Source organism: Cucumis melo, chromosome 8 (genome assembly GCF_025177605.1).
Source record: "Cucumis melo cultivar AY chromosome 8, USDA_Cmelo_AY_1.0, whole genome shotgun sequence".
NCBI lineage: Eukaryota > Viridiplantae > Streptophyta > Magnoliopsida > Cucurbitales > Cucurbitaceae > Cucumis > Cucumis melo.
The window spans coordinates 22,546,394-22,618,482 of record NC_066864.1 but is presented as its reverse complement, the minus strand read 5'-3'; the positions used below and the strand labels follow the sequence as shown (position 1 = coordinate 22,618,482).

At 34.8% G+C, this 72,089-nt stretch overlaps 3 protein-coding genes and 3 long non-coding RNA genes across 8 annotated transcripts; 1 reads left to right on the top strand and 5 right to left on the bottom strand.

Moving 5' to 3' along the window:
• Positions 1-4,044: 4,044 nt before the first annotated feature.
• On the top strand, positions 4,045-15,219 carry LOC103486056 (CDK5RAP3-like protein). Of its 2 annotated transcripts, XM_008443872.2 has the most exons (10): positions 4,045-4,170; positions 4,319-4,453; positions 5,223-5,317; positions 5,432-5,526; positions 5,613-5,748; positions 5,892-6,041; positions 6,189-6,716; positions 6,817-7,025; positions 7,743-7,875; positions 14,854-15,219. In XM_008443872.2, exons 1-10 carry the CDS (start codon positions 4,110-4,112, stop codon positions 14,983-14,985), a joined length of 1,674 nt encoding a protein of 557 aa, XP_008442094.1. In that variant the 5' UTR covers positions 4,045-4,109; the 3' UTR covers positions 14,986-15,219. The 2 variants fall into 2 exon arrangements, with proteins under 2 accessions (XP_008442094.1, XP_008442095.2); XM_008443873.3 differs by lacking the exons at positions 4,319-4,453; positions 5,223-5,317 and having other exon boundaries at positions 4,101-4,170.
• A 6,880-nt stretch (positions 15,220-22,099) lies between these two features.
• LOC127150538 (uncharacterized) lies at positions 22,100-29,883 on the bottom strand. Its single transcript, XR_007822919.1, has 4 exons — positions 29,700-29,883; positions 22,977-23,068; positions 22,645-22,891; positions 22,100-22,566 (listed from the first exon to the last, which is right to left on the bottom strand). It is a non-coding gene; the product is annotated as an uncharacterized LOC127150538 (long non-coding RNA).
• LOC127150537 (uncharacterized) lies at positions 24,139-25,667 on the bottom strand. Of its 2 annotated transcripts, none has more exons than XR_007822918.1 (4): positions 25,491-25,667; positions 25,300-25,384; positions 25,114-25,224; positions 24,139-24,867 (listed from the first exon to the last, which is right to left on the bottom strand). It is a non-coding gene; the product is annotated as an uncharacterized LOC127150537 (long non-coding RNA). The 2 variants fall into 2 exon arrangements; XR_007822917.1 differs by having other exon boundaries at positions 24,140-24,867; positions 25,114-25,213.
• Positions 29,884-32,850: 2,967 nt separating the features above from the next.
• Positions 32,851-35,723, bottom strand: LOC103486186 (cation/H(+) antiporter 15-like). Its single transcript, XM_051089200.1, has 3 exons — positions 35,478-35,723; positions 34,401-35,393; positions 32,851-34,315 (listed from the first exon to the last, which is right to left on the bottom strand). Exons 1-3 carry the CDS (start codon positions 35,709-35,711, stop codon positions 32,909-32,911), a joined length of 2,634 nt encoding a protein of 877 aa, XP_050945157.1. The 5' UTR covers positions 35,712-35,723; the 3' UTR covers positions 32,851-32,908.
• Positions 35,724-47,425: 11,702 nt separating this feature from the next.
• LOC127150697 (amino acid permease 3-like) lies at positions 47,426-50,178 on the bottom strand. The gene is made up of 5 exons (XM_051089199.1): positions 50,092-50,178; positions 49,842-49,981; positions 49,585-49,739; positions 48,317-48,444; positions 47,426-47,448 (listed from the first exon to the last, which is right to left on the bottom strand). The coding sequence occupies exons 1-5, from the start codon at positions 50,144-50,146 to the stop codon at positions 47,426-47,428; spliced, it is 501 nt and encodes a 166-aa protein (XP_050945156.1). The 5' UTR covers positions 50,147-50,178.
• A 221-nt stretch (positions 50,179-50,399) lies between these two features.
• On the bottom strand, positions 50,400-52,037 carry LOC127150488 (uncharacterized). The gene is made up of 3 exons (XR_007822853.1): positions 51,842-52,037; positions 50,612-50,660; positions 50,400-50,480 (listed from the first exon to the last, which is right to left on the bottom strand). It is a non-coding gene; the product is annotated as an uncharacterized LOC127150488 (long non-coding RNA).
• Between the last annotated feature and the right edge of the window lie 20,052 nt (positions 52,038-72,089).

Below are 72,089 nucleotides of genomic sequence, written 5' to 3'. Positions count from 1 at the left end.
CGAGGATCTCTCGACATTTAAAAATGTTGTCAGAAGATGAGTGTTAGCAAAGACCCTATCTCCCAACGACGTATAAAGGTGTCTACAACTAAGAACTAAACTTGTAATTTGAGGAAAAAAACTGCCAACACCTTATATGTACACATTGGGAGAGAGGTTTAACTCGTGATAAGCATTTCAACCCATTAGGAGTTCTCTTTTAAAACCCCCATTCAGATATACATTTCACAAATCTGAAGAGAGGAGAGGAGAAATCCAAAAAACTCATCAGAGTCGAGCGTCTTGTCCCTTCTGCCTTTGGCGAATTTGTTTTAAAATTAGACCAGTATGCGTGTATGACAAGATCCACAAAAGACCTCTATTTATAGAAAAAATGAAAAGTATGTGTGGATTATATGGACACTAATGATGTGTTATATTTACATCATTGTACAAGAAATAGGATATAGTTATATTTTGACACTTGGAAATGGACACTAAGGTTGGGAATCTATTTAACACATCTATTTATAATATTTATAATACTTCCTCTTTAGACGTCCATTAAGTATATGAAATATGTCTTGTTAAAACCTTACTAAGAAAAAACCCAATGGAAAAAAATTCCAGTAAAAGAAAAAGAGTACATATTTCATATAATTTCTTCACTTACAAAAATACAATTTACTCCCCCTCATGTAAACATCACTTGAGATCTTTGAGTCGTCGCATTCCAATATTATTTTGTTGGAGAGGAAATGTATCTTGCCAGTTGCATTAAGATATGGTATTTCTGAACCTAAAAGTTCTTCATTATGATCTCAAGGTCGAAATATATATTTCTTCACATCTAGTGAACGAACTTTCTTTGGAATATTCAATGGAGGTGCTTTATCTATATAAAATTTTTTTAAAAAAATTTCCTGTGTGAATTGACTAATGAGCAAATATCTCATCTACTAAATGCTCAATTTGCAAGCGAAGACAATTATTTTGTTTTTTTAGATCTTTCATTTCAAATTCTTTCTTAAGATATTCTATTGTTATTAAATTATCAACATATACAGTTATATAGCAAATATTGATTGTGATGTCTTCGCTTGGACATATTGGATTATTTTGAAATCATTATTTCAATAAATATTCGTTTAGGTGATTATACCACATTCGTCTTGATTGGTTCGGTCCATGAAGCGATCTCTATAATTTTATTGGATATAGTTCTTGAGAACTTGATTTAGATGTTTTAGGTATCTTAAATCCTTCTGAAACTATCATATAAATATCATTATCAAGAGATCCATATAAATATGTCGTGACTATATCCATAAGATGCATGTCCAGACTTTCATATACAGTCAAGCCAATTAAAAATCTTAATGTGATTGCATCCATAATTGGAGAATATGTCTCTTCATAATCAATAGCAGGTCTTTGTGAAAAACCTTATGCAACTAATCTTGTTTTATATAGTATGATATCAATATTTTAATTTCTTTTTCTCACAGATACTCATTTTTATCCTAACTTTGACCCCTTCTGGTGTTTAGACTACTGGTTTAAAAACTTGACGTTTTGAAAGTGAGTTTGATTCTGCCTCAATTGCTTCTTTCAATAAAGACTAATCTTTTCTTTGTTGACATTCTTCAACAAATTTTGGTTCAGGATTCTCATTTTTCAGATATAATATAAATAGCGACATTATATGAAAAAATGTTACCAACAACTACATTAGTTCAATTCCAATTTTTTTCTATCGTGTCATAGTTTATTGAAATCTCATCATTATCTGATTCTTTAGGTATTTTACATTCTTTACTAGTTATGTATATGATTTCTTCACGGTTATTTGTATCGTGACATAGTTGTTTTGATTATTGACTATTTTTCTTTTTTTAGTTCTTTTATCTTTGGAACCCATTGGTCTACCACACACTTTTGGCGTGATCAAGATTCATTAATGACAATTTCCTATGCTATGATATCAATTTTTATGGGACATTTGCAGCTGGTATATGTGACTTAATTACTTTATTTGCATTTGTTAACTGATTTGCTATATTTTGCAAACAAATTATATTTTAACTTCAAGTTCATATTGATCTGTACGGAAATCTAAATAAGACAATAATGATGTATTTCATGTAATTTCTTTTTCTAACTTCTGAATTCCTCCTCCTAATGTTGAAAATTTTTGTCTTGTTAAAATGACAATTAACAAATCGTGCAGTAAATACATCACCCGTTAAGGGTTCAAGATATTTAATAATTGATGGAGAATCAAATCCAACATATATTCCTAGCCTTCCTTCAGGACCCATTTTAATGTGTTGTAGTGGAACAATTGAACATATACTAAACATCCAAGAGTTTCAAAGAAGTTTGCTACATCCAAGTTAGTCAGGTTGGATGAATCAAATATATCATTATCTTGATAGGCATAATTGACTTCTACATTTTCTCCTTTTTTCTTCTCTAGGGAGGCTTGATATAAATCAACTAAATGTTTCGATCTACGATAAAGATGTGACCAATATCCAATTATACCATATTGATAGCATACTTCTTCATCACCTTTTTAAAATTTTATTTTGTGGAGCCTTCCTTTTATAATCAACGTTCCGTGTGGTTCTTTAAAAATTTGGATTATTAGAACGACCACTACGAAAATAATAAATATTTCTTCCACTGTCACAGTCTTTACCTTAACCCCAACCTTGACCCCATCTACGATTAGAATTCACAACATTCACTTAAAATGGTATTGTTCCAGTTGATCAAGATTCGTGGGTTTTCATTAACAACTTGTTATTTTATTTGGCAACAAGAAAACATGAGATGAGTTCAAGATAATTGTGGTTGTAGTTATATTGCTGCTGTAGGAATATTAACAAGAAGACATTAACAACTAATTATATTGTTGCTGTAGGAGCATATTCGAGATAAAAATTAGAAAATGTTTATGTCAACATGTCTGCATCACTTTTTACTGCTTAACAACAATTTTGAACTAATTCTAAATAGTTCAAAATTGAATCACTTGCTGATTTAAAATCTTGTAGCCTCAAATGTATCCACTCATAACAAACTTGTGAAAGATGAATTAATTTTAAATTATCATACATTTCTTTAAGTTTGTTCCAACATCTTTTATTGTTAAATATTAAGACTCAAATCCTCGTGAATATGATAACGAAGAAAAATTATGGCTTTCGCTTTTTTTTATTGGTCATTATATTTACTTCTTTAATTGTATTTCCAACATTCATGGGATCAAGATGAATCACAACATCAAAACTCATAGTAAACAATTTCTACCTTTAATGTGAAGGGTCGTAAATTCTAATTTTATAAGATTTGCCATGGTAATACTATTGTAAATATTATAATTATATTAAAAATTTAGTGTACATCAAATATGCAAAATAACATTAATTTTTATTAATTATAATAACATAAGAGAAAATTCAACCTACTTTTGATAGAGGAGACGTTAGAGCTCGTGTTGATAATGTATTGTAAAAATGAGGCACAATAGGAACACAAATATCAAATAATAAATTGAGAAAATAAAAGAAATATAAAATTCTCCAAAATTTTCAACTATCTTCGATATGTTTTGAAATTCAACAAATATGTGTATTACAAGATCCACCAAAGAGCAAAATGACAAGTAGGTGGTGGATTACATCAATACTGATGGTGTGTGATATTGACATCATAGTCATAAGGGGACAATTATAATAACACAAGTAAAAGGTTGGATATCTATTTAACCCGTGTATTTATAAATATTTATAATACTTACCTTATTTGTAGGGAACTTTTTTAAATATAACAAAAAATATTTAGGATCCATGTAACAAAATGTTAATAATTTAGTCATTTTTTTAAATATTTTAGGTTTGTTCTTCCATATTTTTTTTTTTTTCATTTTTTATGTTTTTCTTAAAAATTGGTTAGACATCTAAATTGGATAATCAAAATTAAAAGATTGTGTACAAAGAATATCGAAAAAATGTTTGTTTTTATTGTTATTATTATTAATTTTTTTATTACAATCTCTCAAGAGCCCGAACAAAACTCTAACGCACAATAAGCATTGAGCAACGAAATTCTATGCAAAAACAATGCAAGCCCCCGATGATATTCGTAATCTTCCAATCGACATCACATTCTCCCGTCTTGGTGGTAATAATTCCATATACCATCTCCGATTCTTGTTCAATTTGTGATTTTGTTTCATTTCATACTTCGTTTATTGTTTGTTTGAATTGTTCTTGTTTATTTTTTCAACTATTTGATTGGAGTTGATTTTTGCTCATTCGTGGTTCTGAAGAATGGCTCGTCGATCGGAAAAGAATCCCTTCTGATTGGCGTAAGCGTTTAGCTGCGTTGAAAGTTCGCATCACCAAGGAGCTCTTGTCGCTCCCCAAAGATGCCGATCCCTATTTCCATACCTTAGACCCTGAAGGTTGGATTCAACTTTTCAATTTTTTTAAAACCAATTATTATCGTTTAATTTACTGCCGTGTAGTGGAGTTTACCGGTGTTTGTTTTTTTAGTGAAATTCGATTAACAAAAGGCAGAGAGAGAGGGAGGGAGAGCATTTTTATTAGTAGTACTGCAATTGACTTTGTTTCTTGTTAAAAAAAGTAGCACTTCAATTGCTGGAGTAAAATCTTTAATTGACGCTGCTGCAAAGCTAAGAATCAAGCTTCCCCTTGTAGAAAAGAACGAGCCTAATCTGAGATATTAAAATGATATGAGTTTCTTGATAACTTGCCTAGTGAGATTAGCTGTAAGCTGGTTTGGATTAAAAAGCATTTTCCTATAACTTTTCAACCAAACTAAATATAGATTCATAAAAGATATTGGCATATAGTCGTCAGAGAGGCAGGGAGTATTTATGTAGAGGGATATGGGGTTTACTGGCAATGATCACATTTGAGAAAAGGTGTGACATTAATAGTATTTAGCAGGGATTGTGCATAGAGATAGGTACTCTTTCATTGGCTTGGCATCAGATCCAGGAGAGTTAGTGCAATGTAGCTCTCTCCGTTGAATCAATACAGAGGTTCTTTATCATAATTCAATTAATATTTCTGAATTCTGATTGATGTAATCTTTCTCTATCTTGTGCCTCAAATATGCCTTGCCTTGTTGTTTAGTTTGTTTACTTTTGAGTATATATTTTATACCTCATCAGTAACTTGTAAACTGGTCGTCCGGTTTTTTCTCAGATATTGGTTATTTAGAGGCAAAGAAAATATATAATATTCTTCTAGAGTCAACCCCAGAAAGCCGGAATATATTTGGCCGGCTATCAGGTGCTGCTGTAAGACTTGTCTTTCCTGTCCTTTTTTTAGTTTCCACTATACATTGATAGGCTGGAATTGTTGTAGAGCTTTAGTTAAGTTTGTTTTCTAAATAAAAAATAATTTTTTTGCAGGGTGCTTGGGAGGTGATTGTACGAGCTTATGAGAAGGATCATATTTTTCTTGGCGAGGCTGCTCAAATAATTGTTCAGAATGTGAATTATGAAATGTAAATGTCCTTTATGAACTTTGTGTAGTAACCGATGAATATTGAAGAGCTCAAATTTCATGCTACTTTTATTTTTTAATGCGAAGCCCATATCAGAAGAAACAGGTTCAAAAGATTCATCAACAGCTAGCTGAGCTGGAACGTAAAGAATCTGATACTAAAAGAAATGCTTCTCTTTCAGCAGCTAAATATGTCGAGGCTTGTCAGGATCTCGGTTTGCAGGTTATGACCTGCTCCATATATTTCCGAACTTTAGGAGACTCTTTCTGTATTTTTCATATTGATGGATTTTTTCATATTCATATATTTCTTCATGTATAAAACATAACCTGAAAACAAGCTTCCTCATCTTCTTCATCTTGCAGGGAAAAAATGTTAGATCTGAACTTCTGGAGACTGCAAGGTCCCTTCCAAGCACATTTAGCAGAATATTGGAAGTTATAAATGGTGATTCAGTGTCACGTGCTATTGAATACTATTCCAATTTTGTAAGGGATGCTCACTCGGATAAGGATGTAAGGAAATAATGTTATGAACATTGTTTGATGGTCACAAGTGTCGTAGAGATGAATAGAGAAATTTATTTCCTGATGTTGTTGGTGTCTATGTTATTGTGATGTGGTATGCTAATTTTGAGTCTGACATTCCATACATGTGTACAGAAACACTTGACTGTATTACCAAACCTACGGCATATACATGAGCATCCTCCTTCTTTACATGTATCTGTGGGCTTTGAGAATGTTGATTCTGTAAATGTTCAGTCAAGCTACATAGAACCAGATGCTATTGGACAAACAGGAATTGCTGCCGATAATATTGACTGGGATATATCAATGGAAAATGATCAAATTGATTGGGATATAGGTGCATTGGAAGAAACTGAGGATACAGGAAATGGTTTGGGACCTTATGAAATAGTTCATGCAAGTGAAGCTGTGGAATCATACCCAATGGAGTCTAATAAGGAGGGTTGTACTACATTGCCCGAGGCTACTGTGTCTGAGATATCATGGGATGTCAGTGTTGAAACACCGCAAGTTGATATCATCGATGATGTAACCTTGCCTGATATAGTGGTGGATCATAATACATTCATCTCTTCAACTCAGTCTGGAGAAATCACTGAAGTTCGGAGTCAGCTTTTGGAGACTGAGTATAGGAATAAGATTCTTGATGATCTATATGAGGTATATCATTACTTTGGTACAAAACTTCAGAGGCATAATCTATCATCAAATCAAAAAACTTAGATGAAGGCTCAATGGCTATATCTATTTACAATTTCAGGTTAAGGCATTTCTATCTCAACGTTTGAATGAGTTGAAGAATGATGAAACACTGTCTTTGCAACATCAAGTCCAGGCAGTTGCTCCCTTTGTGCTGCAGCAATATACTTCTGATGCCATTGAGACGATGTTATCAGATGTTTCCTTGGCTATAACATTAATGTCAAGTAGGAAAACTCAAGATTTAATTATGATTCTCAATTCTAAAAGGTACTACAATTACTAGGTCATTGTTTTCTTATTTGTTCAAATCACCTCTCGTAGGAATTTTCCAGATTTCGATTCACAAATTTCTAGAGAAATGCAAATAAAATGAAGTTACTTGTTACTCAATTTCAACCACATTTTCAATAAACTACTATCCCACTTAATTTACTATTCTAAGTTCTCATGTCTTAGCTTTTTCTGTGGTGCTAATATTTAGTTTTTGTTGTAACATCTTTTGATTGATGAATTAACATTGTTAAGCTTGTAACTCTTTGTTTAATAAACTTGGCAACTATAATCTGTACCTGTACTTCTTAAATCATATCAAAATAAGTTATGCTATCTTAGAAACTGTTTGATTCAAATACTACAATCTACAGTTGCATATTAAGTTCAATTTTTGGGTCTTTGCAATTATTATGTCTACTTCAAAGCTTTTAGTTACATCGACAGTATAGGTTTTGAATTCTACCTATGTTTTTAGTCTTGACCTTGAATGTTGGTTAGAAATACACTGGTCAGCACTTTTTATTTGAAATTTGGACGAGGTAGCATGGTACAGCTAGTTGAAAAGATCATGTATTATATCAATAAAACTATATTTGATCTATTTCATTGTAAAAGTAGAATGAATCAACTCTATCCTTTACATTTTCTCTAAACGCTCAATTCTATAAAATGGATAATTCTCAGGTAAACTTATGTGAACTTTGATTTTAGATTTCTAGAGAGATTAGTTAGTACACTAGAGGAAAAGAAGCAACGTGAAGTGAAACTAAAGGAAGGGTTAAAGGAGTTGGCTGCCAAGCGCATGGAGCTGCAAAATTCATTAGCTTCATTTTGGCCAAAACAGGCAAGTTCTCTTCCTTTTAACTTATTTATGTATTTTAGTTCAGTTCAATTTTTCTTCCTTTTTTACTCAATTTTAATTTAGTCATAAAAACATTATGTTTCAACGACAATGTCAAATATACAAAAGGGGGAAAACCTGCCATAAGCTGATAGAAGCTACATAAAAGCCTTCTAGTTGGGCAGAGGATCATATAAAATATAATTTGTACAAGAAAACATTATCACCAAAAAAATAATAAAGTTTAGGGTTCAGGGTTTAGCCAAAAGAGAGCTCTAACAAGTTGTAGTCGGAGAATTTATTATGCTTCTTTTAACGGTGTACCCATCTAAATATATGAAAGAAGGCGGGGCTTCCATATTGGTAGCAAGAGGGGTTTGTCTGAAGGAAGATAATTGTTAGAATTAGTGGACTTGTTATGTGTTGAAAGCCCAAGGATAGTTTTGTAATTTATGTTACCCTAATTATTCTTTCCTTTTTTACTTAGGCTCTTGTTGCCTATTAATTTTCCCCCTCTTGTATCATTTGTTGCGTAAGAAAATAATAAGAAAATTCTCTATCGTGGTTTTTTTTCCCTGTACTAGGGTTTCCACATTAGTCTGTTTGTTAGTTCTTTGTCGTTACTTTTAATATGGTACCAGAGAAGGATAACGACGAAACCCTAAATACTAACCTTGATGGAACCCGAACGGAGGAAAACCTGAATAGAGGAGAACCTCACTGTCCGTGAGACAACTACTAGGATCAGCACCGCCATCGAAGTAGGATCGCTGCCACCATGGACGGTCTGTTTTGGCACCTTCAGACCATGCTGACAAGTATTCCTCTTCAGTCCCACATGCCGCTGAATAAAGCTTTAAGCTAGGCTGCAGCAACTTGTCGTCCACACACCATCGTCACTCCCTTCCAACCACTGCCCACTATACAGCTGCTCACTTCCTTTCAGTTGCAACCTACCCTTGCTGCAAACCCTAACCAGCCGATGACCACCACCTTGATGCAAACCCTAAATCCCAAATTCACACACACCCTAATACATCACTTGTACCATCTAAGCCATGAGACCTTTCACCTCTACCCGACCGGCACCTATACCTCATTGGAAAATCTCTCCAATTGTCATCCTAGGGTTAGTAATTTCCATGCCCATGTAGACTTTGAAACCGGTGAATGCTTAGCTTAGTCCAAATCCAATGTGTAGGACTTTTCTCAGGGTACCACCCAACAGCAACTAGCCAATGTTTAAATCGTTAATCGCGGAGTTTAAGGCAGCTTCAGGAACTTCTACCTATACACCTAGTTCTGGCCTTTCGACCACCTTGCTGATGTATTCCGAGAATTCGGTAACTTTGTTCTCTAATTTGTCTTCTACTCACGTGTCTAGTTCTATGGCAGAAATACTGGGGAGAAGCTAAATGACCAGAACTACTTCTCGTGGTCATAGTCTGTTAAGATGGTCCTTGAAGGATGCCACAAATTTGGCTTTCTGACAAGAGAGGTATCTCGCCCTTCACCAGGTGATTCAAGCCCCTAGGAACATTTTTGGATAGGGGAGGGTTCTCTCATTCGGGCCATGCTAATCAATAACATGGACCCACAGATTGGCAAGCCCTTATTGTATGATACGACTTCTAAGGATATATGAGATACAACTCAGAAACTTTATTCGAAGCGTTAGAATGCCTTCGCCTCTAGGCACTGAGAAAAGAAGTTCATGAATGCAAGTAGGGGACTGTTAGATGTAACATCCTATTTTAACAAACTTTCCCTCATTTGACAGGAAATGGATCTTTGAAGAGAAATTGTCTAGAACTGTCCCAGTGATGGCATAAAGCACTTTAGACTTGAAGAGGTTTACAGAATATATGACTTCCTTGCTAGGCTCAACTTGAAGTTTGATGTAGTTCGTAGTCGTATACTGGGCCATAGACCTATTTCCTCCTTAATGGAAGTTTGTTCAGAAGTCCACCTTCAGGACATTACAAGTGCTACGAACATTTTGCCTACTCGTGTCATTGATTTCGCTGCCTTCAAGGCAAGGTCCTTTACTCATGACAGTGAGAAGGACAACGAATAATAGGTTCCCATCTGTGAGCATTGCAAGTAACAGTGGCACACCAAAGAATAGTGTTGGAAATTACATGGTTGTCCCTCAAGAGGTAATAAACGCCCTTCAAATGATAAACAAAATTCAGGGCGAGCTGATGTGAGTGAGTCTGCTGGAAACTAGAACGATCCTAATGCGTCGACACTAAGAGCTATTGTTTAGTCAGGTATACCTCAGTTCCTTAGTCTTATCAGTGTTGATGGGATGAATCCTTGGATTTTGGATTCGGGTGCTACAAATCATTTGACAGGTTCTTTTGAGAGTTTTGTTTCCTATACTCCTTGTGCCAGTAATGAGAAAATCAGAATTGCAGATGGTTCCTTGGCCCCTATTGCTGGGTAGAGGCAAAATTTTCCCTTTGAAGGACTATCCCTACAAAATGTGTTGCATATGCCTAAAATTTCTAATAATTTGTTATTTATAAGCAAGATTATCCATGAGTTGAACTACAAAGTAACTTCCTTACCTGATTTTGTTTCTTTTCAAGAGTTGAGCTCGGGAGGATGATTGACACTACCTGGCACAATAGAGGACTCTGCCTCCTCGACGATGATGCTTCCTCTAGTAATATTTCTAGGATGAGTGTTGTCATCATACTTTACTACTTCGGAAAAAGACTATCTGTTGTGGCATTTTTGTCTGGGCTACCCCAACTTTCAATATGTGAAATATTTATTTCCCATCTCTTTTCTAAAGTTGATACCTTAAATTGTGATGTGTTTATTCGGGCTAAACAACATTGGGCCTCCTTTCCCTCACAACCATATAATTCAACCCAACCTTTCACCCTATTCATAGTGATGTTTGGGGCCGTCCAAGGTTACTACCTCATCTGGGAAACGGTTGTTTGTGATCTTCATTGATGATCATACCCATCTTACGTGTGTCTTCCTCATCTCTGACAAATCCAAGGTCACTTCCATATTTTGGGATTCTATCACATTGTAGAATTGCAATTTAATACAAAAATTGCAATTCTACGAAGTGACAATGGTCGTGAGTTTCAAAACCATACCTTTATTGAGTTTCTGTCCTCTAAAGAGATTGTCCACCTGGGTGCTTTTGCGTACACCTCCATCAAAATGGGGTTGCCGAGCAAAAGAACCGTCATCTTATGGAAGTAGTCCGTTCTCTTATGTTGTCTACTTTTTTTTTCTTCCTATCTGTTGGGTTCTCACTGTAACTCATCTTATTAATCGAATTTCCTCTCGTGTCCACCTCCAGACCCCCTTAGAATGTCTCGAGGAGTCTTACCCTTCTACCCATCTCCTTCTTGAGGTTCCCTTTCAAATGTTTGGGTACACGACTTATGTTCATAGCCACGACCTTAACCAGACCAAGTTACCCCTTGAGCTCAGGTTTGTGTGTTTGTTGGGTACCCTCTTCATCAACAGGGCTATAAATGTAACCATCCTCTTTTCGCAAGTATTTTGTCTCCATGGATGTCACTTTTCTTGAGGATTGTCCTTTCTTTCTCGTTAGCCTGCTTCAGGGGGAGAGAGTAAGTGAAGAGCCTAACTATGTTGTTTCCTTAGAGTCTACCATTTTTAATATTGTTACCTTACCTGACCCCAATCCTCATAACACAGTCTTACCATTAAACCAAGTTCTCTAGATAACCTACTATAGGAGAAATCTTAGAAAGGAAGTTGTGTCCCCTATTGCTCAGTCGACTCCGGTCTGAGATTCTAAACCATCACGAGATCAAGGTATGATTAAATCTATTGACTCATTTGATAGTAAAATGGGTTAGAATGACAGGTCTGATATAGTTGTTCTTGAAGACATGGGTGAAAAGGGCAGTGTTGATGCGATTGAGATCATGGCAGAAGCTGCAGGTAATGAGGCTAAATGGGATCATTTAGACAATCTTGATGAGTACGATTCGTCTCTTGACATACCTATTGTTGCACTGAGGAAAGGTACCAGGTCCTGCACAAAGCACTCCATCTGTGACTATGTTTCTTACGAGAACCTATCACCCCAGTTCAGAGCCTTTACAACTAACCTTGACTCCATCCTGATACTTAAGAATATCCACATTGCCTTAGAGTGTCCTAAGTGGAAAACTGTAGTCATGAAAGAGATGAGAGACCTTGAGAAGAACAAGACTTGGGAGCTCTGTGCTCTCCCGAAAGGGCATAAAACTGTTGTACGTAAATCGTTGTTTACACTAAGTACAAAGCAGATGGAACTCTAGACCGACACAAGGCCAGGTTAGTTGCAAACAGGTGTACTTAAACTTATGGGATCTACTACACTGAGACTTTTTCTTCTGTTGCAAAGTTAAACACTGTTAGGGGCCTTTTGTCTGTTGCTGTGAATAAAGATTGACCTCTATATCAACTAGATGTTAAGAATGCGTTCTTGAATGGAGATTTAGAAGAGGAAGTCTCTAGGCTTTGTAACCTAGTTTGGCTATCGGGTTTGCAAGTTTAAGAAATCCCTGTATGGGTTGAAACAGTCGCCGAGAGCATGGTTTGACAGGTTTACCACCTTCGTCAAGTCCCAAAGATATAATCAGGGGCTCTCTGATCACACTCTATTACGGAAGTCTCAAAGGCTAGGAAGATTGTTGTGTCGATCATCTACGTTGATGATATAGTGTCATGTGGGGATGACACCCTTGAAATTGTCTGGGTGGAAAAAAAGATGGACAAATTTGAAATTAAAGACTTGGGAAACCTAAAGTTCTTCCTTGGGATGGGGGTAGCTAGATCGAAAGAAGGTATCTCTGTATCTCAAAGAAAGTACGTTCTTGATTTGTTGACTGTAACAGATATGATGAGATGTCAACCTATTGATATGCATATCAAGTTCAATGTTAAACGGGGAAATTCACTTGCTAAAGTTCCAGTTGATAAAGAAAAATATCAGCGCCTGGTAGGGAAGTTGATCTACTTATCTCACATTAGACCAGATATTGCTTATGTTGTAAGCACCTTTAGTCAGTTCATGTAGGCTACTTACAAGGAATACATGGAGGCAGTTAACAAAATTATGAGGCATTTGAAAACAACTTCTGGTAAAGGGACGATGTTCAGGAAGACTGACAGAAGGTGTATTGAGGCCTATATTGAATCTAACTGGGCAGGGTCTATCATTGACAAAAATTCACCTTTGGATATTGTACTTTTGTGTGGGCAATCTCGTAACTTGGATGAGTAAGAAGCAAAGGGTTGTAACCAAAAACAGTGTTGAAGCTGAGTACAGGGCTATGAGTTTGTGGAAATGTAAGGAGATTTGGCTACATAAGGTTTTATTTGATCTTCGTCCAGACTATGAGGTGCTTATGAAATTATTCTGTGATAATAAGGCTGCTATTAGCATCCCCGTGCAACATGATAGAACCAAAAATGTGGAGATTGTGATAGACACTTTATTAAAGAAAGACTGGACAATGGTAGCATTGCATTCCTTCATTCCCTCAAGTCAACAAGTTGCTGATATTCTCACTAAGGGGCTCCTCAGATAGAGTTTTGATTCCTGTGTTAACAAGTTGGGTCTTATTGACATTTACGTCCCAACTCGAGGGGGAGTGTTAGAACTAGTGGGTTTGTTGTGTGTTGAAAGCCCAAGGGTAGTTTTGTAATTTATGTTACCCTAATTATTCTTTCATTTTTTATTTAGGTTCTTGTTTCCCATTAATTTTTCCTTTCTTGTATCATTTGTTGCATATGATTTTTCTCCCTTTACTATGATTTCTACGTAAATTTGTTAATTTTTTGTCGTTACTTTCAATAATAATAACTAAGAACAAATTCCAAATTAGTCTGTTACCAAGGTGCTTATAACAAACAAATGGCCTTTGAGTTTCACATTCCCTTTGCGCACAACACAACAATTTGATGGGAGGGTGAGGGAGTAGATCCTTCTCTGAACGACATCATGATTGTTTTATGTTTATGCTTATGTCACTAAAATTCCCCAATGGAGAATCCAATAGTCTTTTTGATACTCTATCTTTCCAAAATTTTCCTTGGCGGGTCATGTTTGTATGTAAGCTTTTTGGAAGTTGAATAATCTGCAAGGATCCTAATAAGGGGGCATTTTGAGAATGGTGGTAGTATATTAAACAAGGGTAAAATTGTAAGTTCAATCCATAGTGAGGGCATCGTGGGGGAGATTTAACCTCCAAATACCAATTCAAGCATAACTTAACTAATTCTGGTATATAGTCTTGATTAAGATGTTAAAAGTTCGAATCTTCCACACCCACATATTGTTCGAGTGAAAAAATGTTAGATATTCAAACACAAGTAACAACGATGCAATACCAAGGGAATTACAATATCTAATTTTAAGAACAGACATAAGCTTTTGTTTTATTTTACCTTTTATAACTTGTAACTTAATGCACACCCAACTATCTTCTTCCTCCTCTCTACCAATTCTTGTTCCATTTTGCTACTCGAGTACTTGTCTTCCCTTCGCAGGAGAAGACATTTGCTATCTAAAAGTTCCAACTTATTTTCCTTTCTTTTATCTAATGGTATTTTATACTTTGTAGAATATTACAGGTAGTTTAAGCCTAATATTATGACCATTTGATTTTTGGTTTTCAATCTTTGAAAATTAAGCCTATAAACACTTTTTCCACGTCTAGATTTTTTAAATTGTCATCTACTTCTTACCAGTACCAATGTTACTAAAAAACCAACCATAGACTTGAAAACTTATTATTGTTTTTGGAATTTGACGAAGAATCCAATTCTTTCGAATAAAGGTGGAAAGCAAGGTAAGAAAATAAGAGAAAATAGAGTTAAGTTTAAAAAAGTAAATGGTCATGGAAGGGACCTTGGGATAGCATACGAAGAACCCCCTCCCTCCAAGAAAAAGAAAACTAAAAGTATGATGTTTGATGGCAATTGCAGGAATCAGCAGTGAGGAAAACGAGGGAGTTGAAGAAGTTATGTGAAAGCAGTTTATCATCTATGTTTGATGGAAGGCCTGTCAACATTATTGGCGAAATTAATGCCGTTTTAACAAGTGGTCTCACCGCGTAAATCTCACCTCTCACTCTCAAGTGAATGCACTTAATACTTCTTAAGAAATCAAAAATCTGGATTACATATGGGATTGCTGTTCCTCAAACTTATTTCCCTCTTACTAAATCAATCTGTAGAACAGTATATTTACTAATGCTTTCAAGTTTTTATATAACCTTTCAGGTCGTTTTGTTTTTCTTTGCTAATTAAGAAGTTCAAATATATGTTCAAGCCGTTTTTCTTTTTCCATCATTCTCGGGGGTAACATGTCATTCTTAGGTAAATTCTATATATATAGAAACACTCGTTGGAGGGAATAGTGTTAATAAATTTAATTTTAATTTTTTTGATCTTTTAGGCAATCACAACGTTTGAGTAATAACTTTTATGCAATTCTGAGTGCCTGCAATTCAATAAAACCAAACAACACAATGATAAGTCAATAAACAAGTAGTTTATATTTTAAGGGAGGATGTGGATTAAAGTATCTATGTAGCTAGGGGATGAGCTCGTGATGGGGGATTTAAATCACATTCAGTTAGCAATAGTTAAGATTATATGAAATGCAACGTGCAGTATAGAGCTTTCGGTCATAGAACGACTTTAGGATTTCTTTCTCTCACGAATAGAGCTCATCTTTTATTGGCATGAGAGTGGGGAAGTGTTTCTGAAATTGAGGTAGGAAGTCTTACGCACTTCATTAGCTTTTCAATTTGCGGCTTTATATTGACCCTTTCAAGCGCTCATTTCTCAATACTTCAACAAATGTATAAAATCTACCAGTGCCTTACTTTAACACCTAAAACGATATTGGTGGAAAAAGATTTGGATCTGAGATCTAAACACAAGAAGAATGGTGGATCAGAGAAATTGAAGCCACGAAAGAAAAAGAGACATTTAGATAGATTCAAAAGGGAAGGCAGAATTTCCAAAAGTAGTAGCTCACTCAACTTGCCTAAATTTTGTGCAGTTGGACCAGTGACCAGTATTTCACATTTGAATCCACCGTGTTTGCCAAACATCCTAGACTGCCAAGGAATTTGTGTAGTGAGAGTGGTGTTTAGAGAAAAACGGTGATGAAATAGACTTAGTATCTTCCTGAAGACTAATGTGTGGGACAAATATTGTCTTCTCTAAGAAAAATTACTCAAAGGGGTGTTTGACGCCATGGTTCGAAATCAAATGCCTAGAAATTAAATGCATGTGAGCTTATTTGATGGGTTTTGATGCTTAAGAATTACAGATGCTTGTATTTGAAGTGTAGGATTTGGAAATCTGGATTTCTAATGTCGGTGTGTTGGGGTGTTGGTTTTGAATTCTGATTTAGCTAATCTGTTTGATTTTTTTTTTTTGTGTGTGAATTGTACATCCTAAATTTATCAAAATTTTAATTGATTTTTTTTCATATATTGTACCTCTAATTCAATTTCTTAACTCTATTGATTTTAACGACAGTAATGTAAAAATGAAAAATTTTAACATTCGATAACAATAATTTTGATTACATTTTCACATTAACATGAATGGTCTAATTAGGAATATTAGAAACCATTCACAAAATATAACAAGTCATGTAATCGAATGACGTTTATGAAAGATCTAGTTAAGCAACAATAAAAATGTTCTTTCAAAATAAGCATAACAAAAAGGGTCATGCAAAAACGAAAGTTAAGTAGAATTACATTTAGCCATAGTTACGATTGTCTTCCCTATGATATATATGCAATGCATTTTAAACTACTATTATCAAAAGAGTTTAAATAAAAATGAGTTTTTTTAACTTTTTTTTTTCTTAGAGGAATTGTCAAGAATGGCAAAATAGACAAACTATTTACACTTTATGGCTAAATCAACCGTAATGTGTTTTTGTCGTTTAGTGGTTAATTTTTTGCCATAAGGTGTAAATAATTTGTATTTTTTATTATCATTCATGAAAAAACCCCTATTTCTTAAGTCAATACAAATAAAATCTAAGCCTTCTTAAATTGACTAACGAAAAACATGAAAAATGTGATTAAACTAAAAATAAACAATGATATATGTGATATATATTTACTATTTTCACTATATGTTACCAATATATTAATATTTGATTTATACTTGAGATCACAATAGATACGCCATCAATGTTCACCTAGAAAAAATATAACAAAATAAACAAAATTTCCTAAAATGAAGAAAATATTAAGAAGAGAAAAGAGATGATTAAAAAAGATGATCTAATAATTATTTTTATTAAAAAAACTCCAAAAGAAAACAAAATAGAAAAATGAAAAATGAGTATTTTAAAAAATATTATTGTAATTAAATTAAAGGCGTATTTTGAATGACTTAGAAAAAAAAGTTTTTAAAAATTCATTTTTATTAGTTTTTCAATGATTGCAGCGATTGTTGAAGTTGTTGGCCAGAAGTTTGTTGGTAGAGTTGCGAGAAATGACACCCAGTGGTTGGCCGACAATGGCCGCTAAGGGTGGTATTCAAAGTTAACTAACGGATTTTCTTCATTAAATTAGAAAAAAAATGGTAATCCATGGGCTTGAATAGAAAGCCTTGGTGAAGACGGTCATTGATCAATGGTGAAGACGGTCAATGATCACCAATGTCTAAGACGATTAGTTGGTCGTTGACCACCGTGACAATTATCAGTTGCCAAGGGTCATGGCTATTAGTCATTGACCATCATTACGACCATTTGTTAATAGGCACGACATCGATAATTAAAGATAACGATTGGTCATCGTCGATCAAAATGTTCATCTAACGACAGCAACGTTCAAAGTTGTAGGTCACCAACAATTAAGATGATTGGTCATTGACGATCAAGATGATCGATGGTCAAGACAATCCAGAGTCGACGGTTGAGACGATCGGTCATCGTGATCGTCGATTGATCGTGATCGATTATCATAGTTGATCATGAAGTTGGCTAACGTTTGTTGCCAATGGTCATCAATGATCATTGATAATAAGTTGAAGTGAAATTTTTTCTAAAACATGACATTCAATTAAAAAAAACCCATATTCCAAACCTATGGGTTTGGTTTCTCAATCCCAGAAATTTTATTCCAAGTGTCCAAACATGAGTTTGGCTTCAAATACCAAACTCCCTTAATTCCAAATCTATGGACCAAACATGAGTTTCGCTTTACAAGCGATACAATGACTACAAAAAACTGTCAAGAATTTTAAATCTGACGGTTTTTAGATGTCGTGGTAGGCCATTTTTCTTGTATTATTGAACTGACAACAATAACACATAATTGATAATAGTATATTATTTACATTTACTATGAATGCGTCATAAAACCTAACATAAACAATTTAGTAATGATTAATAAAATAACAAATTATTTTATTAATCATTAAAATAAAACAAATTAATTCAAGATTATGAACTATGTTTAAGTAATAACTTGAAGGGTCTATAGTAGATGGATATGATAGAGTCCCTTATGAATACAACCCATTTTGTAATTATTAGAAATGATATAACAAAAATCGTTCATGTGGAGATGTGTGAGTAAGGGTGTCATGTACAAATACTTGATATAAGATTAGACCACGAGATAGTTAATCTCTCTGCATAACTCTGTTAACATGATCATGTGTAACTCAATTTCAATGCTTAGTGAATTATGAACTCTTGCATGTAAGGATTCATCCTTTTACTTGCATGGGTGAGGGTGGCTCGAGTCACCAACATAATAAGCCTACCATCTGACACAAAGTTAGGAATATACTTTTACAGGATGAAATTCACTCTTTTCCACATAAGGAAAGTAGATCGGTAGTTTATTTAATTGTTGATTATGGAACTTGAATATAATAATGGAGCCACATCCTCTCATTTTTCTGACAGAGACTTGGTTTTATAGTTTGACCATAAACAAATTATTCATTAGAGGGTCAATGATAGTTAAAAATATAGAGGTAATTACAAAAGTAAATAAATACATTTTGACCCAACTATAATTATGAATAGCTCGTGAAAGATCGACTTATGTGAAATAACTATATTCATCAATGCAACATGCCTTATGATACATAAAAATGCTCCTATAGCTCTATAGTGGTTTAACCCATAATCAATGAATGTTGATTGTAGCCTATAAGTCCATTTGGTCCCCTGCTAGCTCACTACATATTAATAAGGATCGTAGTTTTGTAAGAATAATTTTAATCGTTCAAATTAACTTAGGAAAACATATATCAATTACATATGATATGATTATTACAAAATATAATGTATTTAGACACATTATTATATGAGGAATTATTGTAAATGGAAAGAACTGTTAAAAAGATTTACAAAATATAGCAAAAGTTTATATTATATTAATGATAGACATTGATAGACTTTTGTATCAATGATAGATTTGGAATTTTGCTATATTTTGTAGATATTTTGGATCATTTTGGTATATTTAAAAATGTCCCTTATTATATATATGTTGGAATTTATGTCCTAAAACTCGTAGTTTTTAGTTTAAAATTAAATTTTATTCAATAAGGTGGTTATCGAGGACTTGTTAGTGAAAATATAATAATAATCTTAAATCCAATAAACTAAGGTTCTGAGGCTATGTAGTGTAGACTTTAACTTTATGTAGAGACATAAATGTGGATCAAGTTCGAGTATATAACCCAAACAGTTTATAGTGTATGAATAAGGGTTGTGTGCCATATTTTGCGAAGACTATGGATGTGGCCCGCTTTGTAGTTAGTACAAAAAATGTGATTATGAATCGTTCAAGTAGAGACATGGAAATGAGGGCATCCTATGTAAGCAGTTTACATAAAGATTGGAACCATGAAATAGTCACTTTTTAGTTATAACACGTGGACTATATAAAATTGACTATTTTAATTATGATGGCCTAGGTAACTTAATCTTAATCCTGAGCTAACTATGAACTTTTGTTCAAACGAAATTATCCTTAGATCTGCACAGGTAAGGGCAACTCAATAGTGTTGGCCCAATAAGCCTCCTATTTCAAAGGTAAGACTAGATGGATGGCTAGGGACATAGGGTGCAAGACGAAAATCACTCATACCTGCTTTAGGATTAGTAAATAGGTTGTTCCCAAATGATTGAATCCAGGGCTTGAACAAGGGGTCCCACCCTCTCATTGGCCAGAGAGGGATTTAGTTTATAGGTTGAACCTAAAACCAATTGTTTAATAGTAGATAAGTGGGACTTAAGGTGATGTAGTCTTGGATGTAAAACAATATTTTGACCAGCCGAGGTTACAAACAATCTGTGAAGGATTAATTAACTGATCATGGTTATACTAGATGGACATAAATATATCTATAGTGAGGGGAGTGCCACTACGAGACTTTAGTGGAATAACTCGTTGGTTAACGAATGTTGATTAACTCGATCTAAAAGAGTTTAGTCAGTTAATCTCGGATCGTTAGAGCCCATGATCTTATAGGTCCATTAGTTTCCCTTGCTAGCTCATATGAAATTAACTTAGAACAATATGTTGGAATAATTCGAATTGTTCGAATTAAGTAAAAAGAGAGAAACTGACGAATATGGATGCATATTTAGAAGCTCAAAATTGATGGAAATGGTGAAGGTTGTAAAAAGTTAAAATGTTGACTTTTGACTTTGAAAAGTCAAATTTAAGTCAACTTTTGACCGACTTTATATTAATATGTGATTTGAATTTTAGAAAAATGAATGTGAATTCATGCTCGGGAGGTTAGAATCAAGCAACATACATAAAATGGTAAAAAGTCAAAATGTTAAATTTTGACTTGAAAAAGTCAAAGCTTAACTTTGACTTAAATGGTCGAATAACCGTATTGCCCTTGGACTAAAGTTAGTGGAAAAATTCAACACTTTGTTAGATAATTCCACTAATACTTAGTGGGATAAGTGGTTACATGAGATGTAGACACCTAGCCCATTAAGTTCCACACTACAGAAATCGGGGATCTCCCGACGTCGTCCGACATCAACATTTATACCTACGCATCAGGAAAGGATCTCCCGACGTAGATAGTGTCGTTGGAAAAAAAGTCGAAAGTACTGCATTGATGGAGGATTTCCTAATGCACAAAAGGAACTGCATTGGGAATGCCTTACTCCCAATGCCGTCAATAACGATGGATGGAGCACGTCGACAGAGGGGGACTTCCGACGTCCCCTCCCTGCGTCAGGAGTACCTTTCTCTTGACGCGACAGTGGAGAAGCTTTCCCCGATGCATTGCTCACAACCTTGGGGGGAAGGACATCATTTCCGACGTCGTTTGTGTGTCGAAAGATATTTTTTTTATATTTATTTTTAGTTATTATATTCATTTTTTTTTATCATGAGGTACTCTTTTGGGTTCTGGTTCGATTTAAATTCAATAAAATTATGAAAGAAAACAAATAAAAAATTATTAAAATGCCAAATTATAATTTATATAATTAGAAACTAAATCCAAATATTCGAAAAATTACAAATTGTTTAATTTGTTTGAAGCAATTACATAAAAAAAAATACACTATCTTCTAATCTTCGTGGACACCATATTTGAATAAGTCCAAACCTACAATGACATAAAAGTAAATTTATATATGTATCATCGATGACAAATTAAACAACTTAAAAGTTAAAAAACTACTACCCCAAGTGTTCAAGGTCCTTTATGTGCTCGATTCATTTCCTCAATCATATTCTTCATTTATTCTATCTGTCGGGTAGCTTCAACCATTTGTCGAGCATGCAACTTCGGCATTCTACGTTGTTCTTCAATTAATCGTTTTGCTTCTTCAAACTCACTTTTTTATTATTCAATCTTCGATTGTGAGAACTCAAGGCTAGCTCTTAGTTCACTAACCTCTCTCGAGTGCATTTCTTGCTAATATGATGACGAAGAACTGCTCCTCTTATTCCGAGACATGGGCTTGGGGACCTAACCAAGACCTTTTGAGTAGCTTGGTCGTCTACCTAAAATGGTCTTACATATCTTGTCCTTGAAGAGTGGTTGAGAACCTTTTGAGGTGGGTTGGGATTGAAGTGCTAACATTTAATTTTTGCATCAAAAGTTTGACGTTATGAACTCACAATTAAAAGTAAAAAACAAAACAAAAGGTTCTGATAAACTGACATGAGCATCCACGGCCGCTTGTGAAACGAATTGGCCACTCCTATTGACTTGTGTTTCTCTAAACAACTTCACACGGTCCACTAAATCACCTTGTTGTTTAGTGAGCTCATGTTGTCGTTGTGGGAATGACTTAGACCCGCTACTATAGTTGTAAGACTATTTTATTTTAGTAGCCTTGTTTGTTCTTGATTGCTCTTACATGTAAACAATCAAAATGTTACATACAAACAACAAAAATGAAGTAACATGAAGGAACATTAGAAAGATGTAAATCACCTAAAATTGTTGACTCAAGTAATGATCGTAAAGAAAGTGACAATCTTCCAAACGGTTCACCAATTTGTATGGTGGGTGAACTCGTGCTTGTTGAAGGTCATTGAACTTCTTAAAATGCCTATGATAGTCTCCCCTGAACTCTTTTCACGAGGTGAGCATTTAATGCTCAACAAATTGAGTAAGTGCTTGATCTGTGAAATCAAGCACGAACCGTTGCTACAAAGGAAAGAAAATACAGATTAGATTTTTGTATATGTAGGTTTAACATATATGTAAAGTAATTCATAAACTTACTTGCCGCCTTTGACAACCTCGATGTACTCTGAAGAAACATCAGCCCACTTAAGGCAGCGAATTGGAAATGTATCTCGCGTTAATACACTGATGGTGTTGCTGAATTGAATAGTATGTGGTGAGATTGACTTCTCCACCCTTGGATTGATGGAGATTGGGATCTTCCCAATTTTCTATACATATCTCTCAAACTCCAAGTTTTGGGAGTACTGACATCTCTTAGGAGTGCGATTGAGTTGAGAGCCATCTAAGAAAACATAACACTATTAGAAACAAAACTCCATGTTTATGCAATTTTCATTAAAGTAACGAGACTATGAAGTGTCATCCACCAAAGACAATCTCGCGTTATTGAATGTGTCATCGAACTTCAGAAACTGATCATTTGTTTCCTGAAAACAGCTGGAAAATGATGACATAGTACCTGTGGACATAAAAATCAAAATTAATTAAAGAAATGAAACTATCTCAAATTGAATGTATAAAAAAAATGAAATATGTGGATACGTGATTCGTCATTATTAGTCATCATTGCTTGATCCGTTTTGAGGTGATAATTATTCATCATCATCGTTTATGAAGTTGACAACGACATGACGCACAATCGGTCTTTCTACCATTATAAGAACAACGTTAGGTCTACTCATAGTGTCATCCTCAATGTGGTTATCTACACGATGTCCGACAACGATTTTCAATACATTCAATTGCTCATTCTCAACATCCTCCACTTCAGGCACGTCTCACATACGTTTATTTTGGACCACATGAACAACTTTCCAATTGGAACCATTTTTTGGGTCTTCGAGGTAAAAAATTTTATGTGCCTAGTTCGCGAGAATGATTGGTTCCTTAGTGAACCAAAAACACTACGTATGGTTGTAGCCTAATTCCATGTGTGTCCTATGACTTTTGTTGTTGTCGATGTCAAACCATCTCCACTTGAATTGTCACACCCCCTCCCGGACTACCTGCTACCTTAGACCGAAAGATGGCGTGAAGCCGACGAACAACACTTTTCTGTACCTGTATCTGTCGACTCTGCTTAAAACTTTCATGTGATGAACTTGCCAATCTAGTATATAAACTATTGTACATGCCACAAAACACAGCGGATCCTAGGCTAGTCAAACACAGCTAGTCAAACACATACATGAAGTGTACCTCAAAATTTACCGATTTCACGAGTAAACCTAAAGACACCTTAATCAAAATATAACCAACAAAATTTACACAACTACAGCTCCTAAAGCTTATACAAACTGTGGAGTATCTATAACATACAAGGGTGTATATACATCACAACACAACAGACTCTATGCCAACTCAAAACACGTACTGGCAATCGATAATGAAGCTTCCGCAGACTAAGGCAGTCTATCAGGCACCGGGAACTCGATCTCTACTTGGAAAATGGGTAAAACATTTTGGAAAGGGTGAGCTATGAAGCTCAGTGAGTGACTCAGTTTAAAACTATGAATTTAAAGATAAGAGCACCTGAAAACTTTACACATATAAATCTGTTTATACAAGTCGTAAACGTAAATGTGTAGTAGTAAGAATAGCTTCCTTAAATACTCAGCATGTTCATCATTGAAATCTAGCAAGGCATATCAAGTATCTCGAAGCATTTTAACTAACATGACGAATCTACGTTGTTTAGGGTACACCTAGTACAACAACGTTTACAAGCACTACGATGTAGTGGGGCCCGCCCAGCACTCACGACAGCATCGTTGTTACGGAGTACACTCAACGTCAACAACGGAATCTAACCAGTGTGCACACGGTAATCTCTAGCCTCAGGCTCAAGATCTCAGTCATGTAGTTAATGAAAATTTCATAAATCATCTTAAAATATTAAAACATGCCTGCTTATAAATTTTACACAAAGCTCGAACTTTACTCAGCTCTTTCGTGGAAAATTGTAGTTCTTAAAACAAAACTTCATACTAATTCATGCTTTGCTTAAAATATTGTGGTTTAAATACTTTCCAAACATTTAATATCTACGCGCTAGCATAAATTTCTTTAAGAAATCTAGTCTCCAAATGTATACTTGAAAATAGTCATGAAATTCAAATACCTTTCATGGCTTCGTAAATAAACATTTATCGCATTCAATCATAATAACAATTATGGAAAATATTTCAAAGTTGGTTTTGTCACTCATAGTCTTGGGTTAGATCCTTGGTCTATAAGCTCGGTTTAATTCTTCTCGGCCTGCCAACAACCCAACCAAGTATTAAAACTCTAAACATTCTGGTTTCCTAAAGATATACATAACATGTCGCACCAAAGATGACGCTCACGAAAACAAAGCTTAAGAAATAAAATCCTATTTCAACAATTCTCTAAAATTTCCAGATTTCTAACATAAACTTCAAAGGACTATAACTTTCTCAATACTTAACCAAAATGAGTGTTCTTTATATCAAAATCTTCATTTTGAGATCCTCTAAAACGTACCTGAAGACATATAAATCTGATTCCCCGTGCATAAACACATATAACCCTCAAAACAGAACCACTTCCAGAATCGCGCGCACACGACCTCTTTAACTTGTCCCTACAATTTAACTGATTGTTAGTCGTTTTTGGTTTACAATTTCTTCATGAAAGTTGTAGTAAATCGAATAAGCTTTCCAACCATACCAAATAGAGATTCTAACACCACCGATACACTCTGAAATACAAGAAAAACCAGAGACCTCCTGATTTCGAGTGAAAACCAACTGCCCTGTTTTCTTCATCAAAAAGCACCAAATGAATATCCGAATTTGCTCCAACGTTCTTCATAAAGTTTGTTTGAAAATGCGTTAACTTTTAGTAAATGTAAATCTCACCTCTTAATTCCTTTTGAAGAGTTCGAACCGAATTAAAAACCAGTGATGTGCAGAATGAACTAAAATTCAGCCATGGATACACTTTGCTTGAGTTCTCCTCCTCTTCTTCAACCTCAAAATTCTAGTAAAATTTCTCTTCTTCTTCCAAACTCTCTCTTAGAAGTTCTCTGCAAATTGAAGAAGGGAAAAGAAAAAAAAAATGGAAGTTGGATGTCTTCAAAAATCTTGGCGGTGAAGGGAAGAGAAGAAGAAGAAGAAAAGAAAAAAATGAAATTTTCTTCTCCTTTTCTTCTTTTTATCCTTTCTTTTCTTTCTTTTCTTTAATTTATTTAATAAAACTATTTAATATATATATATATATATATATATATATATATTTACACTTAATTTCCATTTTCTTTTTCTTTTTTTTTTCTTTCCACATTTAAAGAAATTAAACCAAGAAAATATCGGGTTTACATGAATAGCCAAACACGTCGTTCCAGCAGATATTGTACATGTAACACTTCATCTAAAACACCGTAGAAAATATTGTCAATACTTCCACTGTCATTCTTTTCACCGACTACTATGACTCCAGTGTTCTATGTAGTGTGTTAGGAATCACGCTCTACAGTGTGAAATCGTACCCCACTGACAATGCATCCACTCTAAGAATGAACGTCAAATAAAAGTCTCATCGCAAGTGAGAAGAAATCATGAAAAAGCTTTTCTCTCTCATGCATTTCTAGGACCTAAAATTCATGTAAATGAATATAAATAAATTCTCAAATAAGATATACCAATTCCCAAAATCATGTACGCTATATACTTGAGCTCTAAACCAATTAGAAAATGTTCGTTAATGTCTTCTATATAAGTCAGAAGCACTTTGAGCTTGACGACGTATCAACCTCAAGTGTTTCCTAAAGTAGATAATAGTGAGTTTGTGTGACTACAATAACAGACTTAAAATAGCTAGTGAAGTATAAATTTGGGAAATGCGTACTTACGGTAGTTCGCTATTTCATTTACATTGTTGAGGATGTACCAATATGAGAGATGTTTCTCTTCCTATGATAGAGTTCGTAAACTTGACGCCCCTAATGGTCGTACTTTTTGCACGAACACTTCAAATTCACTAATTACCTCGTCATAAAAAATGCTATCAACATTTTGTTCATCTATAGTGAATCGAGTTTCAATCCCACTAAGATATCTTAAACAAAAAGTCTCTGATTCATTCATCACATATGCTTCTGCAACAGACCCCCTCAAAACGTGCTTTGTTTCGAACAAATTGTTTTAACGTACATAAACTTGTTTCAATGGGAGACAACCAACTGTAAGAGATTGGACCAACAACTTTGATTTCATATGGTAGGTGAACAACAAGGTGTATCATTATGTCGAAGAAGGCAGGTGGGAATATCCTTTCCAAATTACAAAGTATGATTATGATATCTGATTGGAATCGATCTAAATCACTTATTCTTATCATTCTTAAACATAAGTCATGAAAAAAACCACACAATTTAGTAATAGCAATGGACTCATTTTTCGTAGATATGCTCGAACGCCAATAGGGAGAAGTCGATGTAGCAAAACATGAAAGTAGTGATTTTAAGACCTGATATTTTTTCGTCTCTGTCATTCACACATCGTAAAATATTAGAAACGAATCTATCAAAAAACTTAATTGATTTCAAATACTTACAAAAGCCAACTCGCTCGCTGCTAATAAACATGTATGTTGCATGTGGCTTCACAAATCTATTATCGACTTCTATAAGGTGTAAATTCTTCCTTATTTTCAAATCTTGTAGGTCCAACTGATCGTTCTTGGTATCTTTCGTTTTTCCTTCAATATTCAACAACGTTTCAACCAAGTTGTCACAAACATTCTTTTTAATATGCATTAGATCCAGTTTGTGATGTGATAGTAGTCTTGCCCAGTAAGGAAGTTTGAAAGAGGTACTTCTTTTAGTCCAATTGAGAGCTCTCGTTTTTTTCTTATATATCAGTGAGGGATATTTACTCATAACTATAAAATCCAACGAATTTAGTTGTTCCAAGATATCATGCCCATTAAGTACAACTGGAGAAGTCCTACACTATACCTTTCCATCATGTAGCTTACTTCTATACCAAACGTGGTTGTCTAGAAGATAACGTCCCATGAAAGAGATTTTTCCTCTTATCTCGAATGCTGAGTTATCTCCCATGCATATGGGACATGTTTGATACCTTTTCGTACTCCATCCAAAAAAGTCACCATACGCTAGGAAGTCATTAATTGTCCACAATAAGATTGCAAACAATTGAAAGAATTGACTGGTAAGAGAATCATAGGTATGCATACCAAAAGTCCATAAGTCTTTCAATTCCTCAATCAATGGTTGTAGGTAAAAATCAATTTCTGTACTAAGAGATCTTGGACTAGGTATGAGCAATGAATGAAGAAGTTAGACTCTTGCATACATTTCCAAGGTGACAAATTATAAAAAACTAACACCATAGGCCACATATTGTACGAGGTACTCATATTTCCAAACGGATTAAACCTATCTGAAGCTAATTCCAAATGAACGTTCATTGAATCTGAAGCGAAATCCAAATATTCACGATTAAAATGCTTCCATCCCTCTGCATCAACTGGATGTCTTAACACATTCTCTGTTTCGACTCGTTTATCCTTATGTCATCTCATGTTAGATGAGTCTTCTTGTGATATAGACAATCACTGTATAATGGAATGTGGCGCAATACCTTACGTGATTTTTTTTCCTTTGTTAGGACTAACCTTGTATCGAGACTCACCACAAAGTTGCACAATATTGCAAATCCTTAAATTCCTTAGATACAACACGTAGTCGTACTTACACTCATGAATAGTCTCATATCCTAGGCCTAAGTCATGTAGTTTTCATTTAGCTTCGTAAAATGAACTAGGGATAGTAGTACCCATTGGAAATGCTGCTTTTAAAATTTTTAATAACATGCTAAGGACTCGTTACTCCAATTGTTGAGAAGTTTGATATGCATCAACTTAACCAAAAAGTTCAGGGAGGAAAATTCTGAACAACCAGAGTATAGCTTATTACACGCTTCATTCAATAACTCCTGGAATATGTTTGTTATCTCTTGTTCTACACCAATATTAAATGACATTCATTCTTCAAACCTTCCTCTGTTTCTTCTTCATGTTCAATCGGAGCTTGTAAATCATTAAGCATACCCAACATTTCATTTTCTTCATGAAAATGGTCATTGCTAGTTCCTTAATAAAAAAGGTTACTACTAGTTCCTTCATCAAATCTTTCTATACTTCTATTCAAGTTCACTAGCTCATCATGATAAACTCAGTCTATATAGAAGAGAAAAATTCCAATTGTTAATAAATGTCGCTCCACACCCTCTAGTGAGACCCAAATTGAGTTTATACATCTCTTGCATGAACACCTTGTTCGTCTGTAGTCATCGATGTGATACTTTGCAACCTCTAAAAATTGAGACACTCCTTCTCTATACTCAACCGATAACTTATTCGTAAGTTTCATCCAACCCTTGTCCATCGCTAAAAACCTAAAACATAAATATGATTGATTAGTCTTATATTTCTCTTCTTAAATACTCAAACTTACTCCAAGCTACACCTCATAAGTACCCAATCTCCCAACTTTCACTAAAGCTAAGTTTAAACTAAATCTAAAACATAACCGTAAGATAGCCAAAAACTAACCACAAGTTACTTTAATCTTTACAAGCTACCTAACACTTCTAAGAAACTTTACAATCCATTATAGCCCCCTACCCCCCAAATTTCAACTATTTCAACAAGCAAAACATAATAACAAATTAAAAATTAAAGGCTACCATAACTGTAAGATAGCGAGAACAAATCCATCAAAATGCTTTAACTAACACTTTCAACAAAAAATTTTCTTAATCCAATATAAGCCCTAATCCACCCCCCCCACCCCCCCCCCCCCCCCAACAATTTTAACAATTTAAACAATTTTAATTTCAACAATTTCAATTTCAACACTTTCAACATTTTCAAACCTAAAATTCTATTTTAACCCTAAACATCTAACAATTTCAACCCTAAACCTCTAACAATTTCAATACATTTAAATACATTTCAACAATTTAAACCCAAAATCTATAATAATTTCAATATACAATACATACATTTCTTTAACTTAGAAAAAAGAACAAAGAACTTACTGAAATCTACAGCAGCGACGACAGAATAGGAGGACAAACGACAGAGTAACCCAGTGGCAATGAACGATAGCCTTCTTCCCGACGGACGGATCTCTCTTGGTTTCTCTTTCTCTCTAACCCTTTCTTTCTCTTTTTCGGATCTGTGTTCACAGAACACAGATCTGAAATTTTATAAGGGATCTCCCAACGCACAACAAAAACTTCAAGAGATCCCTTTTATTCCGGACGCCATAAGTAAAATGTTAGGAATAGTGGCCCCCACTCCCGACGTTGTATGCACGATGTGGTCAAAGTATACGTCGAGGATGGTAATATAATTTCCAACATATATATGCACGACGTTGGGGAAAAGGAAACAATTAAATAATTATGTCCTTTTCCCCGATGCCGTAGACGTCTATGTCAGGAATAACCACCTATTTTTCGACAATTATTGCATGGCATCGGAAAAAATAAAATTATTATTTAAATTTTTCCTGTTCCTCGATGTTTACGTGTACAACATTGAGGATTGTGTGGTCATTCCCGATGCCACGAAAGCAACATCGGGATAGATTTTCTCTGTAACATAAAACCTTACGGCGTTTGCGGAGGTGTTATTTTCCGATTTTTTTTTATTTCGATGTCAGAATTTGCTCGGAAGAATCCCGATTTTTTGTAGTGCCACTAATGGTTAGTGGAATGTTAGGTATTGATATTTGATGTACTAATTACATGCATTTTTTTGCATGTAATTAGGTTATTTAAATATAATGCCTTTTTCCAAAATTTTTAGAACTTTTGAAATTTTGACAAATTTTATTATTTTCAAAACTACACCGAAGTCTCTCTCTCTCTCTGTCTCAACCATAAAATTCTACCTCAATTTCCATTTCTCTCTTAATTTCTTCACTTAATCGGGTTCCACAACTCGGTTCTAAGTCCATAGGGTAACGGGTAAACTCTAGTAATGGTCCTGAGTTCGTGTTCATAAGAAAGTTACGAGGAACAAAAATCTATGAAGATAGGTTTTTTTTTCTATAAACCCTTATTTCGTAGTTTGAAACATGTTAATTTCTAAATAGTTTAGATGCATCTAGAGTAAAGTTCGATCTTTATTCCGCTGTGCATGTTTCCTATTTTCCATCAATATAGTTAATCTATAATTTTTACTTAAAACTATATATCATGAGAGAATTTGTTTTTCAAAGATATATTAATTTTTAGGGTAAATTTTAATTTATACCCCTAAACTTTGGGGTTTGTATCAATATAAACCTTAAACTAATAATTATATCAGTTTCAACCCTGAATTTTGAGAGTTGTAGCAAATTTTAACCCCAAATTAATAATTGTATCAATTTAGTCCCTAAACTTTTACAAATGTATCAATTTAAACCCTAAACTTATATGAATGTATCAATTTAAATACTCAATTATTATGTTTTACATAGACACACTTATGAAAGTTGAGGGCTTCAATTGGTACATGTATATGAAAGTTCAGGGTTTAAATTTATGCATTTATGAAAGTTTAAGGTCTAAATTAATTCAACTAATTAGTGTATGATTTAAAAGTTTAGAGTTTAATTTAATATAATCATTAGTTTAGTATCTAAATTGATACAATTCTCAAAGGGAAACTTACATAAATGTAACAAACACCAAACTATTTACGGCCGATATAACAAAGTTCATAAAATTAGCTATTTTTTTAAATATTAGGTTCGCCCTTCCATCTTTCTTTTGCGATTCGTCTTACTCATGCGATTTCATCTTTCTTCTTTTCTAGTTTTTTTCTGTAATTTCTTTGCATCATATTTCTTATTTTTCAATTCTTTACTTATGTCGTTTAATCTTTCAATCATTTCTCTTCTTTTTTTTTTCGCTTTTCCATTGTCTTTCTACTTTTCTTTTTCTTTTTTTCGCTGCGATTTCTTTCCATCGTCTTTTTTTTTTTTTTTATGTCATGTACAAAAAATAACAAAATCTAAAAGATCGTGTATAAAGAATCTTGGAAAAAAATCATTTAGATTGGAGTAGCCAAATGTAAACAATCATGTAAAAAAAATAAAAGATCGTGTATAAAGAATCTTGGAAAAAAATCATTTAGATTGGAGTAGCCAAATGTAAACAATCGTGTAAAAAAAAATAAAAGATCGTGTATAAAGAATCTTGAAAAAAAAATCATTTAGATTGGAGTAGCCAAATGTAAAAAAAAAAATAATAAAAGATTGTGTATAAAGAATCTTGAAAAAAAATTATTTGCATTAGAGTAGCCAAATGTAAACGATCGTTTTAAACAAAAAATGTAAACGATTGTGTAAAAGAAAAAAAATCGTGTATAAAGAATCTTGAAAAAAAAATCATTTGGATTGGAGTAGCCAAATGTAAACGATCGTGTACCAAAAGAATTTAAAAAATCGTGTACCAAATTTTGATAAAAAAAATCATTTAAATTTGGGTGCCCAAATCTAAACTATCGTTTAACCAAATTTAAACGTAACCAAATTAAACGATCGTGTAACAAAATTAAACGATGGAATTGAAAAGATAAATTGTAGTCATATCTAAAATCGCTTATCAAACAACAACCAAATCTAAACGATCGCAAATATATTACTGGTTGACGGGACATTTTTTGTACTTTAAACGATGAGTCTCTAGGCTTTTTTCGTTTTTGGAATTGTTTTATAGAATGTAAATATTTTGCCGCTTTTTTATATTTTTGAAAAGATCCCATCCTCAAAGTTTAGGGATATAAATTGATATTTGTCCAAATTTTTAAATAAAACTATATATTATGGGTAAATTTGTTTTCTAAAAGCAATATTATGGGAGCATTAATGCATTTGAATGTGATTCAAGTATTATATTAATATAAATAGAATTTATATTATTAATATGAATAAAAGTCAAATAAAAACTATCACTTAGGTGAGAAATATACCATTTATATATGATTTAAATTCGATTGAATCAAATATAAAATATTTAATTTTCTAATTTAAATAATTTTTAAACTTAAATGAATTTCCATGTTAGTTAAGTTTAAGTTATCTGGCATATGTACCGATTCATTCATGTATCTCCTTCCAATCACAAACGTCACAAATGGAATCGAAAAGAAAAATTTTCCAAATCGCAATCAATTGGAAATTAGAGACTTAGATTGAATGCACAAAAATGTAAAGAGGAATACATCTGAATATTGATGGGAATGAATTTGTTTACAACCTAGATGATTTAGTGTGGTAAACTTTGGTTCCATTTGGTTGATAATGGTTGTCCTTCCCCTTCTCTTCATCTTCCTCCTCACCCTCTTTATCATTCTCTTTTTGATTCACAAAAAGATCAAAGTCTCCATCAACATTCTTTTTGATGGGTGACTGCCATCCCTCCTGCCCTCCAAATTGCTCCCCCATAAACCCACCATCGTTAAACCTCTCCCCCTTCTCGTCTGCATCTACATCCCCTTGTTGCACCACCAGCAATGACACATTTGTTGCAAAGCTTGATGTTACCAACGCATCCCCTAACACCCCCAGCTCCGGTGAGTCACTCCACTCCGACAGCCCCGACACGAGCGGAGACACCATCCCTCTACCTCTTCCAACAATATACAAGCTGAACTCATTTTCCAATGTGCTTATTGCTTTTAGTGTTTCATCTCCATTGTTCACCACAACTTCTGCATATCCAATCGATTGGTTGCTCGAGATTTGTAACCGAAAGTTATCAATGTAGTCGTTGTCAATCACCTTCTCCTTCTTTGCTCTTGCTAAGGCCGTAAGAATTTCCACATTTTCTTCACCAGGAAAGTCCATTATGCTCATTTCCTGCACTTCTTCACCAGGGATGAATCTTACCACTGTTATAAGAATGCCTGGATGCTCTGACATCCGCAATGCGTAAGCTAGAGCTTCTCTGTCGTCAGGGCCACCGATGAAGAATAGAGCAAAGCGTTGTTGTATGCGGTTGGATCGATTGGAGTCTGTGAGGCTGGTGGCAGAGAGGCCACGGTCAACAAGGACTGCTACAGAGCAAGGGGCATTAGCCATCACACTGTTATTGACCAACCCAAGTGAGGGGTTGCCATCTTCTAATCCCCCATCTAGTGTTGGCTGCTTGTGAAATGGGACAATGATCAAGTGTACACGCTTCTCCGCTGCAATGCCACAGATGTCGTCGTGCATTGTTGCATATGGTGACACGGCTGTGAGGGAATGGACAGTGACACCGTTATTCTGGTTCTCAAATTTGTCAAATGCATTGATAATGTGGTCAGTCTGGACCTTGGCTTTGGCGGAGCTGGCTTTGCATTGGCCATGGACAATCAGCATTGCCGTGGCACGACCAGTAAGCTCGACCAAATGAATAGCGAAGACTAAAAGTGGCGATTGCTTGGTAGGGTTTGAAGCTCCAAGGAGATGGATGATGCCGTAGACATTTCGGGTGGAGTGGACACAAGCAACAACTCGAAACTCTGCCTCCGGTTTGATGCTTTGAATGGTTCTGTACCTACTTTTCCTCGATGTCTTGATTGATTTGTAAGTAAAAGCCAATGTTGGTCCAATTAGAGCCGTCATTACCCAGAAAGACATGATCATCACTGTGAACGTGAGACGTCCCAAAGCCTAGAAAAAGGTCGAGAAGTTAAGTAATTTCGACTTCAAGCAAGAATTCTAATCAAAAGTTGTGCAAGATTAACATTAATTTCACCTGCATATCTCGTCCGGCACTGATGATTATCAAGGCAAGTAAGCCCTTGGTATTCATAAGTGAGCCAAGAGTCAAACCCTCTCGCGGTGGCATGTTGCAGAAGATGGCCACAAGGAATGTGCTAACAATTTTGGCCGAGGTAGCCAAGAAGATGATCAACAAAACCAATACCCAGTCCGATTCTTTAGAAATGATGTTACAATTCACTCTAAGGCCAGTCACCACGAAAAATGTAGGCATCAGAATTGATTTAACCAGATCTTCGACCTTCCCCATGATCATATCCTTCAGCTCGCCCTTAGGCATGATAACCCCCCACATGAATGCTCCAACTATCGAATGCGTACCACATGCATCAGTAATCAATCCACACGCCACCACGCCAGTCATCACAAAGCAAATATGAAACTCATTGTAGTTCCCATCTTTGGAGCTGACGCGAATGAGCCACTTGAGAGCAGGACGGAAAAGGAAAAGACACATGCACACAAAAACAAAGGTGGAGGTAACTGCATAGTATTTCCCCACATTGCTAATCGACATGGTAATCACAAGAAGCACCCAAGAGCAGAGATCTGTAATAACAGCAGCGGATAAAGCAGTTCTTCCAATCTCCGAATGGAGAAGCTTAACATCAGAAAGGATACGCGACAAGTCAGGGAAGTTGGTGGTGGCTAAGGAAATACCCCAAAACAAAGGACCATGGGCTGTGGCCTGGGGCATCTTAGCTTTGTTCCTACTGTTGTTGATCAGATGATGCAAGCCAATCCCAACGGGAATTGGAAGAAGTATACCAAGCAAAGCAATGCTTATAGACTTCCCTCCAGCACGTACAATTGGAGCCATGTCGAGCTCCAAACCAACAAGAAAAATATAATAAACCAAACTCAAATTCGCAACAGTTTCCAACGCCAATAAACTCTTCCAAGCAAATATATATTTCGAAAACAAATCCGTCCACCCCAATAACGACGGCCCCATCAACACCCCAGCCTTGGAAAAAGAAACAAAAGAAAATATATTAGAACTTTGAGTCTGTAAATTCATAAAAAGGTGGTGGGCATAATGAAAACTTACAAGAATTTCCGCTACAATGGGTGGTTGGCGTAGGGGTTTCAAGGCGAAAATAAGAACACGAGAGAAAAAAATAATAAGGCAAAGTTGAAGAGCAAAAACAGGGAGAGTTGAAGCAACAGGATTCTCAGCCCGCCATAAAGAACCTTCATGGGTTATATTGGTATTGTAACATACGACTTTATGATCTTCGTACTTGCGTTTTTCCAAATATTCAACTGGTTGTGGCCACTGCATTGTATTGTGATTGTAGCAAACGAGGAATTAAAGAAATGGGGGATTTGGATTGTGGCACCAAAATTCCGAAAGCAATTGGTTTATTTATCAATTCCTCACATTTATATCTTTAGATTTTTTCTGTTCTTTTTGTTGTTGTGTTAATTGATTTGTTGTATTATTGACAATAAATTTCAACAATTTTGTTGTAAAAATATTGATCCTAAACTAAAGTAGTCCTACATTTTACAACGGTTGTAAGGATATTAATAGAATTCTACAACGTAGTTTTCTAAATTTTCTTGGTGTTATGAAGTAATATTCAAGAAGTAATACAAGACAAGACATTTCAAACTTCCACTTTCTAAAAATAACAAATTAACTTATTTTCTCTCACCAAACCTATAATTAATTCTTAATAAGAAAATTATTTTCTTTTTGGATCGGCCACCCATGATTTTTCTTTTTTTTTAACAAATTTCACCAATTAATTAATTGAGATCATTTTCTTATGTTGATATAATTTGTTATCGTAACCTATGATATATGCTTGAAACATTTTCCTTCCCTTTTGTTTTTAGTGCATAGTTTTTAATGGATTATTGTTGCAAAAACAAGGTACAACCGAAATAGAAAATCGAGAAATATAACATTAAAATAATAAAATAATATATATATAAAGAAATATTAAAATAATAAGAAAATTAAGAAAATGAAAAATCTCATTATTTTCCATTTTCACACTTTCTTCAAGTTCTTTGGAAAATCCTCCAATATATGTGTATCTTACAAATCTATCAAATGTCATTATTTATAGGCAATTTGATAAGCATGAGTGAATTACATAGTTACTAAAAGTGAGTGTGCTATAAACACATGACATGAGTGTTGGATGATTACTGGAATGAGATGTTGTTGGGGTTGATGCCATAAATCTCGTGGTCTTGTAGTTTGTAATTGTAATTGTAATTGTAATTGTAATTGTATATATTATACATACATGTTTAGGCCGTCAAGTGTTTTATTTTATTTAGTTGCATTAACCCACAAAACCAATAAACTAATATCCAAGGTTATCTTCTGTAACCTAAACATGTATGTGGAGACATACAAGTGGATCGTGTTTAAGTGATAATCTAAATGATTTGTAGTAAATGGATAAGGTTGGATACCTTATCCTGGTGACACTACGAATACAGTCTGCTTTGTAGTTGTTACAATTGTTCTTAAGTGCTACAAATGATTTGATCCTAATCATTCATGTCGAGACATTAGAGCGGGGGTATTCTATACCAAAAGTTTGTATAAGACCGAACCATGAAATGAATAGTCTCTTTTATTAACACCGTTACTAGTTGAGACTACATTTCACCAAGATGACTATAGGTGACTTGACCTGAATCCTGAGAGAGTTGTGAACTCCTACCTATGAAGACGTCCTTTGATTTGCATGGGTGAGAGTGGCTTATGTAGCCGACTCAATATGTCTACCATTTTGGGAATTCGTCTAATTGGGGAGCTAGGAACACAACTACACAAGAAAGAATTCACTTATTCTCTATAGATAGAGTAAGTAGATAAATTGCTGTCTTAAGGGCTAATTTCAGGGCTTGAACAATGTGACGCCACACTCTCTCTTGACCTGAAAGGAGTTCAGTTATAATAGGACTATAATTATTGTTCATTAGAGGAATCAGTGGTACTTAAGGAGTTTGATGTAATTATAGGGGCAAAACGTCAATTTTTGGCCTAGCTGTACTTACGAGCGATTTGTGAAGGGTCATTGCACTATCTATTGGTTATATCTAATGGACACAAAAATATATTTACATTAAGATGAATGCAACTATTAGTCTTTAGTGGAATGACTAATAGTTAATGAATAGAGATTAATTTAATTAAAGGGTTTAATTAATTATTCCCAAATTAATTATTCCCATTTCATTGGAGCTTCAATCTGTAGGTCCATAAGGTCCCCTTGTTAGCTCAATAAGGATAAATAAGAATCAAATTTATTTTGGTTTAATTTGAATTGTTCAAATTGATTAAAGGGAATAAATTGTATATGATACAATTAATATAGTGTATTTGATATATTATAATGTAAAGTTTTTATGAGAGAAGTTAATATTTGAATATGATTCAAATAATAATAATAATGTGAATAAGATTCATAAATAAACTATAGGTTAAAATTAATATAGATTTGATTCGTATTAGAACTATAGATTATATGAGAGATCTAAACCATTGGTTATATTATATATGATATAATATAAAGTTTATATTATATGAGATATAATATAGATTAATTAAATTTATATTAATTTTTTAAATTTAATTAATATTTTTTCTAAATAAATAAATAGAATACGTGGGAAAGAGGGAGGAAGTTATTTTGATAACTTCCCCTCTATATCAATGGTTAAGATTTGATATAAACAGTAAAAGAGAAATTTTATTTTATGTGCTCTATCTTATCGATCTCTCTGCATTCTAAAAAGAAACATAATTCTCTCAAAAAAATTTCCCTCACCAAAGTTACAAAAGCCCACAACTCTCTATGATTCTTTACCTGGAGAGTAATAAAGAAGACTTTGTGGTGCTCTTGAAAGCTTGGAAGAAGACTTCTTAAAGGTTCTATAAAGGTTAGTTTCTTTATATTTTTTCCTCTATAAGAAGCATGCTTAAGTTTTTTTTCTTTGAATTTATCGGTTTTACAAATTAAATTTCACTTGCACGGTATTCATACGCTTCCGCTTTGGGGAATTCCATTCCTTTAGATGTGGCTATGAATACTAAACATACTAATGGGCCTCGATATATTAATAATATTTATAATACTACCCTTTAGATGTCGATTAGTTATATGAAATATGACTCGTTAAAATCTTACTAAAAAAAATCCAATGGAAAAAAAATCATAGTGAAGGAAAAAGTGTTCATATAATTTATACACTTACAAAAATACAATATACTCCACCTCATGGAAACATCACTTGAGATCTTTGAGTCACAGTATTCAAATGTTGTGCACCAATTTTTCAAAGGTTGCAGTAGGTAATGATTTTGTAAATTAGTCTGTCAAGATATACTTTGAACAAATTTGTTGTATTGTGATGTTGCCATTTTCTTCAAGATCATGAGTGTAGAAAAGCTTCGGTGAGATGTGCTTTGTTTTATCATCTTTAATATAACCTCCTTTTATTTGAGCTATGCATGTTGTGTTGTCTTCATATAATGTTGTTGGAAGAAGTTTACTATCGAATGTGTGAGTCATTGATCTTATCATATACATTCTTGGCTAGCCTCATGAATTGCAAAATTTCGACATGTTTGAGAAGGTAGTTGTTATAGTATGTTTTACTGATCACCAAAATGTTTATGGCCCGTGTAATAAAAAAGAAAAGTAAACAAAGAAAAAGAAAAAGAAAAAGGCCGAGGATGGCCTAGGGTGCCTCTTATCTGAAGGGAACACGCTTTTTTTACCACGGTGGCATGATTGTCGAGCCCTCTCCTCGTGTCGCCCGCGCTCTGGCCTATTAGGTAGGATAGCAGTCTTCGGGCTTTGCCTGCCCTTGATCATAAAGAATTTCGACTTGGCCTGGGGAAGCGCTGGCACAAGAGAAAAGAAGAGGTCCATGTAGCTACTGTGCCCGCCCCTTTCTTAGTCAGTGGGGGGCCTTACCCGAAAAAGGTTATCGCAGTGAGTAACTAAACTCCTCATAAGTCACGGATTGATAACTAAATATTGTGAGCAGAGGAAATAGAAAAGTCTCAGTGGGTCGGAACCCTTGCACGAAGCTCTCTTGATTGGCAGTTAGGGCATAGAGAAAGGGATAAGGCTTCCTCTAGATCTATCCTCCAATCCCAATCACTCCTTTTATTCATTCAGCAAAAATAGAGTGGAGTGGGGCATGACCAAAGAATGAAGAAAGAATCCTTTCGTTAGGCGTGAAAAAGAGATCTGACGTGGACGATCAAGGGATGAGGCATCGGCCGAGACGAGGGATGACTCTGAAAATTCCCTTGCTGGAGGCTTTCACTCATTCCCTTTCAGCCTACGAGAGAGCATACTCTATAGCTTATTCCTCAAACCGGTATTTGTAAATACATCCAAAGGATACGGAATAGAAGAATTTCTTTCCTATCGAGAACTTGTCCAAGTCTTCCTATGGATCTAGTCTGAGTTCGCACTTTAGGTCCAATTCCTTTGGGAGTCCTTTATGAGAAAAATCTTGTACACGAGCCGTGTACCATGTAGTGCTTTCTTTGCTTTCATTCTACTCATTCTCATGACGGAAGCTAGGATCAATCCCTTTTTTTTTACTTTCCTCCATGGAGTTCATTCCGAAACCTTTGTATCCTCTGGACGAGAACCATTATTTGGTCTACTTTAATCTTGTTGGATAGGCTTGGAGTTGATGGAATTTCATTTGGACTTGAATAAATCAAAGTACGGAGAACGATTGGAGCCCTAAGAGGAGTAAAGAAGCGAAGCGAAGGCTCAATGAATTCGAGGCGTCATTGATAAGGGGCTAATCAATGATGGAACTAATAGGAGCGGAGGTGCGAAGCAAAACGACTGTGAAGGAGTGCATTATTCAATAACTTGCTTTTGATGTGAACTTGATGTGAACCGGGTAGAAGGTAAAGAAGAAGTGCAATTCGGTAGCCTTGATCTAAGATTTGTTGGTCCACCTCTTACATTGAAGCCTAAACCTATTTTCCCTTCTTCTTGATGCATCGGGCTAAGATTCCTCATAGTTCTTCTAGAAGGGCCTTCCCCTGTCCAGCCCTTCTAGTTCGGCAAGACCTCTCTGTTTTGTTGAGTTGCTTGAGTGATGGCTTGTCAATTTTTCTATTTTCGAAAATTTTCTTATAATAAACTATTCTTTAAAAAATACTTAAATTAATTAGAATAGCGATAATTGATAATATTTTATATTGAATAATTAAGATAACATACATATTAATTTTAATAATATCATTTCAAATTTATTTACTATAAAAATTTATTTATATTGTTCGCACGAGGTTTTAGGAGAAACATATTTCGTAAAGTTGAACTTATGTAGATGTCGTATTTGTGTTGATTTGATTGATGTGGTTTGATCTCTTGTACTTGAGTAATGATTATTCCTCGATTGAATCTGTCTGCTTGATGTATGGAAGCGAAGCGCATGATGTTCTTGAAGTTGAAAGTCTTGGAAGAATATATGTATCTCTAAAGGAACTTGAGCGCTTTAATCTTCAAAAATTATGGAGACTTCTTGCTGTTGGGAGAATGCTCTCAAAACTCTCTAATGTAAAATTTTTTTGAACCCTATGAATGAAAGAGAACTTCTCTATTTATAAGGTTCTCTAGTGAGTTTTATGGGCTTTGCTTGGTTGGTTTATGGATCAAATCTTAACTTAACCATATGGATTTGGACTTTATTAAGTATTTGTTTGGAAAATATAAGGAAAATATAAATTTGTATATATTTAATTTGTTCCATTTGTTCCATTTGTTTTATTGTTTATTTCTTTTTTTAATTTAACAAAATCAAATCGGCCAGGTTTGATTGCGTTTATTTTCTATAGAGTTATAATATATTTGTACATACTATATGACAATATTATTCTTTCCATATTAGATTCATAGTATTTGACAGAATGTATAGCATATGTTGCTAACACAATTACATTGTAATTTATGCTTTTAAATAATGTGATAAACTATTCGTTGTATATCATGATCACATAGTCAAATATTAATATTTATTTGCTCATATAATCATATACTTTTTCAATCCAAAAAACTTAACACTAAGATGGATTTGTTACAAAACCAATAATAAGAATGATTTCCTAAATAGTGTGATTGAATCATAATCACAGTTATTTAACTAACTGAACTTTATAATAACCGATAGAGTTAAGATTTCCCAAACATAGTATATGTCGAGTATGAATGATGTTATAAACAACAGATTTGGGACACACACAAAAAGGTAAAAAATTTGGTCCTCAAGATATAGTCTCATTCCCTTGGGTGTAGGATAATCCATATATTTCAAATACAGTGTATTTGAATAGCTCAAAAAATGAGAAAGGATATTGAAAATAGCACGAAGACAATATATTTTGTAAATAGCATTCAAATTTGGTAAATCTTAACTAAATCTGCTATTTTCTTGTTGAACAAGATTGCAGCAACCTTCCCTATAATAATGACAAATATATGTACAAGATTTTCAATTTTGTTATATTTTAAATAATTTATTGAATAATACATAATATATATATTTTTAATAACAATTTGAATTTAAATTTTAGAATTGTAATTATGCCTCAAAGGCATTTTTGCAATTATTTGAATATTCTTTTAGGTTTTATTTGAGAAAAGAAAAGGAGATTGAGAGAGAGAGTGCAGCCGATGCAAAAGACAAACATAGTGAGAGGAAGAAAGTTTTTCTTGCAAACAAGAGAGGAGAAAAGTGCGACGGATGGAGAGAGACATCAGAGTTTTGACGTAAGCGACGATAGGCTTTTGCGACCAACGTTTGATGGCCTCCGAAGTTGGTGGTGGGTTTACGCGAAATGTATGAAAACTTTAAATTGAAGGAGATTATCAAACCCGTGCACAAAAGAAAATATGATAATGTTTAATTTGGTTTTTCTTGGGGTTTGCAATGGGTTGTTTGATACATGAGACTTGGTCGGAGGAGCCGACAAGAAGAAAAGCCCTTGATTTGCGCCAAATATATGAAGACTTTGAAGTGTTTGAAGGAGACGAAGCTGGAAGCTAGCTAGCTTCAATCGTTTCTGTCTGAATGTTTGAATGCCTAAACCCTAAACCCTAAACCATACATTATATTAATTCCCAAAGTAAATTTAAACATTTTAAATTACAACCAATATAAATAAATCTCATTACCCTTTACGAGCTAGAAAAAGGAGCTAATGGACCTACAGATCAGAAACTACAACGATATAAGATTAATTGGCTAAACTTATTAACCACATTAATCAATATTCGTCAACTGTGTGTACACTCCACTAAAGACTCACTTGAACTCTTCTCACTGTAGATTTATTTATGTGTCCACGAATATAGACTAATAACAGTAAGTTAGTCTTTCACGAGTGTCTATAACACCAGCTGGGTTACCGTTTTACCCCTAGGTTACTTCTAGTCCTTAAATGTAACGACCCAACTTTTCCGGATTTAAGCTGAGGTCACTACCAATACCACAACTCGACCATTCAACATAAAATTTAAAACGGACCAGATATGATTCATTAAAACATTATAAACCTTACAAAAGACAGTTTCGGGCCCTATTTTAAATAATTCAAAAAAGGTCACAAAATAAAATGTCAAGTCACCAGTCCAAAATCACAAGTCAAAATATTCTGACAAAATACATAGCGGAAGCGAAAAGAAAACCAGACGCGTCCATATGGCCTTCACGCATCCTTCCTGCATCTCGTCGGTCTGCCCCTCGCTGTACCCCTACCTGAAAAGTTAAAGAAGAGAAAGGGTGAGTATAAACATACCCAGTAAGGGACCCACTACTGGGCCCGTTAGGGGACAACAGTTAACTTCCTATTCGGGGTACCCTACATAACAGTCTAGTGCTCCCGAAGGATGCACATATCAGTCTAGTGCTCCCGAAGGATGCACATATCAGTCTAGTGCTCCCGAAGAATGCACATATCAGTCTAGTGCTCCCGAAGGACGCACATATCAGTCTAGTGCTCCCGAAGGATGCACATATCAGTCTAGTGCTCCCGAAGGGCGCACATATCCGTAAGGCACACTACCCCATAGATGAAGCTAACCGTTACCCCTCAGTCCAAACTAAACTGTCTACATCAGTCACATCCCAACGGCATTCATATCACAGTCCCGCCATAGGCCTTGTCAGTCAGATAGTATAGGTTTAAACATCTACACCCTCAGTTGCTATATGCATTACCGATTCGCACACCAATAGGGAAAAACCCTAGGTCCAATCGACTAACCAACCAAAACCGGACTCACTGTCCATCCCCGTCCAAATTCCATGAACCACATCCAGACCAGTGTTTTACTACATACTGAACCGTAACTTCAAGGTCCATCAACATAAAATCTCAATCCACAACTCACAGTCACAGTATATTTACATCAGACAAATATAATAACAGTACTTAACAGTCAACACGCATACAGTTATTCAGTACAGTCACTAACGTGTAATCCCCTGTGGATTACTACGTTTTCAGTCTGGATTCGGGGTCCAGTAGTAGGAAAACCCTTACCTGATACTCGGTTATGCCCCTCGATCGAATCCACGCTCAACGGATCAACCTGAACGATAACACAAGGGTTTTAGTTGATGACTCTAGTAGAAGTCGCTTTAAAAGGTCCGAAACGACACCCGTTGACTTACCCAAGGAAAGGAGGACTACCTCCAAACAAGCCTGCCGCGGGACCCGAGAACTTAAGCGTCAACTCCTTACTACCTTCAAGGGAGAAAAGTAGGGCCATATCTTAATCCAACATTCAAACTCGAATCGGACGAGGTAACATTAGGGAATTCATCAAAACAATCCTTACCGAAAACTCACCGTGAACCGAAGTGGAGGAAGGAAGGCTTAGGTGGCTCGGCTCGGCTCGGCTTGGACTCGGCTCGGCTCGGCTTAACTCGGCTTGGTTCTCGGCTCGGCTCGGCTCGGCTCGGCTTGGTTCTCGGCTCGGCTCGGCTCGGTTCGGCTCGCGGCTCGGCTCACTCGGCTCGCGGCTCGGCTCACTCGGCTCGCAGCTCGGCTCACTCGGCTCGCGGCTCGGCTCGCTCGGCTCGGCTCACTCGGCTCGCTCGGCTCGCTCGGCTTGGCTGGAAGCGGTTTCGGGTCGGGTCAGCTTGGAACCGGGTCGGGTTGGCTTGGAACCGGGTCGCACGGTTTTTGGAGGGCTTTCTCTCTTCCGGCGGACGACGGCGGTGGCGAAACGACGCTGGGAGGCGTTACGGGAGATGGAGACGGAGCTGGCTGTCTCGTGGAGCGGCGACGAGCGGCGGCAAATCTGCCGTTTTGTGAGGCCGAGAAGGAAATCGGAAATGGATGGGGAGCCGCGGCGGACGACGATGGCTGGTGGCTATCCCACGGATGAAGACGGAGAGGAAAAGAGATGGTGGCGGAGACGACGGACGAAGAAGAAGAAGAAGAAGCGGAGACGGAGAGGAAGAGAAAAACGGAGACGGACGGGAAGATGGGATGCGCGGCGTCGGGGAGAGGAAGAAACGGAAGAGAAGAAGAAAAATTTCGATGGGGGGGGGCGCGAATTAGGGTTTTTAAAAAAAAATTATAATAATTTTTATTGTATATATATATATATATATTAATAAAAATTATAATAATAATAAAGTAATATTAATAATATATTAATAATATTAATATTAAACAAATAATAAATTAATATTATGTAATAATAATGTGTATTGTTTTAAAATAATAACATTTCTATAATATTGATTAATAATAATAATTATAATATTAATATTATAACAAATAAAATAAATATTAATAATAATAATATAATTAATATTATATTATTATTATATCAACTTGCACTTTACATAAAACGAGAAAAATTTTACCTTAAATTTTCGGAGCGTTACATTAAATACCAATGCTCCTCTAATGAACAACCTGTTTATGGTCCAAGAATAAGATTTTTTTTATATAGTTTTTAAGTGTCAAGTAAAAGTATACTTGATAGTTTATAAATGTCGAGTATATAAGATCACACTACAAGAAACCGGAGCATTCTCGACGCCAAAAAAGACGTCGGCATAAAGAACGTCGAGAAAAAGGGTATTCTCGACGCTATGAAGACTGCATCGGGAAAACACTTTTTCCCGACGCATCAAACAGGCATCGGCCACGCGACGTCGGGAAAAGGCCAAATTAAGAAATTACCTATATAATTGCTAAGAATTTGTTTATTCTTGACATGTATATTGTTTGTCAAGAATAATTAATCTTTGCATTTATTATCTATCGACTTAGTTAATTCTTGACATGTTTTTGCATGTCAAGTTCACATTTTTTTTAAAAAAATATATATACTACTAGAAATTACCTATATAATTGCTCCTGTTTTGAGCTCCAACAATCACTTTGATAGATATAAGACTAACAATATTATCCACTAAATACACACACAGTTATCTCGTCGATCATATAAACAAATAATATATATTCACAATAATTCAAATATTACAATATAACAACATTTGTGTAAATAATTCCATATAAATATTTCAATATTACAACACTAACAACCTCATGAATAATTCAAATGTTACAAACTCTCCCCAACAAGTGAATAAAACTCATTTGGACACAACATACTTAATAACAAAAAACGAGATATGATCCTTAATCATAAAACACAAAATATGTAATAATAAAAAAGAGAGACAACACCAAATCAACTAAACACTACGACATTCTTAGGTTAACTCCAAAGTTAAGTCAAAGTCTCATCGGTTGTTATCCTCAACTCCTTGAATTATATAAACAAAAACAGAAGTATTATAACCAAGAACTTTTAGTCTAAACAACGCCTCCAAGACAACAAAAATCCCTTACTCCACTTAGGGAGTACCTAAGTTAATAGTTGAAAAAATTTCTTCGGAATAGTTGGTGTCTCATCTACGAAAGAATTTTTTTCTTGACCGTGCAATTGCCTAGTAAACTGCAGTTAATCAACAATTCATGAATATAGCTAAGTGAAACAACACATTTTAATCCAAATGCTTGTTGTAGTTCCATCTAGAAAGTAATGGACTATGTCAAGGAAATGCTGCTAGCAAGTATATATGCGAAGGATAAGTCAGGTATATCACTACGTGTAGAGATGTTGAAAACTAACCAAAAACAAGTTAAACATATTGACAATGCCTTTTATTCATACAACCATCCCCCTGTTAAGCTTACTAAAAAAGAAACTGAGAGTATAATTACATCTCTTGAAAACCAAAACAGAAAGCTAACCAACTTCTTCTCTTCCAATTGCTGTGAAGTTCCGCAAAGTTTCCTAATGCTACTTACTGTGGAATCTTTTCTTGTTTCGTGTAAGGATAATACTCCTTGCAGCCATTATCAATCTAGTAAAAGCAAAGTTACAACATAAGCATGGAAGGATATAAAGAGGCGACCCTTGTGATATAAAAAACAATTAACGCGAGTAAATGCATTAGCAAGCAATTAAATTATTTTCCGTTTTGCTAGCTAATGCCTAAATGTAGGAACAATTAAGCAATTCAATACAAGTGCTTATGATGATAGGAACTACAGTTGTCCTAGTTACATAGTAATGTAGAATAAATTTAAATATAGGACAAACAAAGATAGAGAAAGTGGAAAAGTGACTGAGAACCCAATGAATTTTTCTGAAAACCTTACTTAGCAAAATAGCAAACTGTTGCATTAAAAACTCAAGTAACACCAACCTATTATGACCATCCTTCCCCACCAAGTTCACAAGCAGGCCCAAAATTGCAACAAGAAAATCAAGCTCTTGATTAGTTAGATGTTTTTTATTTTGAAACTTAAATTCGAGATCATTCAATGCATGCACTTTTGATCCATTTAAGGTAGATGAAGTGGAGTAGAATGAAGGAAAATGGTTGGCAATTAGTGAACACATAGTTTCTAGTCCTCCACACGAAGCAATTTGTTGACAGCTAACATGATTATCATTGGTCAAGTTTATTAGAACCTGAAAACAGTGATAGAGTGTGATAGGAAAAATTAACACAAAATAACTACAAAACATCATCCAAATCCTAGGAGTAAAAAAGCTGTCATAGATTTAAGATTAAGGCGAATCATACTCCTCAAAGGACATATCAGAGTCCATATGTGTTATCAATATAAATTGACTTAGCAAAACATAATCAATACAACCAAATAAATTATATTATTGGGATCCAAACAGAAGGTATTCTACTCAATAATTGCCTTGAACATTAACCTTCAAAAGCTAAATGAGAACAAATGCGTAAGAATACTAAAAAAAATTAAATGAATATAATATTAGTAAACCTTGATAGAAGTAGGAAGGCAGTCGGCTACAAGACCAAATCCCTCCTCCTCATTAAAGGATGTCAAGCTTGAAGCTTCGTTGAAGGGATGACTTTCTTGTATAACTTTCGTGGAAAGGTTATATAGGGTCAATGGTGTATATCTCATGTTATCCTCCATTCATGTAAAGTAAAAAATATAGGGCCAAGAATACAACTATTCAATTTGTTGAACAAAAGAAATCGGAAACTTTCATAGTGGCAGCTAACAAGAACATTGAAAAAGTTAAAGTTCACTCTAGAAAAAACTAAATTGGTAGTAAGATTAAGAATGTAGCTATCCAAATTCTTGAACAAAAGAAATCAGAAACTTCATAGTGGTAGCAAAACAAGAATAATGGAAAAGAAAAGTAAAATTCGCGGTAGAAACTACTAAATTGGCTGTAGGACCAAGAATGCAGCTATCCAATATGTTGAACAAAAGAATCAGAATTCATAGTGGCAGTATATCAAGAACATTGAAAAAAGTAAAATTGACTATATAAGAATAAGGACTAAAAGTACCTTCTAAAAGCCAACCATAACTATAACTAAGGGGAGAAATAGAAAGCATTAGAGTCATTGATGTTGAAGAAGTTGCAAAATCGAATGGAAGCATGGACTCCACACATAAGCTCATTTCAATTGGAATCCTTCAAAGAGAAAGTGAAAAACAACACATATGAGAACACTCGGCATACTTTTCCACGCATCTTAACTCAACTTAACTCACACGGCCAGTAAATGATAGCAATAAGATAATAAATATACTTGTTCAACATCTTTAATTATTGTGAAGTAAATGATAGTTAAACCACCAAAGGCTAAATACTTAGAGATATCAAGCACAAGCTCATTCATGAATAATTGACCCAACCATGATCTTTTAATCTTCCATGAGGAAAAGAAGTGTCCACATGGAAAACAATAAGCACCATCATTAATCAAGAAGGTGATTTGGTATATGATGCTTCCTGCTAATATAAGATCTAGCTAAAGATTTTCAGAAGACCAACGGACCACCTTAATGTTTCCAACAAAAAAATCCAACATTAACTCCCCAAACGAACTAAACTATGGAAGATAAAGCAACCTTGCTTGATCATTGCTACCTTGGGAAAGCTAGGTTTTACTACTTTAGGCACAAATTTGTTTTGTCAAAAAAAAAAAATTATGCAAACATTCAAAACAAAGAATTTTAGGCATAGATTACTACAAGAATAACCTAAACACTACAAGAAATCTGGCCTTTAATGTCGGTTTAAAACCGACATTAAAGACCTTTAATGTCACTTGGCGACCGACATCTTTGCGAGCGTTATTAAAGGCCTTTAATGTCGGTTGGGCTTTAATGTCGGTTTAAAAGCGACATTAAAGGCATCTTTAATGTCGGTTTAAAACTGACATTAAAGGCCTTTAATGTCGGTTTTCAACCGACATCTTTCATAGTGTTATTGAAGCCTTTTAATGTCAGTTGGGCTTTGATGTCGGTTTAAAACCGATATTAAAGAGGCCAACAATGTCGGTTTATAACCGACATTATAGATCCCCAATAATGTCAGTTTAAAAACGACATTAAAGCCTTGTTTTTGGATCCATTTTTACAAATTTATTTTTATTTAATTGCTGCATTATTTTCCATTTTTTATAAACTGACAGTCGATCCGTGTAAATAAATATTTTTTCTCAGGCCAACAAATCAATAAAATTAATATTATTTAGAAACTTTAATATTTGTCTTTTACATTTGCATACACAAAATGAAATCTTAATATTGTTTTTATATATAGAACCCGAACCCAGTGAGTAGGTTTCCCGGTGCCATGTGCCCGAATGGTGCGTAGCCAGCAGCGCCACACAACATATAAAAAAGCGTTGTCACCGACACACTCACTAGAGTTGCCTTCTTCATTGTCTTAGCCTCTGAAGGTGGAGATTTTAGAGTGTCCTGTTCCACAAAACATAACATACCTCCATCAATCAAATTGAAAAAAGAAGAAAAAAGGAAAAGGAAAAGGAAAAGGACATCGATTTTTTCTGAGATTCGTACCTGAATTTCAATGAGGATAATCGAGTATGAGTAGGCAAAAGCAATGTCTCCAAGAGCTTGGAAGCTCCTCCATACTTTTTGTGTTTGAGTGACAGTTCCTATGCTAATTCCAGTCAAGCTCCCTCCAATTTTTCCATTTGCTAAAACAAACAATCAAAACAAGAACAGTACAGTCACAATCTTCATCTTAAAATCGCATTAAAAAGGTTTTAAATATTATACTATGATCCATGTGTTTAATGGGATTTACCAGTAATTTGAGCAACTCCAAGGCCAAGTCCAATAGTTGAGTAAGTAAAAGACATAACAGAAGCAACAATGGAGAGCCACCAAAGTTGATCGACAATGTTACGTATTTGATGTTACGTATTTGATGTTGTAAATACCTCTCTCTGACGTAATGCAACTTCCTTCCTACATTATTAATAGCACATACTCATTTTATACAGATCGACAATGATTCTCTTAGAAACACACATCCGCCTTGTCAAGTTAAAAGTTAGAAAAATTTACGCCAAAGAGCCATAATGAAAAGGCACCAAATGAAGGGATGATTTACCTTGCATGATTTTAGTAATGGCTGTAAGAATGCTGATCTGAAAAACCTAATTGATTCGCCAAGTGAGGTTCTATCCCAGTCTGTCTTAAAGAAAAAGATTGTAACAGCATTGATTAATCACTTTTATTGAGTTATCCTACTGCAGTTACCTAAGCAATTAAAGGAGGAACCTCTCGAATCTATAGTAAAGATAGGATATCGTATAACGTACCAGTCTCACTATCTACTTCCATGTCTGCTGCATTAAGTTCTTCTAGGAGCTGCAATCCATCATTATAATTCAAGTTATTGCACAGAAACCAAATTACCATGAAGAATAATGGAATAATTGCTTTGTATCTTGGTTTATCTGTACAAGTATTTATCATCTTTCTTCAGCCAGAATGCACAAAGAAAAAGCTGCTACCAATTGATGTTTTAAAATTTTGGTTGCCTAACAAAGCAAAGTGATTTGTGGAATCTCATGGGCCTTAGTTGGGATTTAAAGCTGAGAAAAAGTTGCTTTGATAGGGAGTTGGAAGAATGGAGCAACCTCAGTATTATTCTGAAGGAGTGTAGACCCTTTATTCCCAGAAGATCAGTTGGTCTGGAGGGTGAAGTTGCGTAGGAAGTTCTCTGTAAAGTCTGCCTATATTGAATTGCTCAAGAAAAGAAGGCTCCTGAATTATGTTGGCTTTATATTTGAAAGGGTTTAGTTTCACAAAAAAAAACTAGGTTATTTTTGTGGACCACGACTTTTGATAGTACCAATATAAATGTCAAAAATTCAAGTAGATTTCCCCATTTATCCCCCAACATGTGCATAGTGTAAGAAGTGAGGAAACCTTGAACCACTAATTTCTCAATTGTGACTTCTGTAGAAGGGTTTGGGAGCATTTCAGGAGGCTGTTTAATTTGGACTGATGCATGCCCGGGTCAGTTAAAGATTGGATGGCTGATTCTTTCAGTGGAGGAGAGTTGAAAGACAAAACCAAAGTGCTTTAGAGCAATGTGCAGAAGGCAATCTTATGGTTATTGTGGAAGGAAAGGACTGCTACGGTTTTTTCAGATAAGTGTAGTTCTTTTAATTATTTTAGCGATCTTGTACGAGAAACGACCTCTATTGGAATAGCCTTCACAATCCTTTTTGTAATTGCACCACTTGTGCAATCAACCAATTGAAAGGTCTTTTGATAATTCTCGTGCTTTGGGGAGGAGACACCTTGTTCCCTTGCCCTTTAGGTTTTTTCTCTGTTTCTTTTTCCTTTTAAGATTAAAGTTTGCTGACATTTATAATAAAAAATATATATACACACAATAAAAATTCCAAAATTCAGCTTATGTATACTAAATCACAACAAAATATCAGGTATTAAACTGAAAAGTAAACATTTTCCTCGCTGCAAATGAGTTGCAAAGCATAATATTTATGCAATATGCATTTATTTCTTGTTATTTTTACCTGGGCAACAGTTGGCACAGTAGTAGGATCAAACTCATCACAGTGTTCAGGGTCTATTGGGACACAGATACGACCTGGAATAAAAAGGAACAGTAAGATTCAGTGATATGTAACCACATGTTCTGTTCACAAAAGTGAAAAATTGGATCCTTCGTTCTAATCAGGGTTCCAAAATCAAGTGCATTTTAATGATATTTAATTATTATTTTTTGATAAGAACCTTATGAATCTTTTACATTGAGACCACAATGAGGTTTCAGCAAGTCACAACTAATTTAACTTTAGCATTTATATCCAACACCGACCTGTTTTGTGATGAACACAGAATGGTGCTTTTAGCAGATGGTTCATGTGTTTAGTAACCTGAACAATAAAGAACTTGCCTCATCAAGGGAGTAAATTAAAATCAGCGTTAACAAGTAAATTAGAAATTTTTTGTTGCAATCCCTATCCATGCCAATTAGAGATCCAAAATGTAACAAAGCTAAATGCAAGAACAAATTGATCTAATTACAATAAATGAAAAAGAAAATCTAGTTAAGAATCTTAAGAGAAAGTCAGGTAATACAAATACCTCCAAATTAAGCCTAGGGTAGGTAAAAGAGAAAACAATCTCTTCAACATACCTACGCATTCCTTGTGCCTGAACAAAGAAAACATCGTAATTATTGACTAAATGTAGCACAGTTCTATACAACCAAATACTCACATATAAGACTAGAAAAAAGAAAAGAATATGTTCCACCAAGACACATCTTATTGACAGCCACACAGCATGGCTGGAAAGAAATGAAGAAGAGGAAAGAGGAAGCTAGATGACGGAGAAAAGGCAACTGAAAATAACAATTACAGCTACTTGGATTGCACATGATAAATGTTGAAACAAATATTTGTATGTGCACAAATACAATAGAAGAACCAAGTTCTGATCGAAAAAGATGATAGAATATCAGAGGGACAAATATAGGCTTGCAACATGAGCCTTGGAAAATATAAAAAGAATTATATTAAATTACTTCTGAAATTATTTACAAATGTGATATTAATTTGCTATAGAAAGTACCTTGGAAACAATGGAAGGATGAGGAGGAGAAGTGGCAGTATCTTCGAGATCATCATCGGCTGCCATCTTCCTCCGTTTCAGTCGGAAGGAGGAAGCAGAAGGCTGAGCTCCACCATCCACGGCGGAGGAACAACAAAGGGGGGTCTGAAAAAACTCATAAGAAGAAGAATGAATCGTACTACGAACATCGAACATGAGAAGATCGTCCATGGAGGAAGAAGTACTCCAACTAGGGTCCTCATGAAACATCGCTTCACACCGATCCTCCTCGCCGATGTAAGGGGGATATTCAATTTTCTTAAGTATATTGTAGATCTGGCTCGCCGATGTAGTAAAGTGCAAAAAACATCATATATCTGCAACAGCTAATTGACTCTTCTGCAACAGATCTGGCCACAAGCCAACCAGATCGGAGCTTGTGAGATAAACGCAGACGGCGACGGTGGTGGCGAGGGCTGGACATGAACATGGTTGAAGAAAAGGATTCCCGACAGTGGTGGCAAGCATAACAGTGTTTGAAGAACGTGAGGAGTGACGACGGTGGTGGCGGGCACGGGCTGGGCACGAGGGACGATGGTGGTGGTGGCGGCGGCGACTGTTCAGAGAAGAAAGGGAAGATTGTTAGATGAGAATGAGGAGTGAAGAAGAAATTGGAAGGATGAAATCCTGTGGGTGATTGAGAAAGAGTAAAGTAAGAGAGAGAAAGTCATTTTTTTATAAAATAAAAAATTAAAAAAATTAAAATTAAAAAGGAGCTTTAATATCGCTTTTCAAAACAAGGATGTTTAATGTCGGTTTTAAACCGACATTAAAGCTCCAGCTTTAATGTCGGCTTAAAACCGACATTAAACATCCGCCTTTTCAAAAACGACATTAAAGCTCTTTTTTCATTTTTTCCAACCGACATTAAAGGCCAGATTTGTTCTAGTGAAAACCAGTTAAAAAGGAACATACTAGTTCAAGAATGAAGAAAAACCCTCTAGCCATCTTAAACTTCCTTCTACCGCCGACAATCGCCACCTTTGTAATTCATTTAAATGCATAAACCACCCACAAACTATTGCTTGTGTAGCTTGAAACTCTCCTTTGTAAATAGCTTTTAAATAAAGCTCCACTTGCCTTGAAAATAGGATGTTTATACTCCATTTAGTCCCTAAAATCCACAAAATATTCAAACTCCAAGCAAAATGGCTAAAAATGGCATGTGGACAGCATGAAAGGCATGGGTGGCATGCTGCACGTGCGTGCGTAAGGCCCGAGGCCTGGTTGCGCGCTAACCTCGCATGCCCATGCACGTCGCACATGCCCCATGACTGCACGTCGTGTCCTTGTATGCATGGTTGGTTATATGTTGTGTGTCTGCATGCATGATTGGCCTTGTATGTTGCGTGTCTACGTGCATGATTGGCAGCGTGTCCTCGCATGGCTTAGGCATGCACCTCATGTCGCCTAGTGTTAGGGCTAGAGTATACCATATAAGTATGATCTAACCTTGTCCCAATACGAGAAGACCACCACAAAAATCATCTAAAATGAAGTTAAACATAGGAAATGACCAATGGAAAGAATCCAAAAATTCGCGTCGTCTTTTGTCATTTTTCGCGTGCCAAGACACTTCCACGTCGTGAGTGCGAACCCCAGGATTACCAGATTTAATCTGAATTTCCCCCTCAAGGTCGTGAGTCAAACCCCATCTTCTGCAAAAAAAGTCGAGGCTTTATGAATTTTCGCCCACACCCAACCTCTGCCTGTTACGTGTCACCATTCACTCGTGCGCGTAACCCCGACATCGAGAGTTCGAACGCCAACCACTACAGAATTAAACTCGGATTCTTTTCCAAAAATTTCAGTCGAGCACGCCGAGTAACTTCCTCCCACGTGTTGTGCGTCGTGCGTCTCTGAGGTCCTTTCTTTGAATCCAACATCCGTTTCTTTTATTTCTTATCTTTTTTTCTTATAAATACCCTATTGGAAAATTGTAGGGGGTGACATTTTGAAAATATGTTAAGAGTAAATATAGCATATTATTTTAAACATGTTTAAATATGATAAATCCTTTTAAAATACTCTCCATCTTAAATTTGTTATTATTTCTAAACTACCTTTCAATAATTTATTTCTTTTTTCATTTTTAATGTTCTAATCATTTTTTTATTTCTTCTTCCACTTTTTAAGGCTTTGATAATTCTTTCTCTTATGGGAAGAACAATTTATTTCTTCAACAACATACGTATTTCTACTCTCCCTTTTTAAGGCTCTAATCATCCTTTCTTATACGTGAAAAACAATTTGTTTTTCCTATCTTAAACTTGATTTCAAGATATCAATGGTACATTCTTTCTAATATGAAATATAATTGTTGTTGATCGGAGTAATTTAACATCGTTTGTGATTTTTCTCTACTTTCTTAGATATTTATTTTGAGTTTAATCTGATTGCAAATGATTTCGTTTTATCTTTCTACGTTGGTTTTGTTTTGATTTTACTTTGTATTAGTTTTTTTTATATTTGTGTTATGATGTACTTATATTATATATATTAGTTGGTTGATATACTTACTACATGATTTTCATTGTTTTTCAAATTTTATGCCATTTATTGTAGTTTATTAATTAAATAAGTATATGAACAATATAACTCAGTGTATTAATACAAAGTATATCAAAAATATATTATTAAAGTATATCAACATATTAGTAAAGAGAATCATTATCAGGTATATCAATTAAGTTTACAAGTGTATATTAATAGTGTATAAGTAGGACTTTAAGTATATCAAGTGTATTTAATCAATTGAGTGTATCAGTGAGGATTAATAATTGTATCTGCAGTATATCAGGTATATTAAACATGTCATGTGTGTCCAAAGTATAAAATATGTTGAGTGTACCACTGAAGCATAACAAGTTAATTAGTAAGGCATCAAGTGTACTAAACTTATTAGTGAAGCATTTAAGTCTTTCAAGACCAGAAGGGTATCAAGTGTATAAAAAGAATCAAGTGTAACAATGAGTGATAATTGTAACAATGAGTAATAGATCAAGGTGTTTTAGGTGTATCAAAAGGTGTCGAGTATATCAAAAAGTATCTTGGTTCATCAAGTGTATCAAGGTCCAAAGGTTATCAAGAAATATCAAATGTATATCAATTGAATCAAGAAGTATTAGACGTATCAAGGGATATTAGATGTATTAGGTATATCAAATGTGTATCAGTAGCGAGGACATTTGTGATATTTTACATCTTGTATATGTGAGTTGGGCTTTGTTTTTGCCTTTTTTTTTTTTTTTTTGTAAACAACAAATGTGTTTGCATGTGGACTTAATTATTATAACTTGTTTTACCTTTTTTGCAAGTGTTCCTACCCTACTTTGCCTCCATTTTTACATTTTCAATCTCATTTTTCCAATTCTACTCCAAGATTCAATCTCAAATTGTAGAATCTCTCTCAAAGTAATAAATTCTCCATTCTTCCTCGCAACATTATGCCCAATTCTCCTTTCAAATTGTGAATATTTTTTATTCCAAATGCAAGGCTAACATAATTCGTTAGAGAATTAATTGTGCAATTTTTAATTTTTGAGAGTTCTTTAATTTTCAATTGCTTAATTGTAATCTTGAAGCATGCTTCTTGATTTCTTTAAATAAAAAATAGCTTTTAATTAGTCTTTACCACCCTAAGTGATTGCTATTAAACCTAATTACTAGGGTGGTTTAACATCGTTTTTGTTGAGAAAACATTGTTGATAAATATTTGCTAAGTTTTATTTGTCTAAAAAAAATTATCGCATCTTCTTATCATTTAAAATTGCTTCAAGAATCTTGTTAAGAGTTGGTGGTTATTCACACTCTGATTAGTCTTGATACGAATCTGTTGATGTTAAAGCATTTCTTTGTTCTTGTGTGAAAATTGTTCAAAACGGAAGCACTATGAATAAGAATTAGTTTTTGTTAATAGTAAGTTTTACATTTTAATCAATAAATTGAAGCAATTAATCCAATAATCAAATAAAGCTTTTGAATCAAGGGTCACAATTGTTGCAATTTTTCTTTTTAAACTCTATGATAGAATTGATGTTTGGACACCAAAATTCCCTATTTTTTAAAACTTGAAGAAAACCCCATTTTACTTTTAATTGGTTCTTGGAGTATATTCTTGACACACATCCCCTTTGGTTAAGCACTTTACTTTTCTGCAAGATTGTTTCAAGAATACCCCTGTAAATCTTTTGATGCTCTTGAAGTTACTAACAAGTTGATTGATTCTTACTCAATAAGATCCCTTGGGTTTGACCCCAACTCTACTATACTCTGTTTTCATCTTTCTGTTTAGGTAGACTCAATTGTCCAACTTTTAGATGATTGCATTCTTTAATATTTTGCCATAAATCTTTGGTGCAATTTTTTAAACATTTTCATGATTTTTGCATCTTCAATCCATTAACGACCTACCCCAATTTAAAGTCTCTTTTACCTGGCCATGCGTTGGACATGTGTCACACCCCACACCGTAGACACCTTGCTAGTCATTAGAGACGCGATGTGATTTAAGCATCCTTGATGCATTTAAATGCCAAAGACACTCAGTCCTGAGGTCTTTAAGCTTTGCTTAATCGTCTACTCCTTCCTTTCTTAACTATAGACATAATTTAGATGATAAAACAACTTTGCAAAAGGAATAAGGCAAACATATACTTTTATTAATTTGAACAAGCCTAAGTAGCCATTTGGCCCAAAGGTTATCACTATTGGGTTGGGTTATGGTAACCCAACCCTTGTTTGCGGGAACGGTTATCATAACCCCTCTTCCCTCTCTTTCCTTCTTCTTAAACCTTTTTCAAATCCTCCATAACCCTATCTCTTCAACTCCCCCATAAAACTACCATTTTAAACCCTTCCACCAAACACATCTTATCATAAAACTACCTTTTTAAACTCTTCCCCCAAACACATATTATGTTAAAACTAGGTTTATCGTAACACTAGTTTTATCATAATACTGACCCTCCATAACCCAACCCTTCCCTCAAACGTCCTCTTAAGTTTAAACTAAACGCCTTGACAACCTTTTCTTGCCTAGCAAGCCCTTTCACTTTTTCTCTACTTGGTCTTAACGCCTAGAACCTGGAATGTAAAACTTTAAAGCATAAGTCTAAAAGACTCAGTGAGGTTTTTATGAAATCCTTTTCATAAAATGCCTTTTGTAAACATCATTTTGCCAAACATATCAAATCACATAAATTCATAATTCACATATCACACATTAGTCAAGTCATTCCTTTCGCCAAGAATCTCGATTCATTCTCTATGCAAGTACTCGTCATCCCGCGTATAGACTATTGAGATGGTCTTTTCAACATCTGCATTTGAGAATATCCTGATTCGTTCTTGTTGCTCATGCCGCTAAACACAATGTTGTTCTTTTCTACATTAGTCAGCTTCTCTCCACCATGTAGCACTTTTCTACATGGCTGCCTTTACTCCTTATGTGCACATAACAGTTAGCTCATTGCTAGGAAATAGATTAATGGTTTAAACACCATTTCATAATCATTGAAACACAAAACATGCTTTAAAATATAATAAGTATGCTTTAAACATAGAATAAACCTTACTTGAAATCTCTTTAGAAATATATGTATTGTAAATCACATAGACCACCCAAAACACCTGCTTTAGAACACTTCGTCAAATTTTACTTCTTATCTTATCTATGGGTCTTAACTAATTTTCTGAAATACGAGTCTTACAACATACTTCTTGTATGCTTTAAGGCCCAAACAACTTCTTTTGTCCATTTTACACGTCCAGCTTACCTTGTGCTTCTGACACTTGGCCCACCCTTGGACCTTGGCTAGAAATTAAAACTTTCAACCAATTTCATAGCTTAATAATTAAATATCTAGAACTCAAATAAAGAAACTTTCTTCTATAAAATTTCTTGAAAATGTTTTAACTAGTTTACCTCTACCAACAAAAACTTCCTAGTATTGATTTTTGTAGCTTCAAAACAGTCAAAACTATCTAGATTTCCTTCGAAAATGACCTTTGTGGCTTTCTTCTCTTTAACTCATGTCTTCCTCGTGTCCTCTTTGCTTGATAGCCGTACCTATCACACCTCCTCTTCAACCATCCTTCTCAACTTGAGAGATGACCTTAAGTTAATCGATATCATCCCTCTAAAACAACACCAGCTGACCCTTACCCTCTAACATCTATATGAAACACATGCAGAAGCAAATAACATAACTTATAAAAAAAAAATTGCAGTGCAACCCATCCATTTACAAACTTCAACATAAGTCTTATACAGACATATAACAAACATTTAACATAACATGTAATTACATGGAAACAAACTCCACCCACAATTGACTCTAACTTAAGTCTGGCATAATTATAAGACCAAATGTACATAACTTCAAAACAACTAGACACGTATAAAAAGAAAACAAAATACTTCAGCAGAAAGATAGTAGCGTATCAGACTTCGAGAACATGACCTCTAACTGAAAAGTGGAAATTTATTTTAAAAGTATGAGCTAAAAGCAACATGTAGTCCCTAATCATGTTTTTCCCTATGCAATGAGATCCATGCAGAAGGAATAGTAAGTGCGATGAGACTGTCATTTAAAAGTAACTCACGTTTTACAAGGAGGCTATGCGATAAAGGATGTTTACCAAAAAGATGTGATACCACGAACTATTAGACGTTTGAGCTTACTTCACCAGGAAGTAGTAGTGTAGCCCTTATGCTAGTAGGTCAACGATTAACTTGACCGTATCACCTAACCCAAATCTAGGATAAAGATTTGGTAAAGACATGTGGCGTTTTGTGATTGGACCATTCTTGCAGACGAAAGAAGTCATCATTTCTACATGAAAAATGTTACCGAAGAGGCCTATGAATAGATGAATCCCAACCATTTAGAAGTTGTTTTTACCTTATGTTTAATTATGAAAGAATTGAGGAAATTTTCGAAATTTCCAAGATTTTTCAGGAATTCTTGGAAGCTTGAAGATCGACAAGAAGCTGTAAGGAAGTTCTTAGCTTAGGAGTTGGGCAAAGAGGCTAGAGGATTGTTGAGCGTGTGTGGTTTTTCTTATAAAATGTTTCCAAAATGAAAATGATTTCTAAAATATGTTTGAATCCTTAAATATATTTCTATTGATACCATAGACTAGATGATTTCTCTTATGCTTTTCAATTCTTAAAATGTATATGACTTATAAATGAATTGGACTTATTTTGAACTGGAATGATGTGATGAAATGATGTATTTTGGAGAATGCTTGAGATTTGATAAAGTTTGAAATAAGATGATCTTTTGTACCCTATACGATATAATGCCTCACACTGTTGTGTTTTCTAGTGTGAGATGTCTTATTCTTGCTGTGTGATTTGGAAAAGATGATTTATTCTTACCGTGTGTTCTGGAATAGAATGCCCTATTCATGTTGTGTATCTTGATTAGGATGCCTAATAGTTGCTATGTGATCTGGTATGAGATGTCATTTGCTTGTTGTGTGATCTGTAGTGGAATTGATAGAACTTGTAAATGTATCAAGATTATTCCAAATAGCTGTAACTTGAAAAAAGAGTGTGGTAAACGCTTGAGCTGAGGAAAGGGTACAAAGATGTAATTAAACATGCAGAATGATTCTGTGAGATGATTAAGTTGTATGCGAAATGCATACGATATGAATTACAATGAAAGAATTGAAATGAAACGATTTCCATTTAAATTATGATGAATGATTTAAAAGAAAAAATTTCATATGATTTATGAAAATGGTTGATGAATTTTGATAGTCTGAATCACCTAACGCATTGAAATTGATTTGATTTAAACTCAATATTTTAGTGATAGTACTGTATATTATTCATACCATCTGATTCGGCAAAATAAATCTAATGCGTCAAGGCAAATTTCAAGAGATGCATCTTGTAGCCTTTGAGAAGTGAACACTGCTCAGATTGCTCCAAAAATGACCTTTCTCTCTTTCTTGAGTCCAAACTTAATATTCCTTGCCTCACTTCTGTTCGACAGCCATACTATGAAAACTTTACTTAATTTATGATCTTTTACAAGTTGTTTGAAGCAAAATGCATGAGTAGTTTGTGAGCTCTCCTCATCTGAAGTGACCCTTATATAGAGAACCTTGCATGCGAACCTTTTGACATCTTCTACTCGCCGTAAAAATGGTCTTTGCATGTTATCAGCATTTGTAAACCACTTAACCAACATGCTTAAAATGCCCATAATACTTACCACCTGACCCTTCTTAAGGTTCCACGCCCAAGACCTTCATGCAAAACACCTAACTAACTTCACTTATTTGGCCACAGAAGCCTTTCTCATGCACATGGTTTCCTAGCACAAACACATGACTGCCTAAGTTCAATGCCAAGGCCCTCTTTCATCCATAATTAACCCACTAGCTCCTTCATGCCACACTTTTTCTTGCCTAGGTGAATTTTGGCTACACAAAACAATCCCTTTGAGGTTTTCATATAATCTAGATCAACTAAATTCATGCCTTAGCCACCTAGCTACCTCCTTGGAGGTTCCCAACCTTTTCTTTGACCACCTACCATGACACTTTTACAACCCCTTTCACTTGACAACCCCTTTCACAACCCAATGGTCGACAATCTCATTTTCCTCAACTTTTCATCATCTGGCTTCATTTAACCCTACAACTCTAATTATTAAAAACCATCTAATAGCCTTAACATGACTTTCCTTTTTCCACCAACCATGACACTTTTACAATGACCCTCCAATGTTAACATACCAAAGATGACACTTAAGCTATTTTTGGAAAACTTTAACGTAACCCTTTTTTGGGTTAATTTCTCAACTTAACTCCAACCCAATCCAATCCTTCCAAGTTATTAAAAGAATTAAGTGTCCATAGGTGTAGGGTTTACAATTTCTTTCCCCCTTAAGAAATTTCATCTCCGAAATTTCATTAACGTAACCCTTATCTCAAATTATTAAATTATTGGTTTTTTTTTTCCATTCTAACCTTCTAACCATAAAAAAGCTTAAGACTGAGAATTAAAAATGCATAAGGGTCTAAGAATGTTTTACCAATGATTACTTCTAGTGCATCCTCTACCTCTTGCTGCATCCTTGCATAAACTTTACCTTGTTGTCGAAGTCAACCTTCACCCTTTTTCTTTATGTTACTGTGTCCTTCTTCCCCAACTCACTATAAGAAATCAAGGGGTTTTCGACGCACAAATTAGCATCGGAAGACAAAATATTGGGACAAACTGCTAGTCCCAATGTCATGTTACAAACGGCGAAAAACAGCGAAAACATTATTTTAATATCATATTTTTTCGACGTATCATTAAGAACGTTGGGGAAAAACAAGCCAGACCTGACGGTTCTCAATCGACATCGAAAATAGAAATATAGTTTCGATAGGTTGCACGGGATGTCGGAATGAATACTTATTATGTGCCAGAGCAAGATCCCAGATGCTCTATGCATGGCATCAAAAATAGATATATAGTTCCCGACGAATTGCATGGGACGTCGGGATAAACTCAAACATTAATTATGTGTCAGAGCAAGATCCCCGACGCTTCATGCATGGTGTTGGAAAATATTTACCTACTTCCGACACCATTAGTGATTCGTCAAGACTGTATGTAACTATTCTAGATGAATAGTTAACGGCGTTGGAAATTTTCCTATATATTTCGTTTCAGTTCTCTAAAAGACAAAACTGAAATTTTGAAGAGAAAGAAAGGAGGAGAAGAATGAGGAGAAGAAGGAGGAGAGGAGATGATGTCTGCCGTGTCTGCCGTTCTTTCCCTTGTCGTTGTTTGGCTCGCTGTCGCCGTCTCGCCGTCGTTCTTCCATTTTTGGTAAGTTTCAGACCTTTTAGAATTTAGATTTTAGTTTCAAACCAATGATAAATCCTTCATTATTTATGTTTATGTTTGTGTTTATGTTTGTAATTCAAAACCAATGATAGATTTTAGTTTATGTTTCGACCAGTAAATATTGAAGATAAATGTTTAGTTTGCATAGGTTGTAAGTACACTAGAACCATCATCTTAGCGAAGATAAAACCAATAATTTTGATAGATCAACAACTTATAACCTCTGTTTATTGGCATAATTCTTGGATGTTTGTTTGAATTTTAGAAATTTAATTCTTGTTGAGTGTAATTGCGCATTGAGTGTAATTTAATTCTTGCTTAGTGTAATTTACGCATAATTCTTGTTTGAGTGTAATTCAATTCTTGTTGAGTGTAATTTTCGCCATCTCCCTTCGTTGATGTTTTGGATGTTTGTTTCGACTAGTAAATCTATGCATTGAGTGTAATTCAGTTATTGTAAGTCATAGAAAGTTCATCACTTGCATATTAGGTAAAACTTTATATGGCTTACCCGTTCGGCTCTCGATCTTATCATTTTTTGCTTCTCTCTTCTCAATCAATTTTCTAGAACCACTAGAGTAAGGGTTGTTTCTGTTTAAAGCAACCTCGTATTTCTAAATTCGTAATAATGTTCAACTTCCCGTTTTGCACATTTTGCCCATGTCCCTATGATTATACAAGCTATAGCGATGTTGAGGCAATCTGCAAAAGTTGAAAAACTAGCATCGACACTTTGAATTATGTTTCAATTTTCATTTTTACTTTGTATTATTCATGTAATTTATATTTAAATTACCTACGAACGTGTGTTTTTTTAATATTTCAATTAATAATAAATTCGATTTGGTATTTTAGTAATTAATTTTTTTTCAAATTTACGTTAATTCTAATTCAAATTAGAATTTTAATAATTTTTTTTATTAAGTTTACATTAATTAATAAAAGTTAGAATTATGTTGTTTTTAAAAATTATGTTATTTTTTTTATTCGTTTTACTTAATTAATAAAAAAATTAAATCTAATAGAACTGCCGACGTTGCGTACCAGACGACGCCGATGTGACATACTAGACGACACTGACACACATGGTGACGTCGATAGTGAGGTATTTGTGACGCTGTTAACATGTGTCAGTAGTTTCGCATTGTCGATGTGTTGACCATGTCGGCGAAGAGTGCATCTACAGTAACCTTTACCGATGCCATCTTGTTCTCACTTCAGGAGAGGCGACACCGGTGCTTTTCTCACAACGTCCTTGTCGACGTTAGTTTCTACGTCGGCGTAGCCTCTCTCGATGCATTTCTGGATTCTGTCGATGCATCTCTATGTCGGCATACCCCATTCTTCTTGTAGTGACTGTTGTAGTTCTCTACTGATTCACAGATTGAGACTCTTCTTTTTGGTTTCCCTGTATCTTTGCTTTCAACAATGGATATTCCCTCTTGAAGTGTCCTGGTTTTCTATAGTAATAACATTCTTCTATTTTTATCAAACATGATCCCCTATGGAATCTTCTGCAATCTTTACACAGAAGTCTATCATGGTTACTTGCTACAGGTTCTTGTCTTTGATCGAGATATCGTTACTACTCTAACTGATTGTCTTGGATAAACACTTCCTTCACTATTCTACCTGAATGTCTGCTCATCAGATCAGGTTTTAAAATCCTGTTTACTCGATACTCCAAGTGCAAACTATCATTGCTCTTGTCCCTTGGTAATCTAGTCGATGAAGTCCTTTGACCTAATTCAATTACTGGTTTAGTCTTCAAGAGACTTTACTCAACCTATAATGCAGTCTCAACTTACTAGGAGAAATCAATCCATTTTGTTGTTACGATCACAGGGGTAAGAATCTCTTACCTTAAACCCCTATCGAACTTTCGACATTGGTCACTCTCTGATGCCACTAATACTTCAGCATACTTATAAAGTTCAGTAAACTTCCTTTCATATTCTACCACAGAAAGTGAGCCTTTTTCCAAGCTTAAAAATTCTTCTCTATTTAACTCAAAGTAAGTACTAGGATAGTACTTATCCTAAAAAATACTTCAAAAAGTTTTCCAATCAAAAGTGCTTGAATCACTACGTCTACCCTTAATTGACCTCCACCAATTCTCTGCTTCTTTTTGAAATAGAAATGTGGCCAATACTTGAAAGCATTACTTGAAAGCATTCGTTCCTCTGGATAGTCCATTACTTGAAAGCACTTTTCTAATAGATTTAACAAGTCCTCAACATCTATTGGATGAGGCGAATGTTCAAACACAGTGGCTCCAAGGTTTTTCAACCTTTCAATACTATTCTTCTTTTCAGATTTTTCTTGTAAGGAGTCTAAAGTGTCCATAAATTTATGATAATTTTCTTTTTTCGTTCTTGGCTGTTGTTGAGAGGCACTTGACTCTGCCTAAAGTTGTTATTCTTCATCCATCTCTCTAAATGGGCTATTAGCCTTTCTTGCTTCTTGTTTACGTTACTTATTATCTTGAGGCATTTCTATATCTCTTACAATATATTAATGCTGAAGATATTATTTATAAATATTATTATTACAGACTCAGGATCGTTTATATGCATAATTAATTCTATGGGATAAGTCATCAATCATGATCATTGTTGATGGAAAAAAAACATAAGAGAAACATGCAACAGCGGAAGACTAGGATCATGCTTTACTCTATATGCATCTAAACGATTTAGAGATTAACATGCTGCAACTAAACGACAGACCTAAACAAAGAATAGAGAAGGTAAATGATGAGCTTACCTTTATAGTCCTTAACTTCTTCGTTCCAAAACTTCTTCTCGCCTGAAGATCACGAGCAAAGGACAACCAATATGTTGACCTACTAATCTCAAGACTAAGAACCGAGTTGTGGGACACATTTTTATGAAGGAAAACTTAGAGAGATGGATGGAGGAAGGTGTATTATTTAGAGACTTTTCATCATCTTCTTCTCATTCTGTAAATGGAAGTTTATAAGAAAATTACATGCAAAATGCATGAAATTTACTTCATGAAATCTCAACACCTAATTAATTCATTAACTATTAGTGGAATTAGTATCTTATAATTTCATTACAAGCTGCCACATTTCCCACTAACATTTAGTAAGAAATAATTTAGTCAAAGGGCAAATTGGTCATTTGACCAATTAAGTCAAAGTCAAACTTTGACTTTTCTTAGTCAAAAGTCAACTTTTTAACTTTTTGCTATTTTATACGTCTTGACTAATTTCAATTTCCCGAGTATGAATCTGCATTCATTTTTTTAAAATTCAAATCATATTTGAATATATATCCGATCAAAGTTTTATTTTTCAAAGTTAAAAATCAACATGTTGACTTTTACAACTTTTGATCGTTTCAAAACTTTCCAAGCTTCTAAATATGAATCCATATTCATATTTTTATTATTTAAATCATATTTAAACATAAAACTTAAAGTTTATATTTACCGACTTATATCATATATACTTGTCGGTTTCTCTCTTTTTACCTAATTCGAACAATTCGAGTTATTCCAACATATTGTTCTAAGTTGAATCCATATAAGCTAGTAGGGGAACCTAATGGACCTATAGATCATGAGCTCTAACGATTCGAGATTAACTGACTAAACTCTTTTAGACCAAGCTTAATCAATATTCGTTAACTAATGAGTCATTCCACTAAAGACTCGTAGTTGCACTCCTCCCACTATAGATATATTTTTGTCCATCTGATATAACCATGATAGGTAAGTTGATTCTTCATAGGTTGTTCGTAATCTTGGTTGGGTCAAAATACTGTTTTACCCTCGAGATTACATCTTGTTCTTTAAGATCCACTGATCTACTATTGAACAATTGGTTTAAGGTCCAACCTATAGACCTTAATCCTTCTCGGACCAATGAGAAGGTGGGGCCCCTTGTTCAAGACTTGGATTCAGTCCTTAACGGAACAACCTATCTACTATTCTAGAAGTGGGTTGGAGTGAATTCCGTCTTGCACCCTATGTCCCTTGCTATCCACTTGGTCTTATCCTTGAAATGGGAGACTTATTGGGCCATCGATGATGAGCTGTCCTTACCTATGCAGATCTAAAGATACTACCGAATGAACAGAAGTTCATAGTTAGCTCAGGATTAAGATCAAGTTATATAGGTCAATATAATTGAAATAGTCAGTTTATATAGTTTACTGCGTTATAACTAGAAGTTATTTCGTGGTTCCAGTCTTATGCAAACCATTTACATAGGATGCCCCCACTCCCATGTCTCCACATGAATGATTCAGGATTACATCGTTTGTACTAACTACGGAGCGAGCCGCATTCATAGTATTTTTTCAGAATAAGGCGTCCAACCTTATTCATACACTATAGACTATTTGGACTATTAACTCGAACTTAATCCATGTTTATGTCTCTACATAAAGTTCAAGTGTATTGACAAACTTAATAAAATAGCCTCGGACCTTAATTTATTGGTTTTAAGATTATAATATTCAATAATAAATTTATTGAATCAAATAACAAAGTACGAGTTTTAGGACATAAATTCCAACAAGTGTATGCGAAGTACTCACTATGTATCTCTTTATCGCATAAGAGTTAAGTACTCGTTGAGTACAAGTTTTCCTATTGCTTGTCCAAGTATAAGCGAAACAATAGGTTTATCTAGATGATCCAGAGTCAAACACACGGAATTGATATCAAATATTAGTTTCAGGATTCACTCATCATTCAGGCAGTATAAAAGAATTATCTATAGAGCATGATGAAATATAAGATTAATTATATCTACTTATCTACACTAGAGGATGTGTAAAAGGTGATAAATATGAGGGCAAGATGGAATTGCAAACTAACTTGTAAAATAGAAAATAAAGGAACTGTTCTTGTTACTAGGTGTTTAGATCATGTGAGAGCTTTGATGCGATGTATTTCAAATAATTAGCTTATGATTAAGGTGAGTACCTCTCAATGTCTTAAACGCCACATTTGCTCACCTCTCGTGATGCAAATTACTAAACTTAGTTAAGCGAGATAAATATAGAAGGTTTCACTTATAAGGCTAATAGCACTTCTCTTTTAAGGGTGGCAACCTCTCGGTGCCTAATACCCCCATTTATTCTCCTTTCAAAACACAAATGAGGGAAGTTATCTCACCAAGATAGAGTTTATCTCCAAACTTCATTAAAAGAAGAAAGGGGTGTGCTGACTCAGAGATGCATCGACAGAAGCCAGCGCTGCGTCGGAAGAGGTTACGCCAACGCAGAAATAGACGTCAGTAAGAGTGTCGTGAAAAATGCATCATGAAAGGCACTTCCAATGTCAAACAAAACGACGTCAATAAAGGGTTACGATCAATACACTATATATCGACCTGGTCAACATGTCGGCAGTGAGGAACTACCGACATTAGGTAACAATGTCATCAATAGGTTACTGTCAACATCGACGTATATGAACCATCGATGCGGTGTCAGCAGACCTTCTAATGACTCAGCGTCGATAGAACAGCCATTTGCGACGCATAAGGAAAAACCTTATTATAATATTTTTAATTTTTTATTTAATTTAATTTTTTTACAAATCGAAATCGAATTTGATTTAAATTTATTCAAATACTAAAAACAATTAACATAAATTTAATAAAATACCAAATGAAATTTATATTAAAAATAATTCAAAAATGCACGTTTGTAGTTCAGAAATTACTTACATAATGAAAACTAAAAACTTAAAACTGACACATAATCTTAATGTCGGTGTCCCATGAAATATTCTCATGCCTTTGAACCTACAATTACATAAAATAAAGTTTAAACATATATCACCAATAATATGATATTAAAGAACGTCAAAGTTGTAAATTATGTACCTCAATGAAATCAAGGTCCTCTCGAAGTCTGAGAGAGTTTTTCAATCATTTTCTTCATTTCTTCCCTCTCTTGAGTCGTGCTTCTATCAAGCGAGCACTTTCTTCGTGCTTCTTATTACTCTTTTCTTCTACTACCTCAAGACGAGTTTTTAGCTTGTTAACCTCCCTGGTGTGGGTCAGCTCTCGTTCAACATATGTAGATATAGAACTGACAGCTGTGTGTCGGGACTTTTGGCTTGGGGCTCCAACTAAGACCTTTTGAGTAACTCAATCCTCTATCCAAAATGGTCTCACATATCATGTCCCTAGAGAATGGTTGAGAACTCTCTGTCGGTAAACTGGGATTGGAGTTCCAAAATTTGATTTTACAAATAAATTTTTTGTTAATTAAGTAAAACATGTAAATTAATTGTTGTATGAAACAAGAAAAATCACAGCTTATAAACTTACATGCGATCCATAGCCACCTGCGAAACGAACTAGCCAGCCCAAGCGTGTGTTTTCCTTAATAACTCCACATGATCAATCAAGCTCGTGATGTCGTTGTAGAAACGACTTGGCATCGCTGTTGTGGTTATAGGGCTCCTTCGCTCTAGCAGTCTTGTTTATCAACGATTGTTCCTACATGCAAACAATCAAAACGTTTAATAAAAAACAAATGAATTACCATTTGAGAATGATAAATATTATAAATCACCGAAATTGTTAAGTGAGGTAGTGGTCGTAGAGGAAGTGTCAATCTTGCACCCAATTCCTCAATCTGGGGGGTGGGTTGGCATAAGCCTATTCAGGATCATTGAACTTCTTGAAATGGTGGTGGTTCTGGCCTTTAAACTTCTTCCACACGATGAGACTTTGATGCTCAACAAACGGAGCAAGTGCTGGAATAGTGAAATACAACATGAACCATTACTGTAAAAGAAAAGTACACATGGATTAGGATTGGGGCTATGTATATACATATAGGTGACATATATGTACGTGTCATTTAAAAACTTACCTATAAACCACCTTTAACAAGCTCAATGTACTCCAGTGTCACATCAGCCCACTTAAGAAAGCAAACTGGAAAAGTGTCTCGCGTAAACACCCTTATGGTATTGCTAAAGCGAATGACGTGTGACGAGATAGGTTTGTCCTGGCTTGGAGCAATAGATATGTGGATCTTCCCATTTTATGGAACATATCTATCCAACTCCAGGTTCCTAGAGTGTTGTCGTCTCCTACATGTTGGAGCAAAAGGTTGAGAGGCATCTAGGAAAACAGAATAATTTCATAAACATAACAAAAAGACTTATGCATAAATAATTGTTTATGTAACGGTGACTAACTATATGTGTCGTCAACCAATGATGTGTCTGAAATAGTATTGAACTCCTCAGCATTAAAATCAAATAGATCATCGCTCTCATCAAAACCGACAGAGAAGTTAGACATAATACCTATGGACATATAAACCAAAATTAATTAAACATATGAGAGTACGTGAAACTGAATATATAAAAAAATGAAAAAATTATGAGTACGTGATTTGTCAGTTATTGTTCTTTGTCATCGCTTGATTCGCTTTGAATGGATAATTATTCATCATCATCGTTTATAAAGTCGTCTACGACATGACACACAATCAGTTTTTTTCACTACTGTAGGATCAACGTTGGCTTTGCACAGGGTGTCGTCCTCAATGTGATCAACGACATGATGACCGATTTTGGGTACATTTTAATTGTTGATCCTCAACATCATCCACTTTGGGTACGTCCCCATAACGTTTATTTTTGACTATTTGAATAACCTTCCAATTGGCACCATTTTTTGGGTCGTCGATGTAAAAAACTTGATGTGCCTGGATTGCGAGAATTACTAGTTCTTCAGGAAAACAAAAAACAGGATGTGTTGATAGATTTATACCCCAATTCGACGTGTGTTCTATGATTTTTGTTATTTTCCTTGTTAAACCATCTATACTTCAATAGCCAAACATGGCGTCCCATTAGATATGCCACGGAAAGAACCTTATCTAATACACCGTAAAAATTATTGTCGTTGCTTCCACTCTCACTACTTTCACCGACTACCATGACTCTACTATTTTGTGTTGTGCATAAAAAATCACGATCTATTATGTGAGTTTGTGCCCCACCCACAATGCATCCAGTGTAAGATCGAATGTCAAGTGAAGGTCTCATCACAAGTAAGAAGAAATCATGCGAAAGGTTGTCCCTCTCACACGTTTTGATGACCTGAAATTATTTTTTTAATAAATATATAAGTTTAAAACAAGCCTAGGAAAATTCCAAAAGGATTTATGTACTCCACATACATACCTGATCTCTAAACCAATCATAAAATGCTTGTTAATGTCTTTTGAATAAGTCGACAACGCTGCTTGCTAGACGACGTATCAGCCTCGAGTGTTTCCTAAAGTTCATTGATGTGAATTTGTGACGATATAATTTAAGAAAACATAAAGCGCTAGTGAAGTATTTAATCGGACCAATGACCTTTGCTTCATACGGTAAGTGAACAGCAAGATGTACCATTACGCTAAAAAAAGCATGTGGAAATATTCTTTCTAGTTTGCAAAGTATGATAATGATATCTGTTTGCAACCGGTCCAAATCACTTACTCTTATCGTCTTCAGGCAAAGGTCACGAAAAAAACTACAAAGCTTAGTAATATCGGTGTACACATTTTTCGATAAGTGTGCTTAAATACAAATAGGTAGAAGTCGATGAAGCAGAACGTGACAATCGTGAGTCTTAAGACCTAATATTTTCCCATCTTTCTCATTCACCCATCGTGAAATATTATAAACAAATCCATCGAGAAACTTAATTGATTTCAAGAAGTTACAAAGCGCAACTCGTTCGCTGCTAGTCAATGTCTAACGTACATAAGGTTTCACCAATCTGTTATCGACCTTTATCAGGTGTAAATCTTTTTTTATTTTCAAATCCTGAAGGTCCATTTGAGCATTTATAATATCCTTTGTTTTTCCTTGAATATTCAACAGTGTACCTACCAAGTTGTCACAAATGTTCTTTTCAACGTGCATTACATCCAATTTTTGACGTATTAGTAGACTTGGCTAGTAAGGCAGATCGAAGAACATACTTCTTTTCGTCCAATTCAGAACTCTCTTTCTTTTTTATCTTTCAATGATTGATGTTTACTCATCATTGGAAACTGAAGGAAATCTACTTGTTCCAAGATAAATATCATGCCCATTCAGAACAACTGGAGGAGGCCTACGCTCTACACTTCCATGTTGTAACTTTTACACCATACATGATTATCTGGAAGATAACGTCGGTGTCCCATGAAAGCTATTTTTCCTTTTATCCCGAACGACAATTTATCTCGCATGCAGCTTGGGCATGCCTAATACCCTTTTGTACTCCATCCAAATAA

Excerpts from the sequence above, each read along its gene's own strand:
- LOC103486056 (XM_008443872.2), top strand. The coding sequence starts at position 4,110 with ATGCAAGCCCCCGATGATATTCGTAATCTTCCAATCGACATCACATTC. Across the intron at positions 4,171-4,318 it reads CACATTCTCCCGTCTTGGTG|AATGGCTCGTCGATCGGAAA; the intron begins GTAATAATTCCA and ends GTGGTTCTGAAG. Across the intron at positions 5,527-5,612 it reads CAGAATGTGAATTATGAAAT|CCCATATCAGAAGAAACAGG; the intron begins GTAAATGTCCTT and ends TTTAATGCGAAG.
- LOC103486186 (XM_051089200.1), bottom strand. The coding sequence starts at position 35,711 with ATGCAGTGGCCACAACCAGTTGAATATTTGGAAAAACGCAAGTACGAA. Across the intron at positions 35,394-35,477 it reads CCATTGTAGCGGAAATTCTT|GCTGGGGTGTTGATGGGGCC; the intron begins GTAAGTTTTCAT and ends TCTTTTTCCAAG. Across the intron at positions 34,316-34,400 it reads GTGCCGGACGAGATATGCAG|GCTTTGGGACGTCTCACGTT; the intron begins GTGAAATTAATG and ends ACCTTTTTCTAG.
- LOC127150697 (XM_051089199.1), bottom strand. The coding sequence starts at position 50,146 with ATGTCTTTTACTTACTCAACTATTGGACTTGGCCTTGGAGTTGCTCAA. Across the intron at positions 49,740-49,841 it reads TTATCCTCATTGAAATTCAG|GACACTCTAAAATCTCCACC; the intron begins GTACGAATCTCA and ends TTTGTGGAACAG. Across the intron at positions 47,449-48,316 it reads TTATGGTTGGCTTTTAGAAG|GTTCTAATAAACTTGACCAA; the intron begins GTACTTTTAGTC and ends CACTGTTTTCAG.